The sequence below is a fragment of the Onychostoma macrolepis genome, chromosome 20 (genome assembly GCF_012432095.1).
Source record: "Onychostoma macrolepis isolate SWU-2019 chromosome 20, ASM1243209v1, whole genome shotgun sequence".
NCBI lineage: Eukaryota > Metazoa > Chordata > Actinopteri > Cypriniformes > Cyprinidae > Onychostoma > Onychostoma macrolepis.
In genome coordinates, this window is record NC_081174.1 from 27475115 (window position 1) to 27547203 (window position 72089).

Sequence of the window (72089 nt, forward strand, 5' to 3'; positions counted from 1 at the left end):
TGTCACAGTATGTAGCCAACATTAAAGGGTTCTTTGCATCTATATATTTTATATTTATATACATTTTTAATATATAATAAGCATTTGTATTTTTGAAAGAAATAGCTTTTTTATTTTGCCTTTGCTAATTTTATCATTTTGTCCTGTTATTTGAAGTTAAATTAATTTATAAAGTTATTATAATAAACATATTATTATTATTTTATTTATTTATTTTTTGTTCTAGTCCTCAAATGAACCATTTATTTGCAGCATTTATTTACCCCTATGGATATTTCTGGATCCATAACTCCTTTTTTTTTTTCTGAGATAACTATTTTCTTGCAAGAATGAAAAATTCTCTATATTGTATTGCTTTTGCTCCCAAGTGTCAACATTTCTATTCAATAAACCCTCCACACACGATTAAATTCAGCTCGAGTCTTTATCTCCAGATGCTCACGTACTGCACCAAAGTAAGTTTGCTGTGTTGACCTGAAACTGTGGCCTGTGTCTTGGATGAAATATAAAGTGATTTCAGTGGGTAAAGGGAGAGTACCTTCTCTGCTGAGCACTTCTACTGTCTACTTCAGTTCCTCTATTGTTGTCAACATTATCTAGTCTGTCTGAATGCTTCAACTCTCACACATATTCCTCTCAGGGGCTTTTATAATGAGAACAGGACTCAAGGCTGGAAAAGCGCAGCTGTTCGCAGTCTTTCTCTGCACCTGTCTGTCTCACTTTGTCATTGTGTGTCTGCTTACTGTATTTCTCAGATCAGTTGCTGTGGTACATACAACTACCTGCATGATCAGCTTAATTCAAATACTACTGTAAAAAGGTTTTTGTTATACTAGAAATATGTTCTTATAGTAAAACAAATGCTGTTTACATCTATATCTTTAGATGTACTTTGCCAAATATATCAGGGTTTAATTCAAGTTATGGGTCTGGCAGGGACCCTTTTTATGTTAAAAAGGATGCTATATTTGTGTGTTATGGGACAAGAGAGATGATGCAGTCCCAGATGAACACAAAGAGCAGGTTGCAGTAGCTTCTCATCAGTGAATGCATAAAAGAGCAGCGCTTTCACTGAACACCTGCAGCACTGCTTGTACTATAACAGACTGTACACGGGTCTTTTTTTGCACTATACACCCTTCAAAACACCTAAACTCCTCAAAACTGCTCAAAAACCTGTGGTGGTCACGATTTCCTTTACCTAATATCTCCCTATTTCTTTATTTGTTGGATATTCGTCTGATGTAGACCAGAGACCCACAATAAGAAAATGATCTGTGTGTCTAATATAAATAAAGCCTGAGGGTGCCATGTTCATATGAAATATATTATGGGATATTGTGAATGCATGAATAACTCTTACTTGTGGCAGTTAGTTGTTCTTAAATCTTAACCTCTTAAGACCCGAGAAAAAAGTTTTAGGAAAAAATTATTTTTTTCATGTCTTTACATTGTTTAGACTAGAGCATTAAAAAAAAAAAAAAGAAGATATTTAATTCATACGTTATGCTATGTCCTTGGTAGAGGACATCGGGAAAAAATCAAATAAAAAGACACGAATGAACATGCAAAGGCAAAAACAATTGATTTTTTTTTTTGAAACCCCATAACATTTTCCTGAGATGTTGATTTATGACACACAGTTTAAAAATTAGATTTAAATGATAATTACAAAATATTTTCATATTTCCAAAAGAGTGTCACTAAATTAATATCAGACATTTTTGAAGACCAAGGAGAGAGAGTGGTCATGGTGAAACATCCAATCATTTAGTATCTCTGAAAAGCTTGAATGTGCTCTGTACAGGACATACAGACTTAAAACCGTGGCATGTATAGTCTCAGAGAAATTAAAACAATTTTTTTTCTTTCTTTTTACCTTGAAATGCATGTTCGTTATGATAGCACACTGACTTCTAATAAGGCGAATGGCTTCTGATTTCATTCCCAAATGTCTGTTTTGGAAGAATGTAAGTTTTATTTTTATTTTTTATTATTATTATGCTTTAAACGACAAAAACAAAACAGTGTGACATTATAAAGCCAGAGGAACAACGGAGAGAAGAAAGAAAATATAAATCTTTGATAATAGAGACATCATAAGTTTTTCACATGACTACAATGCCAGATAATGTGAAAACATTAACATCCTTCTTAAACTTACTGCGAAAAATGTTTAACAGGATAGAATTTATGAATTATTTTGAAAGAAATTTCTTTTACCTTGTATGTAACAAAAAACTTGTGAGGCAATAACCAAACACGTTCCCACTTAAGATTAACAACAAATTTGGACCAATAAGCAATAGAGCAAGACTTAGTGGCAACTTTCTGTAGAAATAGAGAGCAAATAGATTAGTTATTCTTGGACTGTGAAAAACTAATTTTTTACCACATATTGTATCAGTTAAATTAATTATGGGCATAAAGAGTGGATTGCTTTACAGCAGCAACAAATGCACGTGTACAGCTGTACACTGTAATTACGACAGTGAATTCCACTCACTGGACTGCAGGGGGCGCCAAACTACATACAAAAAGTAACTAATTAATGATCATATACCATTTTAGCATAAGAAAGTGAGTGCATGTACAATACTCCGCATTTATATAAGAGAACAGGAGCTATTTCTGTGCCATAGCCTACTGTTTTATAGACTGTGACATATAATATCTGACATATATGCTGTGTGTCTGCTGACAAAGCGCTTTGGAATTTCATGAGGAAGCTGTCACACAATATATTCACAATACAACCACCCACCCTCAGACCACCAGCAATATTCAATATAAATTCAGCAACGTAGATGGTTTTATGATGCCGAGGATCCAAAAAGGAGAAGATCAAAGCGCAGAATCGTCTGCTGGCCACCGTCTTTTGTTTCTGCATGCAAATGACTTTGATTAAAGCCAAACAAACCTCACAATATTCTGGGGACCCATCTGAGATCAACTCGATTAGTAAATCAGCTAGTATGTTCTAGGTACACTTTGCACCCTGCTTCTTATTCTCCCTGTTTATCGTGCCTACATATGCGCAGCGATGACTCTAAAAGCTTCACTCTTTTTTTGACCGAATAAATTATGAACGGGGATTTCGGCTTTAGAGGCAAGATGTCTGTATAATTCATTGCATTCGAGCTTCACAAGCATGATGGATACGTTGTTTTCTTTTTCCAAGCGTGCCAGAGGTCCGATTTCCCCGGGGAGGGAGAGGGATGACAATAAATATGATAAACACCGGGATGCTACAGATATTACTTGCTTCGTGTTCCGGTTTATAACAAAACAATAGTGCATGTTGAAATCCATTAGTATATGGTGAGACAGGGCTATGCAATTATCACTTATTTATTCATGAGACTCATTATGCTGTCTTTAATTAAAAGACATTTATCAATGTCTCTCAGAGCCAGCCTGATAGCGGATAGTATAATAGCTCAGTCAGATATCTCATTTAAGTTTAGTAGCAACTCATAAGAAACAGTTTTGAGTTTTTGATTATTAAGAAAATGTTTAAACATTTGAAATTTAATGTATTAAAGATGTATATAATTTCAGAGTCATTATCTGTCAATTAAATGTTAAATCATACACAATAAAGCTAGAACTACACAAAGGATGTTACATTTGTAACACTCACACTTGATAGGTACAAATGTACTGTAATAAATGTAACAGTAAATGACTAAACTCTAAGGTGAATAATTATATTTTGTACAAACTAATGTTAGTCCTAAAGCGGCATTAAGAAAATGAAAGACAAACTTTAATAGTGACTATGTAAACAGACTAAGCAGAGATGATATAGAAAATATGTAGTTTAATAAATGCAGTTAAACTGATAATAAATCAGATATTTTTTATAAGGCTACTAAAGGTAAAAAAAAAAAAAAAAAGTAGTACGATACATGTTCATAATCATGTTATTGGCTAAAAATAAAACTTTTACTCTAAAACCAATAAGTAATTTGCTTAAATTAAACGCAAGTTTTTCCTTGAAATATCGTAGAAGACCGAAATGGTTATTTCTGAGTGTACAATTACACCTACTGTCCGTTACTTAATTGAATCGTCATATGAAATGTTAATGGCAACCTACTGATCCTTCTCACGCGTGGACCAGAAAACATCGCCACTAGTGCCCTTGGCTGGTTTTGACAGACTGAAATGTGGCCCAGTCCTTGTTCTGTTTGTGTGGAAGATAAATCAAAGACTCGTTTAACATTCTGCAGCTCTAAAAAACTCCGACTGCCCCGTGACGGTCCCGTTACCACAGCAACTACAGCATCCCAGGTGCAATCCTTCTGCTGAAACTCGGAGCACCTGTACCAAACATTAGTTTGCAGTTTCACAATTCCCTCATGACACACACCAACCATGAACGAAGTGGGCGTCTGAGAGTTGCACAACATTCTGTCAGATTGCAAAGGAGACCGTTTATTCAATTATGTAGCCTACGATAATATACAAGAAGCATTATTCAGATAGGATGAACAATTTAATTGAATGAATAATGTTGCAGGAAATTAATGACTTCTTTTTTTCTTTGTAACTAAATACACAAGATAATGTATGACTGGAAGGTCACATATGATTTATAAAACAAGTCACAAAATATATAGGGAAGACCAGGGTTAGTTTTCACACTTATGTAACTCAACACATAAAACTCCTGGGTTGAAAGGCGATAAGATGAATATGAATAAAAAAATAAATAAATGCACAGACATCACAGCCGACTCTTCAATGTCATACATAGGCTAGAGTGGGAGATTAGAACATTTCATTAAAGTGGGGGTGGTGGGGTCTCATTAAGGTTTCACATTGGTCGTGACGTAAGCAACCCACTAACTCACGAGCTCAGATCCTGCGTGTCCCACCTCGAGCTCAAAACAGACGCAGCGCGCGCTTCGAGCTGCAGCACGCGGAACGGAGCTCCTCTCTGCTGCTCGAGACCGCAAAGACAAGAGCCGTTCCGGATAACACCAAGAGCAGAAAACATCTGTGTGCATCATGAAGTTTGCGGCTTTAGTCTGCTTGGTTGTTTTCTTCGCTGCAGGTAAGTGGAATAATCTTAATGAACACAAAGAATCATTGAATAAATCATTTCAGCACCATGGTCAGCAACAAGGCAGTTTGCTGCGGAACAAATAGTAGATCACGATGGGAATTTTCTTAAAGCGGTTTTGCACGAGTAAAACGCATGGACAATTGGTGATATCGAGATGAATAAGCTTTTGCATTGCCATTTGCACAAATATAATTCAAGGCTTTTACTATCCCAGATGGAGAGTCCATGCCAGTTGAGCAGGACAGCCGAAGAGAGGACATGGTATGCTGTAGCTTCAATGTCTCTAAGAGAAAAAAACAATGCATTTATTGTTTTACTCCTTTTGGTTAAAGTACGTACTTTAATTTCAGCTTACCCAGTGTTTAGTTCACATCCTTTCAAAGGCACTGCATAAGACTGGTGATACTCCGCTGCATCCAGAATGCAAAAACATCCTTACACCAGGTATGGTACTTTGCACTGTTCACACTGTGTTGCTTCATTGTGTTATTGAGGAGAACATTTGATTTATTTGAAAATGCACTCAAAAGGAGAATTCTTATCCAGGAAATGATTGCACAACTCTGTTTGATCTTACATCTAAATCCATTAAATGTATCATTTGGGCATACAACTTGAGAACAGTCAGCCTACATCATCTTCACAGTTTCTAACCTCAGTACATCATGCTTGGTGGATGAGACAGTTATGGGTCAGTGGTCTCACTCTATGACTGTGGAATAATTGGATGTATTCATGCAATGCATAAGCAATGGAGTGAAAATGATTTACAAATCATTTGCTTGAGTGTTTTGTGCCCACTTTAATCTCTCCCTGAATTTACGATCAGGTCATTCCTCAGTTGTGAAAAAGGTGGAAGACACGCTAGAACCAGCTCAAGAGGAGCTTAAAAAGCCAAGAGGAGAGTCTAAAGTCAAGGAGGAGGAACTCATTGAGGATCTTCTCAAAGCTAACAAACGGGAGGAGCTGGATGACGAACGTAGCCAGGAAGAGTTCCCAAGTTTTGTTAAAAGAAGAATCAAAGACAGGCGTGAGGAACTGGATGATGAACGGAGCCAGGAAGAGTTCCCAAGTTTTATGAAAAGAAGAATGAAAGAAAAACGTGACGAACTGGACGATGAACGGAGCCAGGAAGAGTTCCCAAGTTTTATCAAAAGAAGAATGAAAGAAAAACGTGACGAACTGGACGATGAACGGAGCCAGGAAGAGTTCCCAAGTTTTATGAAAAGAAGAATGAAAGAAAAACGTGACGAACTGGATGATGAACGGAGCCAGGAAGAGTTCCCAAGTTTTATCAAAAGAAGAATGAAAGAAAAACGTGACGAACTGGATGATGAACGGAGCCAGGAAGAGTTCCCAAGTTTTATGAAAAGAAGGATGAAAGAAAAACGTGACGAACAGGATGATGAACGGAGCCAGGAAGAGTTCCCAAGTTTTATGAAAAGAAGGATGAAAGAAAAACGTGATGAACAGGATGATGAACGGAGCCAGGAAGAGTTCCCAAGTTTCTATAAAAGAGGCAACAAGTATAAAAGAGAAGATCCAGATGATGAGAGAAGCCAAGAGGAATTTCCCCAGAAAAGACATTTTTCCATCCTCTACAAGCGTGATAATCCCGATGAGGAGCGCAGCCAGGAAGAATTCCCTCTTTATGAATATAAAAGGAGTCATCATCTGACCAGCAGAGAAAAACGTGAAGAACTAGACTATGATAGAAGCCAAGAAGATTTCCCAAGCTACACCCACAAAAGAAACCATGGGGCTTTTGGAGAAGAAGAGGATGAGGAGAGTGAGGAAAGAGAGAAGCGGATCTGGAAGCCATCACATAGATACCACCACAAGAAAAAGCACCACAAACGCAGTGAGAATGAGGATTTTGAAGAACCAGACTATGACAGAAGTCAAGAAGACTTCCCAAGCTACACCCACAAAAGAAGTCATGGGGATGGTGGCCACTACAAACCAAACAAAGACCTGCTGAACGAGCAACTTAATGAGGACTTAAACTCTCGGGAAGAGAGGTCTGAAGAATCAGAAGAGGTAGATGAGGATATCGCAAAGCGATACTGGAAACCCACTCATAGATACCACCATAAGAAGCACCACAAACGGGACTCATCTGAAGAGGATTATGGGGAAAGACCCCTGGAAAAAAGGTATGAGGACTCAGAGGAGAGTGAAGAAATGGATAAAAGGATCTGGAAGCCCACACACAGATATCACCATAAGAAGCTTCATCACAAGCGTGGCGACTCCACAGAGCTCGTGGATGAAGATGAACCCATCTCAGAGAAGACTCACAGTCTCCACGACTCAACAGACAATGCCCTCAAGCACCATTCACCTGAAGAAGAAGAGATTGTCCATGAGCTTAATGTAAAGAGGCATCCCTTAACCAGCCAAGAGGAGGAAGATGAGCTCAAGAAAGGACACCAGAGTTCTGCAGAGGAGAAGCAGGACAGAGAGGCTGCGTTGAGGTACCTAACAAAAAAGAAGAATGAGTTAGAAGAACGTCTACTTAACAAAGGTGACGTCTATGAGAAGCGTTCCCCATGGATTTACAGAGGATACTACCATCCAGCCTGGTACAAGAGAGGCCATAAGGTAGATGAAAGTACTGACCAGCATCCCTACCATAAACTAGAGGACGTTGCCGAGACTCTCCGGTACAAAAGAGGCCTACTTACTCAGGAGGAGTCACCCGAGGAGGAAAAGGGTGTCCCCCAACAGAAGCTTCTCACACCAGAGGAGGTATAGTCTGATCTATCCAAGTGACAGTACATTTATTACCAGTACCGTCTCCTGAGAGTTACAAGAGATTACAAGTCTTCCTTAAGGTTAATTCTTAATGGATTATCACTTGTTAGATCTGAAACCATAAGACCTTTAACCGCTAGGCCAATGGTTCCCAACTCTGTTCTTGAAGGCCCCTTAACAATAGACTCTCAGAAAAAATTTGCAAAAATTGTATCTTAAGGGGTACAACAGCATTTCATTGGGGCAGTGCCCTTAAAGGGACATCTTCGTACCCCTAAAAGGTTCATAGTACTACCTTAAGGTATTGATATGTACCTTTTAGGGTAGATAAGGTATAAATATGTCCCTTTAAGGTTACTGCCCCAATGACAAGTTGTTGTACCTCTTAAGATAAAGTTTTTTGCACATTTTGTCTGACAGTACACAGATTTTTGGCGTCTCCCTATTCTGATTCAACTCAAAAACTTGTTTGTGGACATGGTAAGTCCTGGAATGTGTGTCAAATAAGAGATATACAAAATGTGCACTGTTGGAGAAACTTTGGTGTGGGGGTCAATGCACTAGGTCTTCAAACCTGCTCCTGGAGACCCACTGTCCTGGACAGCTTATTTGTAACCTGCTACAACACAACTACCTGTGAATTTCAAGCAATCCTCAGGTGTCTTTGATTAGGGCTGGATCTAAACTGTGCAGGACAGTGGGACTCCAGGAACAGGGTTGAAGACCTCTGCACAAGGTTTCACAACCCCAGTTTAACAAATGGCCCCACTGAGCCTACATGCTATATTACAAATGGGAATAAAAATGTATTCACTGATCCAAGTCGTTTAGGACAAGACAGGGATGCATTGCAAGCAAAGCACGACATCAACACAATCAAGACTTGCTTCACGGAGCTCTTGAAAACGAGGCCAGATTTTCCACTTGAAGTAGCTTATCTGTATCTCTGCTTGCTAGACTTCAACATGGATAAGTTGCATGACTAAGAAAGGATGTGGGTAGACTACAGTTCTTTACTACATGCCAATCTAGCTGCACCAAAAAGCGGCAATAACATTCCAGCATCAATGTCTCTCCAGTGACTATTTAAGCCAAATGTTGTGCTATTACAAGGATATCAGAGTTATCTATATGCCTGCAAACTACAAAGTAATAATGCATTTACTTAAGGGTGTAGGGGGATAAAGTCAGGATGCTAAGAGCATCATTCCTCAACATGACAGGGATATTGAATAACTAAAGGCACTTCCCTATAACTTTCCTACTGGAAATGTGGAAATAGGATATTTCATTGACTAGAGCAGTAAAATTTATTTCATTCACAAAGAAAGATTTCATTTTTTGGCAGACTGCAATGATTGCATACACACACAAAACAACTCCAGGGACTGATTAAAGCAAAAGTTAAGCATCACTTAAAAGAGTTATGAAACATAAGTACTGCATTTAATTCTTGTTCTTTTCTTTCAGTTGAAAGAACTTGAGAAACTGGCCTCTGTGGATCAACAGATGAAAGAGACAACTTAACCATTCCTAGAACCATCTAAGACATCATTTTCTTGTGCTGCCTGATTTGATTTTCCATCAGCTTTGAGTGTGCTTTGGCTGCTTTAGATGAATGCATTACTATATGTCGTACCTGATTATAACTGCATTAGAATTTTGTTATTGGTGTTTAATGTGAGAGTCTGAGAAAGAGAAATAAGCTTGATAATGCCATGTGAATCATTTCTCTCTTTATTACATCCTAAAATATTCTAAAAAAAACAAACAAACAAAAAAAACCCCAAAATGCCCATGTACTATTGACTGCAGATTTGAATGCATTTAAGAGCATGCTACTTTACAACTGTGAAAAATGCAGAATGTTTAAAAATCGCTGTTGTCCTTTATGGCTTTCCATAGAATCTCTGCATTGTTTACATTTAATAAATTGTGTAATTATAGGACCAAAGCTGATGAATGTGGTTATCATTTGTGTTTTGAAGCCTTTTGAAAATGATTAAAAACATAATTGTTTACTTGGGCAATGACGCATTTTGTGAGCAAAACCTGGTTATTCGCCAAGTGCAGAGGATGCCGAAAAAGCAGCGCATGTTTTCCGTCCTCCACATCTTGCTAAAAAAAATAAATAAATAAAGATGAGAACATTGATGTAACTCTTAAATGCAAATCTTGTCAAAAAAAAAAAAAAAAAAAAACAGTAGATAACAGACTTTGAATAATAAAGTCGTGCAACTAATACAGAGAATAAAGCACTGCCTGCATGTGAGTCCAACACTGATTTGGTTTCTTCTCACTTAAATAAAGTTAAACTAAACTAATTGCCTAGGCAGAGATGTCACATGATGAACTAATCTCATCCAGTTTCAGCCTCTTGGCAACAGGCTCCTCTGATTTGTGCTGACTCCTAGCTTTGGCAGCATCTGCAGCAACCGTGGTTCCGGACAGGAGATACCCTCCACCTCCACTCATGAGCAGCACTGGATGAGTCCGGTTGGGCAACACCTGAAACAATGATACAGAAATGAATAAGTCAAAGCTTTCTAGGGGTGGGTGGTATGACCAAAATCTTATTTCACAGCATGAGTCATCTTATATAACAATAATTATATCACAATGTATCTGTTTTTCCTGGAAATACAACAAAAAAGGTTTACACATAACTGTGCCAACGCAAATTTTAGCATAACAGAGCAAATTAAAATAATTATTTTTTATTGTTTGTATTTTGAACTTGATGTACACTACCATTTAAATGTTTTGATCGTTTTTTTTATTTTTATTTTTTTTAAGTTGTATGCTCACCAAGGCTGCAGTTATTTGAACAAAAATACAGTAATATTTTGAAATATTATTACAATTTAAAATAATTGTTTTCTATTTAATACATTTTAAAATGTAGTTTATTTGTGTGATACAAAGCTGTTGTGCTGCAATTTTGTGAAAGAGTCATACATTTTTTTCAGGATTAATATAAAGTTCAAAAGAGCAACATTTAATTTAAGAATTTTTTGTAATGGCATAAAAGACTACTGAGAGTACTTGAACAGTAGTGTAAATACAAAGAATAACAGCAAATCAATGTCTGACATTAGAGCCAAAACACCTTAAAAAAAAAACACAAAACTAAAATACATACAACTATCTGTGTACGGGATGTAGTAAAAAATTACCTGGTAATGCCTGAGCCAGGAATCTGTTAATCTGAGGCTGATTGCTCCTCCTTGTTCCCTGAGTTTTGTGTAGCACTCAATCAGCGGCTGTCCAAAAGAAATCAGACAGTAAATATTGCAAAAAGCAGTTATTAAAACACTTGATTTAAACTGAATATACAAATCTTTTTAAAGTAATGACACTCCATAATTTATGGAACTTTTTAGGCTTTCTGGGAACTTGACAACAAGTGGCATTTTGACATAATGCTAAATAACATGTTTGGATGAACTGCCTCTTTAACAACAACTGTAAAACCAATCCGTTTTACCTCTCTGTACTGGCAGTATACTACGAACGGTCGTGATGGTGCTACAAACTTCAGCAGACCCATTAACACAGCACAGGGGTGGAAGCGACTAGCAATCACCAGCCTGAAACAAATAATATTTCAATCAGCTTCCCCATATTAATTAAGTAAATCACTGGAAGACTGCATACAAAACAGCTTAAAAAAATCAATACAAAATAGACCCATCAATATAGCCATACATCACTTAAATGAACAGTCAGTCACATGAAATCGTATACAAAATGTGCAGTTAATCATGTTTGATAGAGAGATTTGAAATGTTTATGAGTTTTAAATGCATTTAGGGCTGGACAACAGAGCTAAAAACAATCTTTTTGCTATATAACAGTAAGGACATTTATTTTTTTCGACAACACAAAACATACCCATCTGCATTTCTGCCCTCTAATAGAGCAGCAGCTGAAGCTAACTTCTTCCTCTTTTCCTCCATCTTCACCTTTTTCTCTTGAGCCTGTAAGGTTAGAAAGACCAATCAAATATGAATTTGAAATTTTAGAAAAAATCTTAAAAGACACCTTTTCCACATTTCCCCACTAACAATGTTCAACACTGTATATATACAGGCATCAAACAAGAAGTCTGTTTTTGCTTGTTTGGTTTTCTTCACACATCTCCTTTCACACATTTGACCTCATGCTGCTCTTCTTTTAAACTTTTGTCTCCTTGGAAACCAAGTAGACTTTTGAAAACACTCAAAAGGGCAAAATGTTTGATCATTGTGAAAATGACACCAAAACTGAAGGACAGTCATAATTTGGTTACAGAATTAAAAAAAATGAAAAAGTTTGTGTTTGTTGCTGTAAAGTAAGCTGTTTGTTTAAATTATTTTTAAAAATATATATATTTATAATTATTTAAATTATATATTTTAAAATGGAAGGTTTTGGGCTATTTTTTTTTTAAATAGTCTGTGTTTTTTTATCTTTTCTTTAAATGGACACATGTTTTTTTTTTAAATAATATATAATTATATTTAAAGTTATTTTAGTTATATTCTTATTTTAAAAAGTAACATTTTGGTTTAGGACCAAAATAATTTGCGTTTATTTGTTTAAATGAACAATTTTCTTAAACTAAATTCATATTTAATAATGATAAGTTTAGGTCTTTGACCAAATATAATAAATTTTAAATAGTTTGTGGATATTTAGCTTTTTGATCAAATGATCATATAATAGAAAAATAATTAATATTTAGAACTATTTCTAAATAATTTTAAAAAGGTTTGGGCTTAGACAACAATAAAAGCAAAAGCAGCAAAGGTAAATGATGAAGGCATGGAAAAAGTTTTCAAAACGGTTAATATAATTTATAAAAAATAAATAATGATGATTCAACCCTTGGGACATAAAGTAGTTCCAGAAACACTCAACCATGATGGGAAAATATGCATGTAAAAACCTTACTCTCTGTTCTCGCAGTCTTTCTTTCTCCACTCTCCTCATTTCTCCTTGCGGGTCGACGCTGACCTCCATGTTCTGAGGTTCTGAGTTCTTCTCCTCAGACACACCTGAGGTTTCCTGAGAGGCCTCGGATCGTCCGTTCCCGCTGCCAGTGGCCTGAGAGTCTGCATCCTTCTCTGACAGATCCAGGGTTCCCGCCAACAGAGTGTTAACTTTACATAAAGGGAACTCATGCAGCGTCTCGTGGAAGTGTGACGGAAAGCCGAAGCTCTCCATGCCGGCTCTTGTTGGGCCTCCACCGGGATACATCTGAATCACTGAGCCATAACCTGACAAACAGAGACATCTGGATCATCAGTACAGTGTAATAGTGGTTGACTAATACAAGTTCTTCAAACATTTGATTGTCCCCACTGACTTACAATTTTTTTTTATACTATGGAAGTCCCCAACCGTTTGGTTACCCATATACTTCAAAATATCTTTTCATGTTAAACAGAAGAAAGAAACTCATACAGGTTTGGAGCAACTTGAGGGTGAGATGACAGAACTCTCATTTTTGCATGAACTATCCCTTTTAGTGAAGTGTGATTACCTCCCATTCTCTCCATCACTGAGCCCAACACAAGTCCAGCACAGGTCTCAAAAACAATGATTTTACTGCCAGCGTGGATGTTCCCCAGAGTCAAAATCTGAGCCAACGTGTCGTACCGCAGGTGACTAAAACAGAGCAAAATCATTTACAAGACAGTATATTTAGACTTTTAAACGCACTAGAACAGTGTTTCCCAAACTGGAAAATTATAAAAATGTAAAACAAATAATTCAAAAATAAAAACAATTAAAATAAAACACTTCTCTTTTTTTGAAGAAAGATTACATATGTACTTGCATGTGATTGGACCATTAACCAACATCAGAGTGGTGCAGAGTTGTTAATGCTAACTAAAACATAATTAAACTTAATTCAAATTTGTTTTAATTAATTGAAATAAAGCTGAAATAAATTAATAAATAAATGAATTTAAAAAATATATAAATAGAAATGTTGCCTTGGCAACTGACTGAAATAAAACAACTTCAAGTTGAAATACTAAAATGACTCAAATAGAACTAAAAATTAATTAAAGCTACAAATAAATAAAAACAAAAAGTAAAAGTGACAAAAGCACATGACAAACTTACTAAAACAAGCAAAAATGAAACAATGAAAACAAAATTTCTAAATACTGTAAATGATAATGTATATAAATAGTTTTAAAAAACCCACTGGAGATACCCACTGGTGACAATGCAAATATATTTAGAACTCCATAAAATATTAACCTAAAAGCTTCAAGTAAATTTTTAAGTCAAAGGGATTCAGATGACAAAAAGTTTGGAAATACCTTTAATACTATATCTATATCTATATCTATATATATATATATATCTATATATATATATATATATATATATATATATTGAGTGTCCTTAAAATAATACTTTGCTAAATAATAAATGATGTAATTATATCATGTAACTCATGGGTTCTAAAATGGCATGAGGATGAGTAAATGATTCAATATTCCTTTAAATTCACATACCATATTTTCCCTGGTTCTCTGCCGTGGTACATCATGGCAAGGAGACGAGTGGAGGGTTTCAGGATTTTGATGTCACTCTCATACCTGTACACATAAGAACTTGTTAACAGTGATATTTTCCATGTGATTGACAAAATATGAATTAAAAATGGTTTGAACTCACTTTTTCTTTTTCTTCTTGATGTATTTCTCTTGAGCAAATTCAGTTTTGTCCTTGAATGTTGTACTGTTGTCTATGAGCTGCTGGACAATCTCCTTAAACACACATGAATGGACATGTGAGCAAAATGTATTTGTAGTCACATACGTACACCTAAAAACCTTCATGAATAACAGCACAAATTGTTCAGCCTGCTGTTGCTTTTTTATACTTCATTGTGTCTTTCCATTCAATACAATAAACATTTCTTTTATAGGGACATCATTTTTCCCCCCAGTATTTCTTCCAATTTTCTTCTTTCTTTTATTTTCTTTTCTTTTAAAGGAGTGGTTGACTTTTTTTATAGGCTTGATTGTGTTTGTGGGGTGCAGTCAAACATGTGTTCATGCTTCGTTTTTAAAAAATACGCATTATTTTTCACATAATTTACCTTTATTCTACACCACTCGGTCCCTTTTCTGATAAACGCCCTGATTATTTCCTGGTTTAATGAAGCCCCTCCCTCAGAAATATGCGATGGGCTCAGATTGGTTAGCTGGTCCAGTGCGTTGTGATTGGCTAAACTGCCTCTAGTGCGCGTCTAAACGTCCCGCCCCTCACCTCAGCGGCATGTGCTCCGGTTGAATTGTAAACAATGGCTTCATCTATATTGCTTATCAATTTGAGCCCGATTGAGACTTCACTATTAGTGAAGAGGATCGCGCAGAACCTGTGCAAGCACGGCTTTAATGGTATGTTTTTTTGTTTGTTGTTGGTTCATACTTTTAGATACGCTGTTATTTGTAAGTGCTACTGCTTCTGTTAGCTTTTACTATACGGTTTTATCCTGATTAAAGCTTTAATACAGTACGGCAACCGCACGCGCATCCATGTATAACGCTTCTCATTGCTATGTGAAAATAAGTGTATAATTGGAACAGTTTGTTGGAGCTGATCTGACGATCTGAATGAGAGAGAGAGAGAGAGAGATGCAGATCAGGGCGACATGAGGAACAGGATTGAGAACCACTGCTTTAAACATTGATTTTGAAACTTATGAATCCATTAGAATCGTTAGAAGACAGAATCGCGATTCATATACGAATAGATTTTTTCGTGCACCCCTAGTTTTCTCTTCCTCTTCTCTAAAGCAGCACAACATGGCCTCGCCCCCTTTGCTGCGTTTTCCCAGGGGCGGGCTTTATCTGGGTTTGTGACGTAACGGACCCGGGAAGTTGCTTGTTGCAGTCCCTACGAGCCATTTTTGTAGGCATTAAACTGCCAGAATTTTAAAAGACAGATATCTCTGTTTGCATTGAAGTTTCAGCGCCGCAACTTTGCAGATATTGTTTATGCTCAAACAGCAACATTACACACTAACTAACGTTAAAAAGTGAAATATCAATCAACCACCCTTTAAGAGAAGCTCATAGTGAAAAGACACGGGACTTACAATATTTGACCAGTGATCAATTACATTGCAAAAATCCCATAGACTTGCATATTGAAGGAGTGACTTCAGTCAAATTTTGAGACCAGAAAATACTAAATCTGGTTTAGAAATGTTCTAGTTAACTTGCATCCCTAGAAATTTAACTCAAGTACATACCTGGCCTTTTAACCCTTGCTCTTTCAGTGTTTCAATATCATCTCTGGTCAGTTTCTGAGATCTGCCATCATCCACTATGTGTCTATTATCCTGGCCTGCTTCCTTAGAATCTGTGAGAGGAGAAAAGAGAAACATAATCTCATCTCGTCACAGAGAAAATAAATAAATCCACAGATAACAGCATAAATCCACAGCATCATTACCCAAAGAGTCTCCTGAGTGTTTTGCTGCCTTAAGTTTGAGTGAACCGCCGGCTTCGATTTCAAACATGCTCCCGTACAGCTGCCCGACCGCATTGTCCAAGAAGAACCACTGCTTCTCAAAGATCACTTTCCTGAGAGACCAAAAACATAAAATGTCAAAAAGCAAATGAGGCAAGTACAAGCACTTAACAGGAGTGAAATGTGAATGTGTGACCTTGGACCACAAAACCAGTCTTAAGTCGCTGGGGTATATTTGTAGCAATAGCCAAAAATACACTGTATGGGTCAAAATGATCAGTTTTTCTTTTATGCCAAAAATCATTATGATATTAAATAAAGATCATGTTCCATGAAGATATTTGGTCAATTTCTTACCATAAATATATCAAAACTTCATTTTTGATAATCATTTTGGTAATATGCATTGCCAAGAACCTCATTTGGACAACTTTAAAGGCGATTTTCTCAATATTTCGATTTTTTTGCACCCTCAGAATCCAGATTTTCAAATAGTTGTATCTCGGTCAAATATTATCCGATCCTAACAAACCATACATCAATGGAAAGCTTATTTATTCAGCTTTCAGATGATGTATAAATCTCAATTTCGAAAAATTTACACTTAAGACTGGTTTTGTGGTCCAGAGTCACATTTTAGACTTCACTCTATGAATTGCCACATTCGACATAAGATTATTATTGATTACTTACTCCTAACATTAATGATTATTTTTCAGACTGTTTGCCTTTAAAAATATACAGTGGGCTCCAAAATTCCAAGACTACTAGTTAAAATGCAATAAAACTTTTAGTCTAATACATTATTTCCTGTCAGAACAATTTCACCAAGTCTTAATATTTATCTTGTTCTCATTTTGCAGATACAGAAACAGTGCAGAATGCAATACATGTCTTGTTCGTTTTACATATGAATGTTTCTTAAATCAAACTCTTCAAAGCAATAAAACCTTTTATGCACATTATGCATTTTGAATCCCAGATTTTTAATGTGGTCTCAGATTTTAGATCCCCCTTTACACAAAACCCCAAGCCCTCAAAAATGAACTTAGAATATCACATTTAATTAAAGTTTTATTTGGTTAACTCACTTTTTATTTTCAATCTGCACTGATTTGAAGACATCTCCTCTCTTCAGCACTACATAGTCTCCGTAACTGATTCTGATCTCTGCATCACTGTCATTTACACACTCCGCCATTTACTGCGATCAGCGTGGATAAAGATCGACCGGAGGATGTTTGGAAACTAGTTTACACTTTAACTAACCCGACTCAAAAGTGGTAATGTCTATGACTATAAACAGAACAGTAATTTCACACAAACGCTGCTTCTTTCCGCACGTGTGTTCTGTCATTTCCTGTTCCGAAAGGCCAGTTAATCGAGCGCTGATCTCCAGAGCCACAGCCAGTCAGGACGATTAACAAATCACAGATCAAAACGTTTTTAGCCAGAATTTGACATTAGGTTTATACTAACAAAAACTACTACCATGGTTATCTGAACATGCACAATGACTATATCACGGCATTATCACGTGCTGTCATTTATGTACTACCACTGCATTTACAAGGGTAAAAAAATATCATGCTCTATTATGGTTATCGTTACATAAACATGAATATGTCCAACATAAAAGTGCATATATTGCACGCAGGCAATACCTATAATACAGTTGTATCCCATTAGCTAATATTATTCAAAACTAAAGGGCTGATTTATAATAGCCTAATAAAAAATCATATTCAACACGTGTTTGACTATAGTGACTAAACTAAAATCAAAACCATGAAAAAAAAATACTTTTCGTTACTTCTTATTTTCATTTAATTTACATTTAAGTACTACAATAAACTAAATAGACAATAAAACTATAGTTTTATAAAATACATTTATAAAAACTATACAGGCTAGACATATTTTAGAAAGTAATAAAAGTGACAAAAAGCAACAAAATGACGAAAACTAAGATTTAAAGTAAACATGAAATGTAAAAATAAAATTGCACTGCTATATAGTTTGTAGAAACAAATAAAACAGCTGTTAAGTATATTTCAAGTATCATAAATTGTCAGTGCTTGATTATGAATTTCAGTCAAATTGGACCTCAAGTGACTGGATTTATTTAGACTATTTTCAGATTCGACATAATGAAAACAAAACTGCATTAAACAAAATAACATTTAGTCATTAAAAGGAACAATTAAACTGCAAATACAAGTCAAAAAGCACCTAGACATGTTGGTGAAGCATTTCATGTAAACATATTTACATTCCAAAAACTGAACTGTTAAAAGCACTTTGTTAGTACACAACTTCAAAGAAACCTGCAATGGGAATCTAGCAACTCATTTAAATCCAAACCCCACCGTATCCCATATTTATTACACAAATTCATGTATGGAAATGTGTGCTGTAAATTATGTACAATGTTCAGAGGCAAACAGCTCAAAAAGACATCAAGAGTCCAGATCCAAAATATGAATTGAATTGTTTGATTTGTTTACTCTCTTGTGCACAAGGCTTGTATGTCTTAATACAAATATAAAATGACTTTGGCAAATTTAAAAAAACAAAAAAAACACTAGGAATTCGTTCTTGCTTTTCTAAAGGTGGATGCTGATTTGAGGTCAGTCTTGTCCTCCCGTGAGCTTGTGGAAGAGTTCTTCATCTAAAGTTTCATTTTGGTCTTTTGAGCGCGTCGAAAGGAAAATGTAGCCTCCGATATATTCGTGAACCACTTTGCAGTCGCAGCTCTGGCAGGAGAACGCAATCGACACGCTCTGGTCAAACTCGATGGTCACCTGTAGAAGCAATAACACACTCATAAATCATATTCACACCAGCCACGCAGGTTACAAGGTTGTTTGAAGCACTTTATTCACCTGTTTAATCTCCCAGTTGACATTCCATTGTTTAATGTTGGAGAACCTCCAGGTGGTCACCGGCGAACCCGTTGACATGTCGATGCGGATCAGCCTGTTGTAGGATATTCCCAGGAGCTCATCTTTCTTGCTTCCTCTGAATCTGTGGGACAAAGTGAACAAATTTGAGTCATATTTCATGGTTGAAGAGCTCAAATACCATATTCAGACTTTGAATGATGTTTCTGAGCAATACCAGGCACAAAAACAGTCTGTTGTTCAGCAAAATTGTCTGACAAAATGACATTTTTATGTCTAATTAATGAAAACTCAGATTCAACATGTTTGAATTATTCCGTAACTATATATTGTGTAAAAACATTTGTGAATTATCTGTATATTCCATTTCAGTTGATTATGAAATGACAAAAAAGCCAAAATTAGACTCATAAAGAAAGTGACTGCATTTATGTAGGCTATTTTCAGATTTTTCAGTCAACATACCCGAACTAAATGACATTAAATCTCTTTATTTTGATGATGTGTTTAATGCAAACAAATTTAACATTTGAAAAATGTAATAATATATATTCAGACTTGGAAAGATGTTTCTGAGTGATACAAGGTACAAATCAATCTGTTGTTCAACAAAACTGTGTAACAATATGGCAATTTTGTGTCTTAATTTATATATATATATATATATATATATATATATAAAAAATAATAGAAAAATTAAATTGTCAGTGCATGAGCATGAAATTGGCAAAAAGCCAGAATTTGACTCAATGAAAGTGACAGTATTTATGATTTTTCAGTCAATATACCCAATGAAAACAAAATGACATTAAATAGAAAAATAATTAAACTTTAAATGGAACAACAGCACCATTAACCCTTGTGCAGTGATTAAAATAATTAAACTAATTTGGTGTTCCCTTTAAAATCTTTTAATGTAAATCTTTTATTATGCTATATTATTACCATATTTGTTTTTGTTTTTATTACTTTTTGGAACTGACTGGTTGTAGGCCTCATTGATCACAGCTTACATACCTTTGAATAAAAATTACTTCACTCAAAAACTACATTATCCAAATTATCCATATTTTGTGGGGAAGGTGAAAAAGAAAATCCTCTCTGGGTGAAAACTACCAGAACACAACCAGTTTTCATTTTTCAGCAAATAAGCCAAATGCACCTAGACATTTTGATAATGTGTTTAATGTAAACTTATTTAACATTTGAAAAATTTAACTATAAAAAGTACTTTGTTAGTGCACAACTTAAAAAAAAATAAAAAATCATATTTCATGGTTGGTCTTAAAAACCTTACTCAGGCTTAAATAGCTGTTCTAGGCACAAAATCAATCTGTTGTTCAGTAAAATTACCTGACAATATAGTACTTGATGCCAAACTCAGGCAGGGACTGCCATGCTTGGATAAAACGCATTTTGGCCTCCATGAGGGAAAGCTGGGAAATATTGTGATGGGCCTCCAAGATTCGTGTGGTCAGCTGAAATGAGAGGAATAAATATGATTTTTTTTGCAGGAAAGCGATGCAAAACAGATCTCAGATATCCAGTGCTGTCATGGCATAATAAAAACGAGCAGCTCAAGCCATATCTTGCCTTTTCTGTGTGTGTCAAGATTGTATTTTCACCTGTTTGGTCTTGTACTTCTTTGCATATCGTGGAGAAACAAAGCACTCCGCATTCATCTCCATGGACTCTACGTCAGGCGCTGCCTGGCCAGGAGGAGGTGCTAGACTCTTCATCTGCAGGAAAGACTGGATGTTCTTCACCTCGGTGCGGTACGAGCTGTAGGCCATCGTCTTTCCTTTAGAGGCCAAAATACAGGCAGCTTTCCACTTGGCATACTGCGTTTCCTGTTTTCAGGAGACATTTATTTTAAGCAAAAGAAACAAATAAATGCATATGCCTCAATTAGAACGTTCATGAAGCTTCCGATTGCAATTGAATCTCAAAGTCTAAATCTTTAGATTAACATAAAAAATATTTTTAAAAATCCTAAAAAAAAAAAAAAAAAGAAGTGCCGTTTCTTTATTATATGTAACATTAGGCTTAGGAAAATAAATAAATAAATCAAACTCAGATTTATTTAGAGGTCCAATCTGAGCAAAAATATGCAATATGGTTCAGATGCTGATATTAATCTGGATTTTTATACCAGCATAACAGAAAATCAGTAACTCTATATCTCCCAATAATATGTTTTAATATTACATTTAAAAGCTAGTTTTATTATCAAAACTCTTCATTTTTAATTGTGGGGTGCAAAACATATAATGCAATGCAATAACAATGATGATTGACAGGTCATTGACAAATAAACGTGACAAATCATATTTGATACTCATATTTTACCAATATTTTCTAAAAAAAAAAAAACCGCTGTATGGATAATCAAGTAACCTAAGTTTCTTTATTCATCTTTAAATATTTATAACAATATAACAGTTTATCTTACATTTAAGATGAAAGATTTCACAGCACGAGTACCACAATCTGCATAAAAACAAATATAACACTCACATTGTCGCAGCGAATATAAATCTCGTTCATTCCATCAGCTGCTGGCAATAACAGCTTGAGGCCAAACTTCTTCTCAGTGACATTGACATCAGGAATGACCTCACATCCTGTACCAATTAATGATGTATTATCACTGATGCATTGGCTGTATTAAAATAAATATGAAATCAATCTTTTCACCTCGTAGATGGAGTTGCTCAATGGGTTCTTTATTCGCAGACTCTTTGTTTTTGTAGTAAGAAATGGTGGTGTCCCTAAAAACAAACCAGTACTCCTTATACGGCTTTAATGTCAATCGCTTGGGCCTGTAAAGCAAAGAAATGAACAGGCAATTAAACAATGCAGAAAATACAGAAAACATCCAAACCAAAGTAATAGTAACAATTTAATTGATGTTCAACAAATAAAAAAACGATATAATACAGATAAACACATGATAAAGCTTGGCTTATTAAATATTAGATCCCTTTCTTCAAAAGCACTTTTTGTAAATGATATGTTCACTGACCATAAACTAGATGTGCTTTGTCTGACAGAAACCTGGCTAAAACAAGATGATTACATTACTTTAAACGAGTCTACACCCCAAGATTACTGTTACAAACATGAACCGCGTCCAAAAGGTAAAGGGGGAGGTGTTGCTACAATTTATAGAAATATTTTCAGTATCTCTCAGAGGTTGGGTTTCAAGTATAATTCGTTCAAGTAATGGTGCTTCATATAACGTTATCCAAAGAAACAAGTGTTAATGATAAATCCTGTGATGTTTGTACTGGCTACTGTATACAGGCCACCAGGGCACCATACAGACTTTATTAAAGAATTTTCTGATCTTCTATCAGAGTTAGTGCTGACTGCAGATAAAGTCCTAATCGTTGGTGATTTTAATATCCATGTTGATAATGACAGAGATTCGTTGGGATCAGCATTTATAGACATTCTAAACTCAATTGGTGTTAAACAACACGTGTCAGGACCTACTCATTGTCGAAATCATACTCTAGATTTAATACTGTCACATGGAATTGATGTCAGTGGCGTTGAAATTTTGCAGCAGAGCGATGATATCTCAGATCATTATCTAGTCTCCTGTATATTCCATATAGCTAAAGCTGTAAAGCCAACTTCTTGTTACAAATATGGTAGAACCATTACCTCTACCACAAAAGACTGCTTTATAAATAATCTTCCTGACTTATCTCAGTTCCTCAGCATATCCAATAGCTCAGAACAACTTGATGATGTAACAGGAACTATGGACTCTCTCTTTTCTAGCACTTTAGATGCGGTTGCTCCTTTACGCTTAAGGAAGATTAAGGATAAGAGTCCAACACCGTGGTATAATGAGCACACTCGCCCTAAAGAGAGCAGCCGGAAAATGGAGCGCAGCTGGAGGAAAACTAAATTAGAGGTATTTCGTTTAGCTTGGCGGAAAGTACCCTATCCTACAGAAAAGCATTAAAACTGCTAGATCTGATTACTTTTCGTCTCTTCTAGAAGAAAACAAACATAACCCCCGATATTTATTCAATACAGTAACTAAATTAACGAAAAATCAAGCATCAACAGGTGTTGGCATTTCCCAAGAGCATAGCAGTAATGACTTTATGAATTACTTCACTTCCAAGATCGATACTATCAGAGATAAAATTGTATCCCTGCAGCCGTCAACTACAGTATCGCATCAGATAGCGCACAATAGACCCCTGAGGAACAATTCCACTCATTCTCTACTGTAGGAGAGGAAGAATTGTATAAACTTGTTAAATCATCTAAACCAACATCATGTATGTTAGACCCGATTCCATCTAAACTACTAAAAGAGCTACTTCCAGAAGTCATAGATCCTCTTTTGGCTATTATTAATTCATCATTGTCATTAGGATATGTCCCCAAAACCTTCAAATTGGCTGTTATTAAGCCTCTCATTAAAAACCACAACTTGACCCCAAAGATCTAGTTAATTACAGACCGATCTCAAATCTCCCTTTTCTGTCAAAGATACTAGAAAGGTAGTATCCTCACAATTATATTCCTTCCTAGAGAAAATGATATCTGTGAGGAATTCCAGTCAGGATTTAGATCGTATCATAGTACTGAGACTGCTCTCATTAGAGTTACAAATGACCTGCTTCTATCATCTGATTGTGGTTGTATCTCTTTATTAGTTCTACTGGATCTTAGCGCTGCGTTCGACACTATCGACCACGACATTCTTTTGAATAGACTACAAAACTTTGTTGGCATTAGTGGAAGTGCCTTAGCATGGTTCAAATCGTACTTATCTGACCGCCATCAGTTCGTAGCAGTGAATGAAGAGGTATCATATCGATCACAAGTGCAGTATGGAGTACCTCAAGGCTCAGTACTAGGGCCGTTACTTTTCACGCTCTATATGTTACCCTTGGGAGATATTATCAGGAGACATGGTGTTAGCTTTCACTGTTATGCTGATGATACTCAGCTCTATATTTCTTGGCGGCCGGTGAAACACACCAAATTGAGAAACTAACGGAATGCATAGTCGATATAAAAACTGGATGACGAGTAATTTTTACTGCTAAATTCTGAAAAACAGAGGTGTTAATTATCGGACCTAAAACCCCACATGTAACCTAGAACATTATCTAACACTTGACGGCTGCTCTGTCAATTCTTCTTCATCAGTCAGGAACCTAGGTGTGCTGTTCGATAGCAATCTGTCATTTGAAAGCCATGTTTCTAGCATCTGTAAAACTGCATTTTTCATCTCAAAAGCATATCTAAATTGCGACCAATGCTCTCAACGTCAAATGCAGAAATGTTAATTCATGCGTTTATGACCTCAAGGTTAGACTATTGTAATGCTTTATTGGGTGGTTGTTCTGCACGCTTGATCAACAAACTACAGTTGGTCCAAAATGCAGCAGCTAGAGTCCTTACTAGAACCAGGAAATATGACCATATTAGCCCGGTTCTGTCAACACTGCACTGGCTCCCTATCAAGCATCGGATAGATTTTAAAATCTTGTTAATTACTTATAAAGCCCTGAATGGTTTAGCTCCTCAGTACTTGAGCGAGCTCTTATCGCATTATAGTCCTCCACGTCCGCTGCGTTCTCAAAACTCTGGCCGTTTGATAATACCTAGAATATCAAAATCGACTGCGGGCGGCAGATCCTTTTCCTATTTAGCACCCAAACTCTGGAACAGTCTACCTAACACTGTTCGGGAGGCAGACACACTCTGTCAGTTTAAATCTAGATTAAAGACCCATCTCTTTAGCCTGGCTTACACATAACACATTAATACGCATCTATTATTCAAATCCGTTAAAGGATTGTTAGGCTGCATTAATTAGATCAACCGGAACCGGGAACACTCCCCATAACACACGATGTACTCGTTACATCGTAAGTTGAATGGCATCTGCGCTAATGTTTGTCTGTTTTTTCCTAGTCTGTTTCTCGGTCCGTGTCCGATCAGATGGTGGGTCGGCGCCGGAGGTGGCGTCTGCGGCCCTGATCGTCGGCGGAGACCAGGACGCCCGGATGACCCCAGAGATATATCCCCAGATATATCAACCAAAATAACAAAATAACTAAAATATAATAAAATACCTAACTACATAATACTACTATTGTTAGAAATTGCAACAAAATTAAAATAGAAATAGAAACTTTTGAACTGCGGGTTTCGTCTGGTCAGAGGAGAACTGGCCCCGACTGAGCCTGGTTTCTCCCAAGGTTTTTCTCCATTATGTCTCAGAGGAGTTTTGGTTCCTTGCCGCTGTCGCCTCTGGCTTGCTCAGTTGGGGACACTTAATTTCTAGCGATTATCGCCGATTTGATTGCACAGATACTATTTAAACTAAACTGAGCTAGACAATGACATCTCTGAATTCAATAATGAAATGCCTTTAACTGAAAATTGAGTGTTTAATCTTATCATTATACATTACTGACACTCTATCCTCCAATTTGATACTGTTAAGTGCTTTGACACAATCTGTATTGTAAAAGCGCTATATAAATAAAGGTGACTTGACTTGACTTGACTATAGTTTGTCTTACTGCAGACTAGACACAAATGTCCCTGAACACGACTGACAAAAAGACTGCAAAAAGTACTGTTTAGTACATGGAACCATAGTTTCTTTTTCAACAGATTATTCATTAATAATTTGCATCATTTTATAAGATTGTATTTTTCTTGACCAATTTTAATCATCTTAAACTCACCTAAACAATTTAAGTGTATCTTCCAGCTTTGGAATGTCAGTGATATCTTCCTGAAAAAGTTAAAGAAAAAGTTAATACTTATACACTACCATTCAAATGTTTGGGGTCAGCAAGATTTTTAAATATGTTTGAGAGAAGGCTGCATTTATTTGATCAAAAATACAGTACAAACAGTAATTTTGCTAAATATTATTACAATGTAAAATAACTGTTTTCTATTTAAACATGTCATTTATTTCTGTGATGCAAAGAATTTTCAGCATTATTACGCCAGTCGTCAGTATCACATGATCCTTCAGAAAGCATTCTAGACATTCTAATATTTGCTGTTTAATATTTTTAATGGAAATTTGATACTTTTTTGATTATTCAATGAATTAAAAAAATTTAAAACAGCATTTATTTGAAATAGAAATATTTTGTAATATTATAAATGTCTCCACTGACACTTTTGAGTATAATGCATTCTTTATGAATAAAATCTTCTTTTTTTTTTTCGAATAAATTAAAAAACATCTTACTGACCCCAAACCTTTTGATGTTAGTGTGTAAACTAGCTAAAATTTCAGCCAGATTGGTTCTTTTGTAATTAGCACAATTATCTCTCAAGCAGCTGATGTGTCCCAAAAACAGGCTGGATATTAATTTAATGCAAGTACCATTGCAAAGCCAACATCATTATGAAAAAAATATAATCATAATATCATAAAATCACTGATACCAGGATCTTATCAGCATTCCGTCCTTGCAGCGTTGATTCTAAGTTTGAGAGCGCAGCCTCGACTTCATCAATCTCTGGTTCATTGGAATTGATCAGTGGCTCCGTGGATAAGGTCAATTTACAGATGTGATACTAGAAAAGATTCAAGTATTTTACATCTGAAACGCCAATTTAGATGCATAACAATAAAACAGCACCCATAACTCACTTGGTTAGTCAAAATTACACATTTTACCTTTCAATTTTAATATATGGGTAAAAAATAAATTGACTTTAAGTGAAGAATTAACATGGCGTTCATTAAATAACTTACCAAGAAGATAAACTTTATCAAATGCTAACCTCACCTATTGTGGTTTTCAATGCAGTTACATTAACACTGCTTGAGGCAGGAGTTTGAATTAATGATTCAACCAGCAAATAATGTGGAAAACAGGTGGGGAAAAAATCCCTAAAATATCTGTGCAATGCATAATTCTATCATCTGAGAGGCAGTTTGTGAAATACTTGATCTTCTCTCTCATGCATGGTTTTTTTTCTGTTACAGATCTACAGACACACTCTCACATGAAGTCCTCACTAGGTTATTAGCACCATGTTCACCTATACATTATCTCCTTGTGTAATTGAATGCTATCTCGTGTTAGCTGTGGAATGTCACATCCTTTGTCCTCAAAGTAATTTATCTCATTTAGCTTCAGGTGAGAAAGAACGGCACTAAAGAATCGACCGTAATTCAACACCATCTATGCTATGTGCTGCAACACATTAAAGCATACCTGTCAGATGAGCTAATCAGGGTTACGGTTAACTAAAAATGAAACCATGAATGCGTCTCTAAATTAAAAAAAATATTAAAACTATATATTTTATTTCAGCAAACTTCCAAGGCAACATTTCTCATTTTCATCTAGTTAACTTGATGTACTACAGTAAGCAAAACTAAAACCGAGGGGGAAAAAGTATACAGAAAACAACCAAAAAAAATATTAACTAAGTAAAATCAAATTAGAAAATATTGTAAAAAGCAGTTCAAATGATTAATAAAATAACGCTGGAGCCAATGACTGTTTTCTAGAGCTCTGAATTAAACTAATGAACATAAAAGCATGGAATAAGATCAGTTTATGTTGTGAACTGGCATCCTGTACCTGCAGGGATGCAAACATGAGCATCTCTTCTTCAGTGCAGTCGATCTCCTCCAGCAGTATCACCCATTTGGCCTGTTCATACAACTGTGTGATTCTCACAGCATCGTACTATAAGAAGAAAAAAACAATTTCATTCTAATTTAGGCATATCAGGGCCATCTAACATTGTCGTCTACAAACATATAATGTGGTATGTAGGAATAGTTGATTTCTCACCTTTGGGTTGAGGTCAAAGAAGCAGTGGTACTTGAATCGCAGCAGGAGTCTGTCGTTTTCCTGAATTCCTTGCTCCATCAGCGAACGAGAGGAATCCAGCCACCTGCAGAGCAACATCTCAGTGAAAATACACAAACGCAGCGACCAAAACGCAACTGATGAATAAAAACAGAAATACACATAACCAATAAGCCATCAAATGCTATGATACAGTGATTTTACCATAATAAATGGATGTTCTGGGGAATGAGGTGAAATATAGCTTGTATAAAACAGCAGAAAAAGCAATACGCTAAAACACTTCTTTAATAGATTAAATGTTGTATATACTCTCAAAAAAGATACAAAGCTGTCAGTGGGGTGGTACCCTGAGGTACAAAATCTTTGTAACTTATTTATCCCTAAAAGGTACATTTTAGTACCTTAAAAGTACATATTAGTTACCATTTAAAAGGACACTGCCCCAGTGACTGTTTTGTACCTTTTTCTCTGAGTGTGCATTTAAAAATAGTAACATAGTCTGTTAGCTTAACTATGTCAACAAAGTAACAATCAGAGGTGTAACAATACAAATGGTGCAGCTGGTCACAGGTGTGTGGCTATTGTGACAACTTTAAATGCTTTCGAATGAATGTCCGATTAGATTTTAGAAACAAATCAGTGTTATAAACTTAAATACACTATAAAAAGTGAAAGTTGACTTAACTTAAAAAATTGAGGAAACCCGTTGCCTTAAAATTATTAAGTACATAATAATTTTTTTTTTTTTAAGTTAAGTGAACTTGACAGTTCAAATAACTTATTTTTTTAATTATCATTTACTTAAAAACTTTTCCTCAATTTTTTTAAGTTAAGTCAGCTTATCACTTTTTACAGTGGATGAATATAAGGCCTATTAAAACGATCATACACTACAATTCAAAAGTTGAAATAAATTTTCTATTTCAAATAAATGCTGTTTTTTTTTTTTTTTATCTTTCTATTCATCAAATAGAGCAGCAAATCAGCATTTTAGAATGATTTCTGAAGGATCATGTGACTGGAGTAATGATGCTGAAAAATCACAGGAATAAATTACATTTTAAAATATATTTGTATAAAAAACTGTTATTTTAAATTATAATAACATTTCACATTTTTACTGTTTTTACTGTATTTTTATGATCAAATAAATGCAGCTTTGGTGAGTTTAAGAGAAAAAAACTCTTGACGACCCCAAACTTTTGAATGCTAGTCTAAATTTGTCTGTCCTTTCTTACCCAGCATTAATTGCTGCTTTATCCTCCATGGTAAGAGGCTTGAAGAGTTTGGCCAGTTCCTCCGGTGGAAGGTTGGGTTGGCAGGCCGTCAGAGGATTCTCGCCGAACCACAGACTGGTGGAAGATGCAGGCGACCCGCTGTCCGGGTCATAAGTCGGAGTCATAGTTTTACTGTACAGACCCAGGGCTCCTGTACAAAGCATGAATGCAAACTTGTAAATTAGTGTTTAAGACTTACGTTTATCCAAACAAAGTTGCTTCAGTTACACAGAAACAACAACAGAAATGTTTAGTATATGAAGTGTTTAAGACATGTACAAAACATGTAATATTAAATCAAGTGTTAATATTAATATTGTTTCATTCATCATTTTTTTTATTAATTTCTAAAGGTAAAATAATGCATGGTAAATACTGTAAGAGTGTATATTTATATGAATATGTATGTATGTGCGTGTATAGATAGTTTATTGGTTAATGAAGTGATTCATTGCAGTTTTTCATTGTAAAAAAAAAAAAAAAACTCTTCAAAAAAAGCAATAAATACCTCCTGCCATGTCCATGTTTAATATCTCATCAAAGGCTGATTCTGGGCCCTTGTCTTTTTTCTTTTTCTTTTTTTGATCATCTGGTAGTTTCAGAAGAGAAAGTTCTTCTGATCGTCTGATGTCTGTGAACAAAGACGGAAAACATACACAGTTTAGTAGAGAATAGACTAATGTGCAGAAAGAAATCATGGAAAATTGCATTGCATTTTTTTACATTAAAACAAATGATTTGTAATTGTAAAAATCTACCAAAAAATATTCAGCAATCCATAAATATTAAGACAGACACACACACACACACACACATACACATATTATTAAGTATTAAATGAATATATGATTAATGTATAAAAGTTTGAATTTAAAAAAATTATAAATGCTTTTAATGACATAGGAGCAGTTGTATCTAAATTGCACAAAATGACAATTTACACATCTTATAAAATATTAATATTATTTTCTTGTTAGCATTTTGTTTCATATGCAACAAAAATATTATATTAATAAAAATGTATAATATAATAAATATTTTCGTTTGTACTTGTCCTTACTGAGTGCTTTGGATAGCTCAGCAACGGATTTGAAGACCACACAAGAGAAGCTAACAGGGAGCCGGATGGTCTTCATGTTGGGCAGCTGGATGCAGAGGGGTTTGTGTTGTGGAGTGTAGCGCAGGTCAGCGTCCGCCTGGACTCCATACTTATCCAGAGTCCAGTGAGTCTTCAGCAGCCAGCAGCTCCTCTTCTCCCACCAGATGGCATGATCGGACCAGTCCTGAGGAGCCTCTGACACACACAACCACATACTGTGAGAACTTGAGTATGAGACAGTAAACAAATATTGTATAGAGCTCCAAAAGTAAAAAAAAAAAAACTTAAATAAATAAAAATTCTAAAAAATTAAATACTAAAACTGAAAATATACACATAAAAGCTTTTCCAAATATTATTAAATAACACTCAAAAAAACTAAAAACACTGTTCACTGCACTTTGCCCAAGGCAGTGTAGGACTTTGCACCACCGCTTTATAGATGAAGTTTATTATTATATTAAGGAGGTGAACAGGAACGTATTTATGTGGAGTGGTTTAATGTGTCGTTGAACTACAACTGTGACGTAACACCTGAATAAATCGGTTCAAACCAGTCGTCCCTGAGTAATACAAACATGTCTGATGACATCACAATTCCATATAAACCTTGATGATTCCTCTTTTACTCACATTTCCTTCATCCTTCCGCCGTTGTCGTCATCTGACTCACTCCTGTAATTACCTACTAAAGAACTCCTGGACTGTCTTTACTGTAATGCACCTATTAAGTTGACTATAAACACACTGTGTTCAACCAAATTAATGAATGGCCACTGCCAATAAAAGACCTTCATGGCAAACCATAATATTTAGCAAATGGGTCATCTAATGAGTCTGTAGAGGAGAGCAGGATGTTTTGCTAGCGTCTCGCTTTGGCTGACACAGTCACACAGTGAACTTCAGACCCTGCGCCTGCAAACAACACCTCTAGTCAAAGAACAATAGCTCTGAGCACGAGGCTATACAAAGATACGCAAGGCAAACATGGGCTACCTGAGCATTTCAACCAGTGTTTACACTCTAGAACTGCACTGGGATTTTAGCTTTTACTCAGCAAACTAAAATATGTTCGAAGAATGTTATCTTAATGTTTTCATGACGTTGTGAAAATGTTATGTCTCTAAACATTCTGAATATTTCGTTTTTTTAAATGTTTTCTTGGTTATAAAATAAAGGGAACATCTCATATATCAGTTTGCAAACATTATCGGAACGACTTTTTGTTCCATGAACAATGTATAAACAATGCATTTGTGCTAAGATTTTAAGAACATTATTTAAGACCAGATAACTAACAAATGTGCTATTAACATTACTGAATAAAAGTTTGTTCGTAACTTTGAGAGAACCTTGCCAGAATCTTAGCCAAAGTTCTGAGAATGTTTCCTGTTATTTGGGTAGATTTTGTTGTTGTTGTTGTTTTATACATGGGTTTCCCATAAACTCTGACTGCTGTTTTGATTTTTTTTCAACCCGTTTGAACCTTACAAAACCTTACTTTGAAGAACTTTTGATGTGCTGCTTCCTAATAATGCTGTGCTTTTCATAATTGCACTAAGAACCACTTTTAATTAAAACTCCTGAATTTGTTTTTCAGTAGAAAACAAGAATTTGCAACAGAATTGCAATTAAAAATCGAATTAAATAGAAATTGAACGCTGTAAACACAGTATTAATAAACATCATTTTTAGTATGAATTGCCAATAAATGTTTTTATACACACAACTTATGAAGTATTTTCAGAAACATTAAATTATATGAATAATAAATGTTTGGGTCACACTTTTTATTTTAATGTCCAATTCTCGCTATTAACAAATCATTAACCATGACTTTTATGTTATACATAAACTTTTTATTACCATATTTATATTATAAAATTATCTGTAAGCTGGAAAATACATCACTTTGATACAATTTTCACTTAACATTAAATTTAATTTCACTTAAAAATTAGTAACACTTAATTGTTGAAGTAATTGTGAATTTTTTAAGTTGTTTGTAAAACGTACTCCAATGATCTTTGTTTTATTTAAAACTTTGAGTATGACAAAATTTAATGCATCAAAAAACAAAATGTTACTTGTTTTGATAGTACTGATAGTACTTGTTTTGATAGTTAAAAGAAATGCCTTCATCGGTTGAGAAAAAAGTATTGTACATATCAAGGTATAACAAAATAATACAAATAAATAATATGAACAAATGCATTTTTTTTTTGTCACAAAAATAAAACTGCTCTGACATCTGACTAACTTACAATTTAGCAAATTCCACTTCCTGTCATTCCCATTCACAATTCAACATCCCTTGTGTCAATTCAAATTCACACTCATGAAACGAAAGGGGGCTGATCTTTATATTCACAATCTATACTGGTTCTTCAACACAGAATTCTGTAAGTTACTCACTGATCTTCTCCACGAGTTTGAGCATGAGACCCCCGACGTGAAGATCCCCCTTGACCCGCAATTTAAACTTCATGCCCTCATCTCCCTCACGCTGGTCCACCTGGATGCTGAGCTCCCAGGAGTTGTGTCCGTACTCAGCAGCAGTGGCCATGTTCCTGCCTGAAATCAAATCACAGACAAACACAAACAGTTATTTTAGTTGCATAAAGTCGCTATGATAATACTGTATCCTAAGAACTAGTCTGACCAACTAGCGGTTATTCAAGGTGTAAAATAAATCTTCAGATACCTATGAAAAAAAATAAGTTATGTCCAGTCTTAAAGAAAAAAAAAAAAATCATATGATTTACTAGTCTAAGCATTTTATACAACGGGCCCAGGCTGCACTTGCATCATACACTCTTACTAAAAGTTCTTTACTGGCATCCATGGAACCTTTTCAATGCGCAAAAGATACTTCATAGTGGAAACCTGCGGCAAAAGTATAAAATTAGCCTAATTCCGCGGGAAACCGACGGACTTGGCAACACTGTGAGTGGGTACGAAATTCCTCAGAAACATATGCACATGTGCAGCTGCTATAGGGGACTCCAAAGTAACAAAAACAGTGTTCTGCTATTGTTTTCAAATCATAATTAGCACTTTGTTGAATGGCTTCTGTGATTTGGAAAATGAGTGGCTGCGGCTTTTTTTATTTTATTTTTTACCTCTGGTCACTGCACACACTTGATGACAGAAGTTGATTTTTTGTATAAACTATTCCTTTAAAGTCTCTCTAATGACAACATCTCCTTAAAGAAGAGGGAGTGACAGACAGAGAACTAAAGGTAGGCCTACAGGGTGGAGGAGGGATGTGATTACAGAACAAGGGAGACTTCAGCTTAAAATTCCTGACAAGCAGAGACAAGACCAGAGGCAGAAAGAGCAGAAACAACAGAGCGACTCACACAGACCCATCATCCTGCTGTCTGCTGGCTTGTACATCAATAAACAACAAAGCCCAGGTCTTACACACAAAAACACAGTCAAGTTCTGCAGTGTAAACTAAAGAGGGTCTAAAGGAGTCTTTTAATGTGACTCAAGATGGGAAAGTATGAGTGGTTTTTTAAAGATGCATTTGAGTCCACAATATTATTATTTAAAAATCAGGTCTGTCCGCGTTCACTAAGAAGTGCGGGGGAGGGCGAGGTGTTTGACTAGATTAGAGATAACATGCAAGCTCTGAACTAACAAGACAAACTATTTAAGCAGCCCAAGGCTAAACCTGGTACGTGAGTAGGTTAACATGACCGCAGGCTTGGAAAAAAATAATTTACACCTCCCTATGGTAACAGCCAGATTTGAATTCAGATATAAACAAGAAGGACATTTCTTAAGATAAATTCATCAGCTCATGATTGCATCATATGCAAAAAATAAATGAGGACTAAAACAGAGCATTTTACTTATATGCACCATACTTATGAGGGCCAAGAAAATAAGAAAGAGAGAAAGAGAGAGAGGGAAAAAAACCCGGAAAACACTGATTTGAACGATCTATTCTGTAACATCAAGAAGTTTTCAATCAAATAAAGCCATAGGCTATATAAATATACAGTAGGCTAGTCTTCAATATCTCTACTACAATATTACAACAATAACAAACCTTATTCAATTTTGCCAAGAGTATAGAATATAGGCCTACTGAAATGTATATAATCCGATGTTTTTCATGATATGAAACATTTCTTTAATATATATCTAATATCAAAACTTATTTTAATCAAGTTCGTCCATTAAAAATATGCGTAAGGGCAAACGAAACAGCAAACGGTTATAATAATACAATTTAAATACAACTATACGCTGAATTATTCCACTTACCTGAATGCGTTCCCGCAGATTTTCCCTTTGGAAAGTGAAACACATCTCCTGTCCAGGTGTGCGCGCTGGAGGAAACCCCGCCCAGAACCCTACTACGGCGAAGGCTGGCCTCATGAATAATTAATTAGGTAATGCAGCAGAGTTTACAAACTCTCCAATGACGAAGGCGTATGTTAATTACGTTCGTGTGACGTTCGCTATTCGATTTCAACGCTCAAGGCTTGTTTTATGAATATTAATACTGGGTCATTAAAATTAAGAACACAGTCTTCACCATAGTACCATCCGTAAATTCGCGCCCGGTGTGAACAGGAAGAGCACGTAACGGAAGTGACTAAACAAGCCCCAACGCACATACCTGAACATTAACTAAGTTGTAATTGTTGCTCAAGCTATAATGACCACATAATGACTAACTTGTGGGTCGTGTTGTGACTGTGAGATTTTTACACCAGTTCTAGCCAACTGTAAAGACTTAAACCGGATTATAGCAGTAAAGACTAGCCTACGGTTACGATATGGTTTAATAAACAAACTACAAAATTACAGTTTAGCACAAAGAAAGCCACATGTTATTTAAATAAAAAAAGCCTAAATCTATATTATGAAACATCGAGATGATAACAGCCAGTTTGGCCCAAATATTATTTCACAATAGTCTTAGTAAATATAACAGTGATGGTAAAGAAGATGTTTGATGGTGATGTTCAAGTTTATGATCAATAAAGTGAATTTAAATAAATAATTTTCAATTATTTGAACAAATTTATATTTAAATCTTTACAAACACATTTGCTTTTTTATTAGAATTTGTGATTGTGCGTTAACGTTCATCTGTCCAGCAGAGGTCAGACTTAGTACTGGAAATAATAAAACACTTTAAGATTACAAGAAAAAATTAATTGAACCACTAAACACAATTGCAGAATTGAAGTACCTTGGAGTAGCATTCACATAACACGGTAGGCCTATATGAATATGGTAGTTATGCAAGCCTACCGTAAAATATTACTCATTGAGAGAGAGAGAGAGAGAGGGATAGGCTACATGACACACTTTATGTCACGAAGTGGGAGGAAACTATTAGTTTATAAGAAACGGACAGGCTGTTAACAACATTTCCATATTGATACATACTTATAATTTGTTCCTAAGCAATTACAACTTCTCCATGACATTTTAATCAATACAAAAATGCGCTAAAATGTTTCTATGCTGCGTTTCTGCAGCGCAACTCTAGGTGGAGCCGTACAGCTGGTGTTCTGCAAGAGTTTAGACAGAATTTCAGCCGAAGACTCACATAGTTTCTGTCTCCCTATGGACATTATTTTATGGTTTGGTAAACCTAACACGGAATGTGGACTTGACCAAAATATCAAGTGTCAAGGCTCAGGATAAAGACCCTAAATATGCGCCGTTAAAGCGGACTCCCGTGGGAGAAGTGTCCTCTTACGTTTATGCTAATTCAAACCATGTCCGACGCTTATGATCTTTTGTTTTCTCTTTGAAAACGTTGAGACTTGTGTTCAGATTCCTACTGGAACACCAGCGGGAATTTTTCATCATAAAGAAGAGGACAGGTGACCCCTTCTCTGAACTTAAGCAATTATACAGAGTTTATTATAGTTTGATCGGGCAGTCAGCGGCATCTGCGTGTCAAATAGAGAGTCTATTGTGTGGATGATTAGATCCTTCCAGTGTTAAAACTCAGGTCGGGTCCGATTGCGATCTAAAACCTAAATCCCTCCACACGGAGGCCGGTGGGATCAAGCTACGCTCGCGGTGCGCTCTTTCTCTAAGTGGATCAGTCCATTAAGAAAAAAGAAAAGAAAACATTGTTGTTTACATCCTCCGTATGACCTCAGTTGACCTCTCCGCTCCAGCATTCCTGCCATAGTTTTGACATTTAAGCGCAAGTACACGAGGCGGACAGGGAAAACAAGGCTTAATCACACCCGAAGGGCGAGCGGGAGATAACAAAACAACTTCTTAACCTGAGAGTTCAGGGAGGTGAATGGATGCCACTCCATCTGCGCATCAGCCTTTTCATTTTCTCTTCTCGCCTTTTAAAGGCGCTCCCTCTTCCTGCGAGCCCGGCGGATGATTCTTTGAAAATGTTATTTTAATAATTACGAACGCCGGGAGGGCCCCTCGCCGAGCTCCTTTCGTATGAACTTGAGTTTTGATGCTCAAATGGGTTTTCACAGCGGGATGAAGAAGCACGAGCGCAGAGCCACAGGAAACCGAGAGAGGACAAGAAAAGCTCTGAACCTGTTTGAAGTCTTATTTAGTAGCTAATAGGGAATGTTCTCAGGGTTATTATAGTTAACTAAAACTAAAATTCTTAAAGTAAATTTTCAGTTGCTTTAAATTACATACACTCTTAAAAATAAAGGTGCCATAGAATAACCTTATTTTTGTCTAAATGGTTCCAAAAGGTAAGAAAGAGATGGTTCTTTAAAGAACCTTTGACTGAATGGTTCTTTGTGAAAACCAAAAATGGTTCTTGCATCGCTGTGAAGAACCTTTTGAAGCACCTTTATTTTAAAGAGTGTAGACGAAAAAGTTCTGAACCTGTTTGAAGTCTTATTTAGGGAACGTTCTCAGAACGTTCTGGAAGGATTATTATAGTTAACTAAAACTAAAATTCTTAAAGTAAATTTTTAGTTACTTTAAATTACATACACTCTTAAAAATAAAGGTGCTTCACGATGCCAAGAACCTTATTTTTGTCTAAATGGTTCCATAAAGAACCTTTAACATCTGAAGAACCTGTCTGTTTCACAAAAGGTTCTTTGTGGTGAAAGAAGGTTCTTCAGATTATAAAAAGGTAAGAAAGAGATGGTTCTTTAAAGAACCTTTGAGTGAATGGTTCTTTTTGAAAACCAAAAATGGTTCTTCTATGGCATCGCTGTGAAGAACCTTTTGAAGCACCTATTTTTAAGAGTGTAGATGAAAAAGCTCTGAACCTGTTTGAAGTCTTATTTAGGGAACGTTCTCAGAACATTGGCTAACGTTCTGGTATAGTTAGCCTACCTAAAACTTAAACTAAAACTAAAATTCTTAAATTAAATCGCGTTGCTTTAAATAAAATTTAAAGTAAATTTTTGAAGCACCTATTTTTAAGAGTGTAGATGAAAAAGCTCTGAACCTGTTTGAAATCTTATTTACACTGTTAGACATTTCTGTAATTTCCACAGTTATTTACTGTATATCACCCAGTGTAATACTGCAAATTCCCTTTACAGTAAATAACTGTAATACCATTTGCATCATGGGAATTTTCTGTGACGTCAGACCCCACATACAGAGACTTACTGTATTTTTTAAAATTGCTGTATACTACTGTAACGGTCTCTTTGGCGCCATTATACTGAGGTCGTTTTATTTTACTCAGTTCTTACATTTGGATTGACACAATTTGCCCTACACCGTGTCTACAACACCGCAGCAGCTTGGGACTGACTACACTGGACGTGTTACATCGCTTGTAATGATTGGAAAATCCGTTTGTACTTCGTGTCAGAAAAAGCGCGAGCGCTTGGAGTACATCTGTACATCAGAAATATACCGGCGCATCACATTACTGTCTGCATCCACTGTATATAGTATATATAATTGGTTCTATATTGTTTTTTATCAGGGCAACGCTCTTTCTCTCTCTTTTTAATTTAGTTTTACTTGATTTATTAAAATAACTAAAACTAAAACTAAGTAAAACTAAACAAAACAAACAAAAAACACACAAAAAAATCACAAACTAGCATTCTTCCAGTAAAGTTAATGTAATGTTTGTTGAAAGTTATGGTCTTTAATAATGTTCTCAAAACAAAAATGTTATATGTACATTATTCATGAAATGTTTTTTTTTTTCTCAAAAGATTTTAGTTGGACATTTGTCTAAAGTTTTTTAAAAGTTACTACTTGTTTCAGCCCATACGGAAATGTATATGACATATATGCCCCTATATCAGTAGTGATGTTGTCATATATGTTACATATAAGGCAATATATTATTATCACATCCATCTTCTGGATATATGTATATGTTTATAACATATATGAAATTCCCATAATACAATTTAGCTATATATAAACATATATTTAAAGTATGTATATGGTTAATTTTTAGTGTGCTATTGCATGTTATGACCATACATGTTAACAATATATATTAAAATGGTATATTGTATTATATGATATGACCATATATGTTACCAATAGGCCTATAGGCTATATCAAAATTTTATATGGAACTATATGTTTTGACCATTTGTTAACAATATATATTGAATTTATATATGCAAGTTTATTAGCCATATATGCCTAAAAGATACTGCTCATTGTAAATCATATAACAAAATTACTTTTTGCTTAACTTTATTCATTGTTTCAACTCAATTCATTATACTACATGCGCGAATCAGCGCGATTGTGCTTGAACCTCACAATACCGCTTCTGCGCATGCGCCAAAATTCAAACACAACCGCGCCAACGGCAGATTCTGAGCAATGGCTGCAGCTAAACAAACAGTCATCTGCCTAAAGATGTTTTTCTTAGCAAGTGGAAGGATAACAATGCTAATATTACATAGAAACTAAGTGTTATATGATTGTTTTGGACTGCAAGAGCCTCTGTCTCTATACAGATCCGTTTCAAATATTCCCTGTCAGTGTTTATGTTATGATTACAGCTGTGTAGAGATACTGTAAGCTCGTTGTTTTCACTGGATAAGCAATGCAACATTTGAAAATTAATTAAAACTCTCTGACAAAAGTAATGGAGCAAAATTATAATGTTTATCTCTGAGATGTAGTCTAGTCTAGACTATAACTATAAAGCTGCACAAAATGGAATTACTCAAATACAAGCACCTTGAATTCATACAGTACTGTACTTGGTTATATTGCACCAAGTACATTGACATGTCAGTGACATGCCTATGGTGGGTGCATAAGCACATACATGCGCATATTACATAAAGGTACAGTACACTAAAAGATGTGACTTTGGGGTTTTGAAAATATGGTTAACCCATGGTAGTCAATTTTGTTCATATCTTTGCTGATAATTGTGCTTTTCCTGTTTGTGTCCATTGAAAAGGTAATGAGTCCAGAAAGACAAGTCCAGAAATTCTCAGAAAATAGAAATGGAGGCTGAACCTGCAGATTGTGGATGGCAGTGATGTGAATGATGGAGCATCTACCCAGAAAAGGTTACATATTTTATTGAAACCAAAACTAGCATCTGCAATATACATGTAAACAAATCAACTGCCCTTTTTAATTTCTTTTCTCCAGGCCAAAACAATGCCCTCATTAGTTATTATGAATGTCAACTATTTATTTCATTGATGGTAAACAAGATAAGTAATCTTTTCCATGTAATTTTTGTGTAAACCACCCGCAACAGCGACACGTGACAATAAGCGACCCGGAATTCTATTTTAGAAATATTTTTTTTATTTTCTGCGACGTTGCGGCAGGAACAACATACAAATTTTGACAGCGATAATCTCAGGTAATGATTATGTGCTTTATTCAATGTTGCAAAAAGTGTCTAATGTGAGTTTGAATATTATTTTGCGTGAGGTTTATAGCCATAGTGAAAGCAACAATAGATATTTTACCTCAGATCTTGAAAATAAATTAAAGCAAACTGTGAACTCACTGCGAACCAACTTCCATAACAAAGATGGTATCAGTCACTCACTCACTCAAAACTGTTCAGTCCATTCACATCTGAATCATCTATTTTCTGTGTCTACTTTTCTTTACTTCACACGTGCCATGCTTTTGCTGTCAATTAGTATCTACACTGAACGCGACAAAGCATTGCAAATCATTTGAACTTTGTGTCAGTACGTCATAAATAGAACGAGTCATCAGTTTACTGTCAGGGATTTGTCGCGCTGCGCCGCATCCAGTGTAGACAGCATCACTGATTATAATAAGTTCTATTGTGTTTTGTTGCGTCGCGCTGCTTGCATGCGGTGTAGACACGATGTTAGTTAACGTCGCTTTTTGATGCTGCGTTTGAATTTTCATGCCACATTATTTGAGATTAGGCGGGACAAACATTTTTCTCTAGCGGGCCGCCTGTTGAAGAACCCTGCTGTAGAGGCATATTATTTGCATGGGCATGTAGGCTGTGCTTTGTTGTTGTTCTGCCTTGTCCTTAAGAAGGTGGCGCTCATATCAAGTGGTATCTGGGAATATTTTACAACTACAGCTTATAATTATTACATAATTAGTATTCTACAGTCTTTTAAATAATCTTTACCAACTATGTTTTAAAACTCAATATACACTACTCACAAAACGTTATTTATGGAAAATGTAAAAAGTTCATGCTACAGTGAAATTATATCATGAAAGTAGGGCAGTAGAAGCATGCAGTGGTAATTTCTTCATCTCAAACAAATGGTGGTGGCTATACTGCAACAAAAATGTCAATGTCTCAATAACTTGTCGTGTGTCCTTGAGCATCAATTACAGCTTGACAACGACGTCTCATGCTGTTCACAAGTCGACTTATTGTCTGCTGAGGCATGGCATCCAACTCTTCTTGAAGGGCTGCCCTCAGGTCACTGAGGCTCTGGGGTGCAGGGTTTCGACCCTCTGCACGACGACTCATCTGATCGCATAGGTTTTCTATGGGACTCAGGTCTGGAGAAAGTGCAGGCCACTCCATTTGAGGTACCCCAGCCTCCAGCAGCCGTTCCCTGATGATGCGATCTCGATGAGCTGGGGCATTGTTGTCCATGAAGATGAAATCAGGCCTGTGTTGCTCATGCAGAGGCACAGTACCATTCACAAGGTGTAGGGCAGTTCTGTATTGACTAGACACACAAATTTCTTCACTGGGGGCCTCTTGGGGATGGCAATAAACCAAAAACTTAACCAAACTGTGGGAATACAAAACTGCTGAACCACTACAATTGGTTGATGTTCTGTTTCTTATGCCTGTTCGGTGTTTTGATCAATTATATATGTAATTGTTTCTTATTTTTTTCTTTTTGAATTTTTTTTTCTATTTAAATTAAATAGATGTGTTGCTTTTTGTAGCTTACTGCACCATTTAACATTTTAGGCTTAAGGCATGAAATGTGCAATGCACTGCAACTTTGTAGATGCATACAACCTGTATTAAAAGATCATTTTAAAGATCAAAGTTCATATAGTAAAAGATCAAATATATGAAACCATATATTTAATAATTAAAAGATTGTCATATATAAGTGACTCATCACATATATGTAAATAATTTGCTATGCATATGTCTAATTTGTATATAACACATAATTAAAAAAGACATATATCTCACATATATTAATAATTATATACATTCCATATATGGCAATAAATGTATTATACATACATAAACATATTTTTGTGTGGGGTAGACTTATATGTCAATATATGAAATTGTCCCATTTTCTAATAAGATTTATATATGAATAGGACATATATAAAACATGCATTGCATATATTTTGTATATGCACATATATTACATTTCTGTATGGGAGAACATTCAGAGAACATTTAAAAGTAACATTCCCAAAAATATAAAATAGAATAAGCCCTTAATATTCGCATAATTTACATAACGTGTTACTTAAATCAAATACTTGGATCCCAATTATTATTTCACAGTTGTCTTAGTAAATGTAACAGCGATAAAGTTGTCTAAAGTTAATGACCATTTTGATGAACAAAATTAATTGGAATTTAAATTAATATTATTTTATTAATTTGTATAATTATATGAAGAATAAAAACACATTTGGTTTTCTTATTGTAAGTTGTGATGGTGAGTCAGTTCATCTGTCTAACGTTTTTTAAATGTTTCTACTTGTATCCGAATGTTCAGTGAACATTTAAAAGTAACATTGCCAAAATGTTTGCAAAATGATAAAATGGAATGTTTCGCATTTGCAAGAAAAAAACATTTGGAAAATATTCAGAAATAACGTTTTTATAACTTAACAAGAACATGAGCAAAATATCTTCCAACATATTTTTGTTAGCTGGGGGTTCTGACCAAAACATACTGCAACCAAACCTGACGAGTCTCTCCGAGCTAAAACACATTTACTGTGGTAAAGATAGCATTGTGCAAATGTAGTGCACCGAGGGCTGACGCTGAGAATTACGGTTCACAGACTCTAAGCAGTGCAGTACTTTCTAGTTAAAACTGATTTATGCCGTCCCGACGTTCCCACACTCATTATTTGTGTACAACTTCAGTTTTACAATGTGCCTCTGCTCTCGATTAGCGATGAACCCCCTCTGGATTTCTTATTTACAGCCACAGATTTAATTCAAGTCAAACATGTCAACATGGCTTAGGAAACAGTTGAGATCACTTGTGTGCACGGATCAGGCTTGGCTAAGTAAATATTGCTGGCCTGTAGTGAAAATAAAGCCCGGCTCAGGTTACGATAGAATTAAACGAGCAAATGTTTGCTGTAGTGACGTTGGCATGTGCGTACACCGTACAATTATTCCACAGACCTCACCGAGTGAGCTAACTGTCTCTATCTCGCACACACAAGCACAAATTATATAGTACAACCACGCGTATGATGATACATGCTCGGTTACTGGACTGAATTTCAGCTAGAGGAGCTTAATATTTAGATTGCGGAACCCTTAAAGCAATAGTTCAACCCAAATGGAAAACTTTCTTTCATCTGTGGAATATAAACAAAGATATTTTGCAGAAGCTGTTCTTTTTTTATACCTTAAAAGCAAGTGGGAATAGAGCCTGTCAAGCTCAAAAAAAAAAAATTAAAAAACAGCACTATTAAAGTAGTCAATACTATTTATATTTCTATACATTCACACGTGTGTGTGTGTGTGTGTCTATAACACTACCATTCAAATGTTTGGTGTTTTTTTTTTTTTTTTTTTGAAAGAAGTCTCACCTAGGCTGCATTTATTTGATCAAAAATACAGTCAAAACAGTAATATTGTAAAATATTATTACAATTTAAAATAACAGTTTTCTATTTGAATATACTTTAAAATGTAATTTATTCCTGTGATGCAAAGCTGAATTTTCAGCATCGTTACTCCAGTCTTCAGTGTCACGTGATCCTTCAGAGATCATTCTAATATGCTAATATGCTAATTCGCTGCTCATAAAACATTTCTTAATATTATTAATGTTGAAAGCAGTTGTGGTGCTTCATGTTTGTGTGGAAACTGTGGCAAATTTTTGTTGATAAACAGAAAGTTCAAAAGTACAGCATTTATTTATAAATGTGATAACATGATAAACACGATAGAAGATAAAAAGAAGAAAAAAGCGAGGTTTGAGCGACATAAAGTAAGGGTGAGAAGATGATGACAGAATTATTTCTAAACATAAACTACTTAAGCATGATTTATATGCTTTTGAAGGTGTTTTAAACAGGCGTGGTGTAGGTAGAAGTGATAAATTTATACTAAATACAACTTACAAAAACAACAACAACAACAACAAAACAAGCTATATAACAGAGTAAAAAACCTAGTAAATCCTAAAATTCTAAAAAGATGTACAGAATTTTTTTTTTTTTTTTTACCTGTTCCTTGAAATAAATTGATTTTCTAAATGAAATTACCAATGCCACATCTGAAAGAGAAAGAAATATTAGATGCACTTAAAAAATAAAAAATAAATAAACTAAAAGTTTGGTGGATACAACATACAGTGTGCAAACGCACTAACCAGTGGGTTATACTTGGATCTATTTTGAATAAAAAAAGTTACCTCCTGCATATCTGCATGCTAGTCTCTGAGTGCTTAAAGCAATAAAAGCTTGTATGTGTGACAGTCTAATTTAGGAAACGGCTACCCACGCTGGATCCAGTGCTATACGGGGCTGAAACGTTCAACAGTAAAACAATTCTTCACTGCCTCTCTGCAGACCTCTGCCATGTTTCTGAAACCTTACGAAATGAAAGCCAACAGGGGGTAGTGTGCAATCATTCTCCTCCATCTGGCCTGTCCACTTAAATTAGCCGGGCCTTGCATCCAACGGCATCTGTTTCCAATATGGTGCAAGGACGGAAGGGTGGGTGCTTGGCTTTGCAGCGGAAAATACAGCCTACTGTACTTTTAAATAGCCCACGGGAGAAGCGGGACGGATGTGGTCCGTATATCGCCTTATCCCCAGATTCCTTGTTGCTGGACTGCCACTTCTTCGGCTTTGAAAGATGTCAAATGTACAATTAGGGAGGAATTTGTGTAATGCTGTCTGTGCACGTGAGCGCAGCTCTGGTGGCACACGTTTCCCATGTCCCCTACGCACTTTGCTTTGAACGCTTGCAAATAAGACTTAAACATTACTGCTTGCATTGATTTAAAAGTGCTGCTGCTCCTTATAAATCAGACTTTTTTTTAAATTGAACTAAAAAGGGTTTTTTGGAGCAAACTGCATGCTTGTGCACCAAATTGTTGGCGCAGCAGTGAAAAAAATAACACTAGGCTAGTGACGTTATCTTGACATGGCTACAGATGTGAACGAACAAAGCCTTTATATAGCAGTCACACATCACTTTACGCCTTTGCTCGAACATAAATATTCCTGTTTTTACACATGTGCACATTCTTACGGTGCTAAATCATACATCCACAGCCTTTTTTTCCTTTTTAGCATGTTCTTAAAGTGAGGAAAGGCAGTGAAGACAGTCCATACTTCTGGACTGCTTAGACCAGCAGGTTCGAACTCTCATCCAGTGATGCTCAGACATTTCCTGTCCCACAGCAGTCTGGCTCAAACCGCAGCTTTAGCGGAGCTCTGTGGCAAACGTTTCTGACATTATACAGAGACAAACAGTACAAGAGCTACTTGCAAGATTCTTTCTGGGCACCAAACTTTTCTAATAAGAAATTTGAAATGTGGTTCAGTTTTAGAGTTCTGTCATCATTTACTCACCCTAATGCCTTTCCAAACTTGATAATGTTCTTCTGCGGAGCACAAAAGGAGATAATTTGGTCATGCAATCACAATGCAATCTCAAAGAAAGAGGATGCAATCTTTCAAGCTTCAGAAAGGACTTAAAGAAGTGATTCACCCAAAAATGAAAATTTGCTGAAAATGTAGTCACCCTCAGGCCATCCAAGACGTACATGAGTTTGTTTCTTCATCAGAACAGATTTGGATAAATTTAGCATTATATCACCATTGTATCCTCTGCAGTGAATGGGTGCAGTCAGAATGAGAGTCCCCAAAAGCATAAAAACATCACAGTAATCCACATGACTCCAGTCCATCAATTAACGTTTTGTGAAGTCAAAAGCTTTGTGTTTGTAAGAAAAAAAAAATCCATCATTAAGGCATTTTAACTTTAAACCATTGCTTCTGGCCAAAATATGAGTCCATAATCCATAATAACACTTCCTTTAGTGAAAAAGTCCATCTTCTTTTGTCACATCAAAATCCACCAACATATTTGTTCAGAACTGTTCTGGACCATTTTCGCTTGTAAACAGTGCATAATCTGTTCATATTTCTCTATTGATTCAAATAAGATGAGTTTTACTCTGAAGTAAGCAATATTATGGACAGAGGACTCACATTTTGACCAGAAGGTTTGAAGTTTAAAATGTCTTAATAATGGATTTCTTTCTTACAAACACGCAGCTTTTCACTTCACAAGATGTTAACTGATGGACTGGAGTCATGATTGTTGATTATTGTGATATATTTATAAGCTGATTGGATTCTCATTCTGACGGCACACATTCAGAGTTCTCCAAATCATATGCCGAAGAAACAAACTCATCTACAACTTGAATAGCCTGAAGGTTAATAAGTTGTCAGCAAATTTTCATTTTGGGGTGAACTATTCCTTTAAAAGCACTACAAAAAATGGTCCATTCAGCTTGGCTCAGCTTGGCTCAAACAGTAGAACATGGTGCCAGCAATGCCAAGGTCATGGGTTCATTATGCATGAACTGATAAAATATACACTTTGAAAGCAATATAAATTGCTTAGTACACACGCATTTGCCAAATGCATGGATGAAAATATGGCAAATATTCTCAAATTCTAAATTTAAAGTCCCTTTTCACTAATAATCTTTCTTTCCAGTGAGATTTTAACTTGAGAACCATGGATCATTAGTTCAGTGAAGTTCATGAATGAATTATTCAATCAACTGTGACCCTGGACGACAAAACCAGTCTTAAGTGTCAATTTTTCGAAATTGAGATTTATACATCATCTGAAAGCTAAATAAATAAGCTTCCTGTTGATGTATGGTTTGTTAGGATCGGACAATATTTGGCTGAGATACAACTATTTGAAAATCTGGAATCTGAGGGTGCAAAAAAATCAAAATATTGAGAAAAACGCCTTTAAAGTTGCCCAAATGAAGTTCTTAGCAATGCATATTACTAATCAAAAATTAAGTTTTGATACATTTATGGTAAGAAATGTACTAAATATCTTCATGGAACATGATCTTTACTTAGTATCCTAATGAGTTTTGGCATAAAAGAAAAATGGATAATTTTGACCCATACAATGTATTTTTGGCTATTGCTACAAATATACCCCAGCGACTTAAGACTGGTTTTGTGGTCCAGGGTCACAACTGATTCATTAAAAACATTGGACTCAAAAACTAGATTTGCACAGTCATAAAAACTACTTTTAGCACCGTTTTATGGTGCTTTTATATCCCCATTGAAGTCTGCAAGCTTCATTAATTTCATAAAAAACCAACTTTAACAGTAAAGTCCACTCAAGAAAGAAAGGGTTTGGAGCGACAAACACAAACAAACAAACCAAAAATGACAAAATGCTAATTTTTTGGTTAACTACTCATTATAGTAGCCTAGTCAATAAGCCACTGGATTTGTTTAAACATCTTGACAAATGAGTTAATGTTCAAATGGTTTGTAATTGTTTGTTGTAGTAGTTCACATATATCTCAGCAGCAAGTTAGCGCTAAACAAAAGATCGCTGTGAGAAATGATTTGTTGTTGTACATGTCTCAAGGGACAGAGTGCCACACTGAGTCGTGATCTCAGACGCAGGGCTGAAATGGCAAAGCGAGGTGTTGTGTCAAACCATCTGGAAGAGATCTGGCATTTTTCAAAATCCATTTTGTTTATCCAGAGGCAAAGACACACATACTCGAAGCGGCCATACAGTTTCCAATGCTGAATGAATGAATTCCATTTTTCCATTCACACTCAGGAAGGAGATGCACTGCAAAATCTGATAAGCCTGATGACAAATCAGAAGAATTGCTGACAAGCTCCTGACATTTTTTGGCAAGGCTTCCCAGAGCCCTCCATGCATGCTGAAAAGTAGATCACTTTGGAGGGCTCCTCTCAGCACAGAGATACTCAAGAAATGTGGTAAATATATTTGTACTTTTTTTTTTTTGGTAGAATGTCCAGTAGGACTGCAACAACAGCTATGAAAAAAATCATAATAATAAACAAATAAATGAATAAATATAAAAATAATACGACTCAAAAAAAAAAATCAATTTAATGTAATAAAAAAATAAAAAATAATGTAATAAAAAAATAAAAAATAATTTAATTTATTATTATTATTTAAATTTTTTAAATGCATAAAAATATTTTTGTCTGATTAATCAAAAATAAAAATTAAATTAAATGATTATAAGAATAGCTGTTGGATACATCCTGCGTCAAACCATTGTTGTTCACACTGCTTATATACTGTAGTTAAATTGTTAGAAAATGTTATAAATTTAGCTCACAAAATGTGCCGTCACTTGCTTGCCTTAACAAATGCCACTCATATCACTATGTTTATATTTGGGGTAAAATTATTAGTTGCAATTTTGAAGTTGCATAGCTTGCTTTCAATTTTTGCTTTAAGTTTTGACCTTTTTTTCTGAATATTTATTATGATGAACAGCAGCCAATAAGGACAATAACTAAAAACATTTATACAACAGGTTAATAATAAAAAATCAATGTCCTCCACAATGACTGGAAGGAAGACATTCAAGCAAACCAATGAACATGGACGTTTTTGGAATGAAAAGAGCCATAATTCTCCAGAAAGATGAAAAATTATTTAAAAAGCTAATATTGGAATGAAGAATCATACAAAGGGGGGCCTGACAGACAAAAAAAAAAGAAAAGAAAAAGTAAACTGTTAGCTGCAATGCTTGAGGCAAGAAGTGACAGGAAATAAGATTTATGGATTGTAATTTACTCTTCTGTGGTAAATTTGTTTCCAAGCTAGGAATAAAAGTAAATATTTGAATGTCTCGTGCACTTTATCGAGTGTCAGTTGAATTTCTGCCATGCCCTGAAAGTTTAGACGTTTCTAGTGCTTTTGGAGTTGTGGTTCCTTCCTGTTTCTATAGCCATGGTTACAGCCAACTAATCCACAGACATTTGTTACAGTTGCGAGCTTTGAACTGCAGGTTGCAGAGGGCAGATTTCTCACACATGGAGAAGGAATTCAGACCATTGAAAGATCCCTGTCCCACACTGTTTTGAGATTAAATACTCGGATATATATATTCAAGTGTTCTCCACATGCTTCGGGCCGCCCTATAGCAAGACTCCCCACATTTTTCAGTCGGATGGCATGCCAAACTCATCTGCGGTCATCTTCAAACGAGCCAAACGCCTCCGGCAACACCTCCTTTGTGTTTATGCGCCGCCTGAAACATGTTAAAAGGTTTCATTTCTCATTTAAGGCAAGCATCGTTAACGTAAGCTGTTTGTAAAATATTCACTCCACCTTATATTTGGAAGTCAAAGGTCAAGAGGATCCATCAGCGGCAACATGAGGATTATCCCGTTGACATTCCAATTTCGGAGTCTTTTCTCTCTGACTCATGGGAGAAAGGTCTTGCTCTCTGTGCTGGCAAGCCAGGCATCAAGGAGCAATTACTGTCGCATTAGGGATCATCATGACATGCTGCTCAAATACACAGAGAAGCTACTGTTTTCATCTGTTCCTTGAATGCACGTCCATCAGGTAGACACATTTAGCCTGCCTAAAGCCCGCCTGGAGAACTTTGAAGTGCGTTCGTGAGGAACAAAACTCTCAGGTGTCCTCTAGTTGAACCTATCACAAACGATTTAGCACCTCTTGGCGCGATTTCACTTCATTATTCACGTACCCTTCCACTGTCCTTTTAAGAAGAAATATGGCTATGGTATATTCCGTTGATGGGATGTTATCTTTGGCTGGTGGAGAGGAAATGATTTTGTTTCCCCCCCTTCGTTATATGCTGAAATATTCACTACAGAGCTTTGGCTAATGATTGCTTCTCAATTACGCAGTTTGTCATTTTGCAGTTACTGCCACTGGATTCACAAATAAGATGTAAGCAATGCAGGATTTATCTGCTTTGCACTTTAAATGTGTTGAAATATTTGCTACAAATCATTTGCTAATGATTTCTCTGCAATTACACTGAATTATTATGTTGCATTTCAGAGTTTCGTGGAGTTTGCCCTTTTGGCAGTCGGAAGTGCAGAAATAAGTAATGATCAACCTTTTCATTAAATTATGTGCTGAATTCCTGTGCTGAAAAGCATTTTCTAACAATGGCTTCTCAATAACTCCAAGTTGTGGCTTTATTATGCATTTCGTCAGAAACCTATGAAAATATTGCAGTTTCAAGTAAAACCATTTGCATCACAGTCTTTGTCAGAAACGTTTGTACACATTTGTAAAAGTTCCTGTACAAAATAATCACTACAAATCATTTGCTAATGATTTCTTCTCAATTACACAAAATCATTCATGTTACAAAGAGTTTGCAGTTTCTATAACTAGAAGTGCTGAAATGAGATATTTTCAGCTTTTTAATTAAAATATATGTTGAATGACTTTGGTAAAGCATTTGTCAAGAATTGTGTCTCGAATATCCTAAATTTTGGTATTGCACTATAGAGTTTGTCAGAAACATATATAGATGCAAAGAAGTTATCAGGTTTTCACTTGAAATGTGAAATATTCACTACAACACATTTGCTAATGATTGCTTCTCAATTATGCTGAATTATCAAGTTGCACCATGGAGTTTGGAGTTCCTGCCACTGGAAGTACAAGAAAATCATAATCAATCAAAATCAAATATTCATTATGAATCCTCAGATGAAAATTGCTTTCAACCATGCTAAATTATTGCATGATAAATTTTGTCAGAAGTGGTTGTAGACAATTGCAACTACTTATTTTCAGTACAAAGCATTTGCTAACGTTTGAGCTAAAATATCATGTCACATTATGGAGGTCATCAGAAACGCCTGCAGACGTATGCAGTTCCCGCCACTGGAATCGCAAATAAAACTTGAGCAACAATGGACTTATCAGCTTTTCCTTTTTTCTTCAAGTGAAAGAGCATCGGAATTCTTGACATTCCTGTCAGAGCCGGCTCTGGTAATGGATCTCAAGATGGCAGATCTGTATTGTAGCAGCTCATCTGAGATGTTCTGGGATAGCTCTCGGCTTACAGGAACCTCCCTGAAAATGGCTTCAGGTGCAGGGATTACCGCTCTTCTGTGTGCTGAACAAAACCCAGGCTGAGTTTCCCCTCTCAGCACCAAATCCCACAATGGGAGTTTACATCATAACCACAAGAAAGAAATGATGTCTCACCAAACAATGCATGTTTATCTGACCCTGGACCTCGCGGGATCGCCCACAAAGTGACTTCTTAGACTTCTATTAGTTGTGGATGCAACGAGAGAGGATTGAGCGATTAGATGATGGTCCTCGGGGTACAGAGCGTCAGATCGGTTTTTGTTGTGCCATTTATTGTCGCATTATTGAATGAAGAAAGTGAAACGAGCTTTCGCTGCATCACCAGCCTTCGAAGTTAATGTTTAAAGGTGACGCTCACTTTAAAGTTAGCGATTAAACACATCGATCCACGATTTCACAGACTCTTTATTCTTCTGCTGCTTTCGGCCTGGGTAATGTTACACAGAAACCAGAACCTGGCGAAATATTTGCGTAATGGCACTGGAATGGGCTTTTAACCTATACAGCTCTCGACGTTTAGTCAGTGGTCACTCGGACTGTGATTTTACCACAGCGGGCCTTGAAACCATTTCCGCAAACAGATGGCATCAAGGCTGTCTATGGTAACAATTAAGCCTTTAAAGATGCCTGGACACCCTGAAAAGACAAATTAAAGCCCATCCTTCCTATACACCAACCAGCCCACAATGTCTGGAGCTGGCGACCCCGTCCCAGAGCTTTCATCCCGATCGCTCATCTAGCAGAAATTGATTAAAGGCCCTCTAGATTACTTCCTTTTCACAAAGCTATTATTTTCCAATAACAGGAGTCCAGATTGAAGACTGTTTAACCGTTGTGTCCCTCCGCTCATTCTTATTTGTGTTTTTGTTAGGGGTAAATGAAGCGGCCTCGCTGTTTTTCTCGCTCGTCATCAGGCTCTAATACCGGAGCTGCTCGGGTAACATTAGACGCTTAAACGTCTCTGAGCACCAGACCTGTCACGGCTCTGAGTGAAACCAGTCACCCTCCAGACCTCGGCACAAAGGGCCTGGGTCACAAAAGGTTCTCTGAGAGAGTCTACTGTTGTATTTAAATGCTTTTGAAGTCACAAACAACAGAGTTCATCTGGATAATAGTGGTCCCTCATGACTTTGACCTCTCTGGGACGAGATTCCCCCATGACTGTAAGGCTTCTTTTCTTCCTACCGCTCCACTCATCACCTACGAGTCATGCTATCCCTTCCGGGGGTCATCGGCAGGGTTAGCGGGGTTAAAGGATCAATGCAATTTCTGCTGCCCTTAACAATGGAAGCAGACTTGCTGTTCAGGGATTAAAAATGTGGAAGTGAAACAGACTAACTGGACTATTAGCACTAGATTAGTCTGGCAACAAAGGGAAAAGTTGGATGCCTAAGAAAGGAAATAAAGAGGATTATGATGGTGAAGCAGGCATGTTAGGAATAGGAATACGTCATGCTTTCTGCTTAAAGGGATAGTTTACTCGAAAATGAAAATTCTGCCTTTATTTGTTCCGAAACTGTATTACTTTCTTTCTTCAGTGGAATACAAATGTCAGTTTTTGAAGGATATCCTGGCCACTTTTTTTAATACAGTAGAAGTGAATCAGGACCCGTGCACTAAAAAAAGAAAAAAAAGTGGTCGATATGACTTGTGCACTGTATTAATACAATAGTTTGTGAAATTAAGTCATTATTCTTTAAAAATGCATTTAAATTTTGAAGTACTTTATCGGCATGATTTTTTACATACAATATTGTCAAAGTATACAGTATATATATATATATATATATATATATATAATTAAAATAATTAAAATTAAATAAAATATTAAAATGAAATACTCAAAAAAATCTGTCGTGAATGGATTAAATCAGTGAATCATAAAATCATTCTTTTGAGTCAGACCTTCTGAATGAATTGTTCACAAAAACCATCTGAATGATGCATAAATCAGACTGATTCAGTTCTCAAGTTCAACTATTGTATGACTTCAGTAGAGTTGGAATACAGCACAAGTCTTACGGACTACTTTTAGGACACTTTTATGGTGCCTTTGGATTTTTTAAATTTCAAAAAGCCAGTATGCATTCATTATAATTGCACAAAAAATGCATTTGGCACAGAAAAAAAAGAAGCAAACATTCATTTTTGAGCGTACTAATCCTTAAGAATGAAGCTGAAAAGACAGATAAACAGCTGCTTGACATAAAAGATGAAGATAAAGAAGAGTGAGACACTTTGATTTTTGAGAGGAACACCAGAAGAACACTTGGCCTTTCAGAGTGTGCTTGGCAAACAGGATGTTCCACCGCTTTAAATACAGCAGTTATCCAAAACACCTGAAACACCTGCTTTTATCTGGGCTCGATATCGGAACAAGAACATATTTTCCATTCTTGTTCACTTGTGTATGGCAACTTCAACCCATTCAAGTCTCACTTCGGCAACATGAGACGTCTGAAAAAACGACTGCGCATGAAACATCAACCTCAAAAGAGGGGGAAGTCCGTTTGGGGAAAAAACAATATGCTTACAAATGGTTTGCCAAAAAAGCATTACAGTACATACGCACATGCAGGTGGTCCCAGACACGCAACACAAACAGACGTGTTTGATCGGACAGCATCTTCCCTGGTGGCTTTAGTGATTAATCTGATGGTGACTGACTTTTATCTGGAGGAACCTCACTGTTTGGAGACAAGTAAGAGCAGGTGCTGTTATGTCTCATGTCGTAGGCCTGTATTCTCCTCAGTTCAAGAGCATTGTGGAGGATCGTAGGGGTCAAAGAAGAGGTTTTGAAAAATAAAAAATCACACAATTTACCATACTTGTGCGTTTGAGCGTGCTAACCACTTCAATGCAATTTATTCCCACTCTTAAAAATAGAGGTTTCAGAAGGGGGTTTTGTAGCAATGCCATATAACCATTGTGGGTTCCTCAAAGAACCGTTTCTTCTTGGTGTGAAGAACATTTTAATCATCTAAAGAACCTTTTTTTCCACTGTAATGAATCTTTTGTGGCCTTGATTAGGCCTATATACCTCTGAGTGCACTGATCATTTTGTGGCACAATTAAAAATTATATATATTATGTTTTATCATGCGTGTTTGAAGATTGGCCAAACACTCAATTGTTAAATGAGCACCAGTTTTTCTAATGGCATGAAGGTATATTCTTTAATCCAATTAAAGCATATTTTCTTGAAAGTTTAACTTTAGTTTAAGATTAGAAGAATGCCACCATTGAAAACAAGCCAACCACTAAATGAGGTGACTGTGGCGGGAATATTGGGGAGTTTCCAGGGAGAGAAAAAGAGGAGAACACCTGCAATGCGATCTTTGGTTAAAAACTGTATAAAAGTGAGAGTTACAAGTGAGATGGTCAGATGTTCTTTACGCATCTCAGCTTTGTTGCTTCCACCAATAAAGTCTAATTTTGACATCTGGAACTCCTTAACGACTTGAGTGATTTTTGCAGAGGAGAGATGATCCACGGCAATGTCAAAGGTTCTTCATAGAACAATCAATGCCAATAAAGAAACTTTACTAAAGGTAACTGAAATTTAAATGTTTGTATTGAGCAATAATTCAAATGTGCTTTAAAGCAAAGTTCACTCACTTACCTTTAACTCCTAAACTTTGATCTAATGCCCTGTTTACACCTGCAATTAAGATGCATTTTGGTTAATCGAATCACAATTAGATGGAGACACATTCCCGTTTACACCTGGTGTTTTACTTGCTCTTTTTTGTCGATATTGCACCACTTTCCTGATTTCTTTGAGGTAAGGGTCTACGGGCAGGTTTATGCATGGGCTTTCTCTGATCTTTCGATCTAATCATTTTAAATAAGCTTGTGCATTTTTTTCCACCTTCAAACCAAACTTACAATTTTAGACAGCCAAGTTTAATGTTTAAGAATTAGGTCAGCAGGCAGAGAGGTGGTGGCTGTTCAAACACATTTGATCACATGAGTGTCTACACTACGAAAGCAATCCGGTTGAATGCGTTTTCAACTACCTCGAAAGTGGACAAGCCCAAAATGTTCCAGACCCCGTTTTCACCTGTATTTAGCATTGTGCATTTGTGATCAGATCGACAAAAACACATCTGAACACCAGGTGTAAACAGGGCTCACGAGTGGTGGCCAACACAGCATGCTTTCTGGAGCAGAAGATATGACTTGCGTCTTCTGAGCGGACCTTTCATCATCAATTCGAGCGTCAAAAGTACAAGCGCGTTTTAACGAGGAACCACAGCTTACTTTTTGACGGAGGGGAACAAAGCTGGCTTTTGTGAGGCTGTTCTGGGAGGCCAGTAGCTCTTGTCATGTACATGTGAAATTAATTATGAGGAAATACTAAAACACTTGGGTGGAAATTGCTTTTCACCAGATGTTCCGCATGTGAGGATCAATTTAGTATTCTTAGCAAAGCGAAATGACTCCATAAGTTCAATTCTGGCCCCTTTGATGAAAGCCAATCTGTCACTCAAGGCACGTAAAAAAGGAGCTGAACTTCTATGCTACTGTTTGTTCCACTTTATGGAGCCTGAGGTAATATGATTACTTAACCAGGTTAGGAAAATAGAATGTTTCGTTCTTAGGTAGAATCTGACATAATGACAAGGGGGCCCAGTCTTTCTCAATGATCCATACACAAACCAAGCGAAGAGGGCCTTCGTTCTCAGCGATGGGAACAAGGGCCAAATGAATCAAAGATGAATTACAGCCTTTATATGAGATAACTGCGATCCGAGAATTAATTACCCGGCTTATTTACTTTTAAATAGGACTTCTGTCTCCTCTCATTGAGTTTCTCTTCTGTCTTCAGAAAACACTGCATGGCTCACATCCACGTTAGCTGATCTACAAGCAGTCCTGCAATGCAGAATATTGAATTAAGGTTGGGAACACTGACTTTGAGCCAGACTTAGATTTTCATGAATGAAGTCCTGCTAGAGCTCGCACTGTAATGCTTCATGGAATTTCTGTTTGATTAATAGTGTTGGCACAATGAGGCGCAGATTACGCACTCCATCTTTGAAAATGATGCATTTACTGAATTCAACTGTTTCTCCTAGACAGGATTTTTGTTTAAATTAGAAAAAGAGCAGAATATTCTCACGTCTCATCTAGAGTTACAAAATTGGACTGAACAATTTTACAAACTCAAGATGAACTCAAACGTTTCTCAACAAATTCTTCCAATACCAAAGTATCTGAAACTTAACTGAGAACAAGTGTCAGTAAAGACTTTCATAATGTTCTATTCATCAAAGAATTAAAAAAAGTATCACATAAAACTATTAAGCAGCACAACTGTTTTCAACACTGATCATGAGCATTTATTTCATCATCATGTGACACTGAAGACTGGAGTAATGATGCTGAAAATTCAACTTTGCATAACAGGAATAAATTATATTTTAAACTATATTCAAATAGAAAACAGTTATTTTAAATTGCAATAATATTTCACAATATTACTGTTTTTACTGTATTTTTGATCAAATAAATGCAGCTTTGGTGAGCATTAGAGACGTCTTTAAAAAAAATAATAATAATTGTTTTTTTTGTTTTTTTAAATCTTACAGACCCCAAACATTTGATATAAAATAAATAAAATATTCCTCTAGTTATAGCATTTTAGGAATATTGTAGGTTATTTACAACTTAATGTCTATGGGCAGCATTCAAGACATTCTGACAATTGCCACAGACAAAAACAATAAAACAGCAGGCAAGAGGGCAGCCCTGTGAATAAACATTTCAAGTATGTGACTATCACAGTGTTTTTAAAGTATAACCATAACATGTGTTGGCTTGAGACCAGTGTAACAGAATCACTTCCCAACCTTGTCTGTCCAAAGTTTTAAACAATCTTTCAACCCATGTCATGATCAGCTAAAAACAATAAACCTGGTTACTTACACCTGATATCTGGTCAAGGATACAAGGAAGGGACATGATGTAGCAGTCCAAAAAGCACTGTCTATGTTTGGATACTAGCATACTACTCATTGTATGAAGTATACATCCAATCTATATACAATACCAATTGTTATAAATGTTATGTGCCGCTTTAAAAAATAGGGTGAGCATCAATATCTGAATCTCTAGATATCTAAATCTGTAAACACATTGCATAGTTTGCAGTAAGCAATATACTAGAACTTATTCAGAACAGTGTTTATTTACATAGGGAAAATACATAACTGGACATTTATCCAACTAAAAATCTAAAGTATTCTTGTCTCAATCTACAATTATTTGAACTTACAATTAATTAAACATATTTTTTTGTACTTATGTAGGCTATTCTTACTATACATGCAGAAGTAAGGGTATTACTGTAAATGCAGGACAAGTCCACTGAGGGACATTGAAAATTATTTTCTTATATTGTAATCGATTGCATACCACAAATGCTATCCACAGACATTAAGCTGTAAATAAAAGTCAACAAAGATGTTTATTGCTATATTTTCAGGACACATGCTGAAACATTTCCACAGAGATGAGCAGGAGTGTGTGGCTATATTCAGAATAGCATACTACTCATACTACTTTTGCAGTATACAGTATGCATACATAGTATGCATATTTTCTGTGTGCATCCAATACTTAGATGACCAACTACATTTGCCAAAATATGAAGTGTACACTAAAGCACACTATATTCCACAATGCAATGCACTCAAATGGACTTTTTAAGTCCAATGTAATGAATATTAGTATGTTGACTTGTCATTTGAGTAGATAAAGTATTATTTAAGTATTTAAATTACTATTTTGATGTAGTTTCTGACTGCACTGCATTTTTAGACTTTAAAATGTTATTAAAAATGCTAAATTATATTTATTTCACAGTGACATGGTCATGTGACAACAACGTAGTATGCAACTGAAATGTTGCTGCATGCCTACTGTTTCACTAACTATTTTTTAATAGCGTACATATTATTCTACTCAGAATTCAGTACAAAGCAAGTTACTTACTTGCCTCTTCCTGTTTCCTCTGTAAGGTGGTCTCTGAAAATCAGGTGGAAGGGGGTACCAGCAGATTCAGGGAGGTCTTCGAACCCGGATCAAAGAGGTGTGTTCTTGAGCATCTGGGGTTTGTTTACGACAATGTTAGTGGCACATCACGGTAATGGAGTGTGTGACGAGAGAGAGAGAGAGAAAGAGTGAGTGAGAGACTTAAGGAATGAGAAAAGGCGAATTACAGGCACACTGTTTACCCATGCGGATGAATAGACATCAGCCGCTATTTGATTCTCTGCTGTAATTTAAGGCAGTGTTTGATCCAGCTGATTATTCTCTACACTTTGTGAACCCAGAGCAGTTTTTCACAGAGATAAATAGAGCAAACAGGCAATTAAGTCACATGACCCGAGAGGGCTGGAAACTTGCTGCATACTGATTCTTGCTTACTTAATGTGAATTCTATCTTCATTTACTGTCTTTTTCTGTGAAAAGTGCTGGACTCTCTTTTCCATGAAAAATGTTTTTTCAAAACACACAAAAACTGATACTGGCCAAGGCTGCATTATTTGATCAAAAATACTGTATAAAACACACAATTTAAAAATTAATTTTCTATTTTAATATATTTTAAAATGCGATTGATTGAAGCTGAATTTTCAGCATCATTACTCCAGTCTTCAGTGTCACATGATCCCTCAGAAATCATTCTGATACACTGTAAAAAATCAAAAGTTGAGAAAACCTAAAAGTTTAAGGCAACCAGCTTCAGCAGATTTTTGAGTTTTCTCAACTTGCTGTTTTCAATTTATACAACAAAACGTTGAGAAAACTCAAAAATCTCCTTCAAAAACAAGTTGATAAAACTCAAAAATCTGCTGAAGCTGGTTGCCTTAAACTTTTAAGTTTTCTCAGCTTTTGATTTTTTACAGTGTATGTTGATTTTCTGCTCAAGAAACATTTCTTATTGTTATGAATGCTAAAACCAGTTGCGCTAATTAAAATTTCTGTGAAAAAAACAGCATTCATTTAAAATAGAAATATTTTTTAACATTAGAAATGTGTTTACTGTCACCTTTGATCCAATTAAAGTTCTAATTTTTTTTTTTTTTGGGTGAACTATTAATAGACTTCTTAATAGTATGCTGGATTTTGGTCTATTATTAAAAGCCAAAGTTTTCAAGACCTATAACTCAAGTCCCATTCTTTACTGCGAATGCAACTATTGAAAGTATAGACACTTTTTCATAAGGCAGATTATATGAAACTGTTAAATTCCTACAGCCGGTCGCTATGAAAACATCATGGTCCAGGGTTATGTCAATATCAGCTACGATGCAGAAAAGACAAGCGCAGGCATTTAGATAAGTGTTGATAAGTGCACAATCGCATCTAGCAAAATACACAGTTGAACATGAGGATCCCGTACCGTGCCACAAGAGGCGTGCTCAGTTAAATGTTTACACAGCTGCTCTCAAGATTATTATTATTGTGAAACCACACACTTTTAATGTTGCTGTGTGGATGCCAAGACGTGTCTGCTCTTTACCTCCCTTCTGAGCACTTCCAACTCCTCTCCATACTGCACAGAGCTCAAAGTGACAGATTCATTGGAGATTCGGTGAACGTTCAGCCATTATATCGCACATGTCTCCGGCCGTGTTTTAGAAAGATAAATAAAGAAGTTGTTGCTGATTTTACGAAAGAAAAACGTCTGCCGTCTGCACCTTACTGGGCCCTCTGTTTTTTAACCTTTCTACTAATACTTGGCATGCTATAACGGTACAGAGACACTAGCTTTAAAGGGATAGCTCATGTAGAAATTTAGTTTAAAAAACCCTGTTTGACCCCAAAGAAGTAGTTTGTCTAGTCTGTTTTCTTCCACAAAATAAAAGTGGATGATTACTAGAGACTGTCAAGCTCTACAATAGACAAAAAAGCATCATAAAAGTAGTTAATGACAAATAAGGTATAATTTTGAATATTAAACTGTTAATGGAATTGCTAAATAACTACCTTGTGGGTTAGTATGACAGTATATTTTGTAAAGCTACTGTAAAATGTACATTGTGTAAAGAGCTATATAAATAAAACTGACTTGACTCAATATGACTAACACACAGAAGCATGTTACTGCCACGAGATTTAAAAAAAAAAGGTAATTGTAACCTTATTTATATATAAAGTTGTGAGAAGTTATATCTAACAATTAAAATTTTCTCAATTGCAAGATATAAACTCAGAATTGCATTATTGCAGAATTGAATTATAAATGCAAAATAATGAGACAAACTCACACTCTGAGAAGAAAAGGCTGAATTGTAAGACAGAAATTCGCAATTGCAATAAAACGTCAAAATTGTGAGATTGCCGCAATTAACTTTTTTCATGGCGGAAGCAAAAAAAACAAAAAAAAAACAGAATTGTTAGAAACTTAGAATTCAGAAAAAGTCAGAATTATGAGATATAAACTCAGAAAAGCTAGATATTACCTCAGTATTGCGAAATATAAACTTGGAATTGTCTGAAAGTAAGTCAGAATTGCAAGAAAAGAAGTCCAAATTGTGAGATATAAACTCAGAATTGAGCAAAAAAGGTGTAAATTATGCAATAAAAATCCGCAATTACCGGATTTATGGTGGAAACAGTTTCCATACTTGTATGCTATTTGTGTATTATTTACTGCAAAACTTGCCTTGAAAAGTGCTTGAAAACTGTAGTCACCATTCACTTGGTTTGAAAGAGCAGCTTGGGCATCCTGAAGAAAGAAACAAACAAACAAACAAAAGGAGTGAGTAAATAATGACAAAAGTGTATTTTTGGATGAACTATCCCTTTAAGATCTCAGCTTAGAGTGCCACTCGCTTGATTTTTGTGTTTAAGCCCCTTAGCCTAAAAGCGTTGACATGTTTTTGTACCATCAGGGGTGAGCGGAAGGGCAGAAATAGATTTGGACAAAACGAAGCCTTCTAAACTCGGAAATACTTGACAATCATGCCTTTAACAAGTCCATCTGAGGTATGAGACCTACTTGTAAAGATTCGATGTAAATTGTGTATCTTTCCGTGAAATAACACAAGCCTCTCACATGAACTCTCCCCATTTTGTTTGACGTGTACCCAAATGCAGTGTTTAGGTTTGTCTATCTTTGGTATGTGCACTTAAGGTTGCCTCTCAAGTGTAAACCTGCAGGCCAGGAGACACAACCCACCATCAGATGCCTCCAAATATCCAAATATCCAAATATGCAGACGTGGTGTCAGTCAGTTGAGCTCAAGTGTCTGTTGAAGACTTTGTCAAAGTCGAGAGGAAAGATTAATGTCTTGTTTTCTCTACTTGTCAGATGATATATGTGGAATAGGTACGAAGTAGGCTGCCCATTTCGAGGTCACGTCTAACCGTAAGCAGAAAATTATATTTGTGGGGGAAAAACAGAATACTTGGCCCTTCCTGAGAAACTCCAAAAGGATGTTGTGGAACGGCGCAGGCCGCGCACCAGCCACGTCTGCTACTGCGCAGACTCAGTCTCGTTTGCTTTCAACTGCCGCTATGACATAGCCTAGCCGATCGGTAGCTGCGTTTTCCGTAATTGACATTTAATTTGCCACTGCATCCATTAATCTAAATGAGCCCCCTCTGGACGGGGGTTTTTAAAGGTTTCTGCTGCTATGTATAGCCGGAGCTTCTTATGTCTGCGGAGGAGTCTATAAACAGCTGCATGTGCTTAAGCGGAGAAATGTAAATCTTGACACGGGATGTTTATGCAGCCCAAGCTTCTAATCATGCGAACGTATAATTCAGTGACATGTGGTGTCTTTACGAGACCAGTTTGATTCAAAGGGCAGATCCCTGTATTTACCAGTCTCTCTCTGAACCCCGAGTGTGTTACATCTCTCATCTCAACTCTTCAGATCTACTCAAGTTTAGGCAGTAGTGGCAGTCGCTAAAGATCTTGGAATAGATCACCGATAAATCAATTCATTTATTAAGTATTAATTTATTCATATTCATTTATACGGTAAAAATATCATTATTTACTCTCTGCCATGTTGTTCCAACCCCACAGTTCTTTGCTTTCAATTACAGTTCCATATGACCATGCTGATAAACCTCCAAAAAGGGCAAAAAAAAAATTGTGCGCTATATTGCGAGTCTTCTGAATTCATATTATAGACTGAAACTGACGTTATTCACTGAAAATGCCATTTTGTCAGGTTTGACATCAACAATGTATGGAAGCCTGTTTCCGCCACTGAATAAAAAATAAAACAGAATTGCTTGATGTTGGCTAAACTCGCAGTTCCTATTTTTGCTCAGAATTTTGGGTTTAGCGGCTATATCTCGCAATTCAGACTTTATAACATGCAATTGCGAATTATATAGTCAGAATTGTGAGATATAAACTTGCAATTGTAAGAAAATAGTCATTTTATCCTTAGAATTTATCTTGCTATTGCAAGTTTATATCTCGAAATTCTTTATAACTTGCAATTGCTAGTTTGTTTTTCGCAATTCTGACTATAACTTGGAATTGCAAGTTTATATCACACAATTCTGAAAAAAAAAGTCACAATTACCTTGTTTTATTTTTTATTCAGTGGCGGAAACGGGTTTCTATAGTGATGTTTGGTTACGAAACACAGATGACCAAATTTATCAATGTCCAACCTGAATCATATAGGCACTATATTTGAAAGCAATGACACGAAGGAAGCTTTTAATTAAAAATGACTTAACTTATGGTCTACTGCTCACACAAAACTACCACATGACTTCAAAAGACTTGAGATGTATCACGTGAGTCATATGGACCACTTTTATTACTTTTATGGTGCTTTTTTGGCCTTGACAGATGTGGTCACTATGAAGTGACGCATGGAAATGGCTGCATAAAGATTTGTTAAAAAATTCTAGTTTTGTGCCTTTAAAGGGATAGATGAAAATAAATGAAAATAAATAACATTTAGGTTTAGGAATATATGAAGATAATGACAAAATGTCATTCCTATTCCTTTAAAAGTTTAAAAGAGAACAAAACTGCTTTTACTCCAACATTATGAAATTGCCTTCTCTATAAAACATTTAGAGATGATACATTTTCTTGGAAGCAAGTAAAACTGTCATGAAAGCCTATCAAACCTGCACTTGTTTAATAATTTGCTTGAACTTTACTACTGTCTGTCTTTTGTTCTTAGATAGACCGTTACTATCCATTTTAATATTTCTATAATTGCTGTCTTGTCCTAGAAGGATTTCCAGTGCTAAATATAGCACTATATAGTCCAATAAATCCATCAATATAACTATGAAAAGTACAGAGTGTATCTAAAACTCAGAGAACTTCAGCTTGAAAAGCAAAGTATATATATTTGTATCCTAGAACAATATTATGAAACAGTCATTGGTTTGTATGTGTGTGTGTCTGTATATATATATGTATTCCATCACAGGAATAAATGACATTCTAAAATATATTCAGTTAAATAGTTATTTTAAATTGTTGTAATATGTGACCCTGGAGCACAAAGCCAGTCATAAGTAGCACAGGTATATTTGTAGCAATAGCCAACAATACATTGTATGGGTCAAAATGATCCATTTTTATTTTATGCCAAAAATCATTAGGATATTAAGTAATGATCATGTTCCATGAAAATATTTTGTAAATTTCCTACTGTAAATATATCAAAACTTAAATTTTGATTAGTAGTATGCATTGCTAAGATCTTCATTTGGACAACTTTAAAGGCGATTTTCTCAATATTTTGATTTTTTTTGCACCCTCAGATTCCAGATTTTCAAATAGTTGTATCTCAGCCAAATATTGTCCTATCCTAACAAACCATACATCAATAGAAAGCTTATTTATGTATAAAATAAAATAAAACCCTTATGACTGGTTTTGTGGTCCAGGGTCACATATTTCACAGTAGTACAGTACAGTATTCACTATATTTTTGATATAGGCGATGCAAGCATTTATTTTCATTCACTATTTTCATGCATGTATGAATCATTCCCCAAAAGACTTTGACTTTAAGCTTGTAGGGATACAGGATGAAAACAACAATGGCACATTGTCGTGTTTGCTTGAAATGACCAGTGGGGTCCTAACCATCATTAAGACTCATGGTGTTGGTCCAGGTCAGATTTGAAGGGAACCAAAGACAAGCTCGTCTGATGACCAGTGGAATGTGTAGTGTAGCATTCTGCCAAACAACTGTTAGCACAATGTAAGGGGCTCAATCTGCAGAGTCATCTCCATGCCTTTTCCCAGACAGACCCATGGAATGTAGGTGATGACAGAAGCTCCACTCAGCTCCGATGGAGGACAGAGGAGAGACGCTCTGGCACTTTGATGCTCCTTAATGATGGCTGCTCTTCATCGGTTAGCCGGAGCGCTCAATAACATGCTGCTTGATTCATCCATGCAGACAGATGACTGACAAAACCCCATGTTCTACACTCACGGAGGTTTGGGATGGAGTCAAGAGGATTTGTGGGCGGAATTCTCAGATTTCGCTTTGTGCATATTGAAATAGCTGTGATGGTTAGGAAACCAAAATTCTTTGAATGTTGTTCTGAGTTCAGGGTTGCCAGGCTTAAATTGCCTGGGATTTATTTAAGGTCAGAATGAAAGTGACCAACAGGCAGTAAATAAAAAGTCTTAAGAGCTGAATGTTCCCCATGCATACACTGCACAAAACTATTTTTCAAAGATGCAAATAAAACAAAGATTACAGGAGTATGTTTTACAAGAAGATACTTTTTTGTCTTTCAACATCTAAATTACTTTTTTGATTCAACTTGCCATTTTTTGTAATTATTTGTGAAATTCACTAATACTTTCGGAGAGAATTTGCTTCAAAGTAAATCCTACACCAGTTATATTGCTAAATAAACCCATTGGAGAGTTGATGTGTGTATTTTTATGTTACAATACTTCTAGCTTAAACAGACAAATATCATGTTTATAGTCTGATTACCTCAAAAACTGCACTTTCAAAATATTGCTTTGTTTTACTCAGCCAGGCACTGGCTTAACCAATTGTATGAGTTTGGGGTGGGGCTATCAGTTTTCCGACCAATGGAAGACAAAGGGTGTTAAGGAAAGCTATTTAAAAAAAAAAAAAAAAAAAAATTCCAATTCCATTTGGTGATCCCTAGTGGCTTAAAAAGTAACAATCAATCAATTAAATACATCTGTTCAATTAAATATATCTAATTAAATATATTTATATCTGTTCACTGGTGGCCAAAACTTTGGAATAATTAAGATTATTAAGATAAGTGTCTCTTATGCTCACCAAGGCTGCATTTATTTAATCAAAAAATATATATATTTCCACAACTGTTTTTTCCAAAAATATGAAGCAGCACAGCTGTTTTTGACATTGATAATGACAATGCATGCTTCTTGTGAAGCAAATCAGCATATTAAAATGATTTCTGAAGGATCATGGACACTGAAGACTGCAGTAATGGTGCTGAAAATTCAGCTTTGCATGACAGGAGTAAATTACAGTTACAATTACATAGAAAACCATTATTTAAAATTATAATAATATTTCACAATATTATTATTTTGCTGTATTTTTAAACACATAAATACAGCCATAATCAGCATTGTTTCAGAAACAAATACAATAAAAAAATAATTCCAAACATTGCCTGCCAATCTCCCATCAGTCAAAAAATGTTCAGGTTTGCTTCAGCATCAATAAACTTCATATTTGACTTACGAGAGAAATGCAACAACTTCCAGCACGCAGCTCCAAACATAGAAATGATCTTTAAAGTTTGATGCAGGAAAAGTCAGAGGTCGCTTCTCTTCCCAGCCATGGATCAAAGATTCTGCAAAGCCCCTGAAAGCATAAGCACGATATTTCATACAGGTCAATTCTTCATTTGCCATTTAAATGAGTGACGTTATTCCCAGTAAAGCAAGCATCGGAGCGGAATTTTTACCCACAGGCTGCAGCCATTTGGGGAACCAAACAGATAACTTTGAGCACATAATGAGATGGAATTTAAAAGATAACATTTCATCCAATCAGAGAATAATTAGATCAACCATCAATTCATTAGATAATGACTTTAGGTTTTTTAATGGGGCATTGGGGCAAAATTGAAGCACACAAACACCTCACTCCACACCAGCAGACCTCGTGGACACAATCTCCTCGCCTGGGTTCAGCCCACACCGGTAGACAATGAGGCAAAGATAAACATTCTTTTCACTCTCCGCAGTCCTCTTGTTTTGAGTAATTAAGGCTACTTAACATGCATTGTGAAGTGTTATCCCTGAATCTAAAGCACCTTTGGCCAATGGAGAGCTTAGAGCACTATGTTCACGACCTACTGTTTAGGCAACAAGGTGAACGTTAGGGGAGCGGCAAATGGGAATAAAAGCACGTAAATGTTTTTTTATTGCAACTTTAACAGGCTACATATTCCTTATTAAACTAGCACTCCCGAAAGCTATCTGTAATCATTTAAGTGATCATCTGATTTGTGCACCCAGCTCACTTTTACTGGCCAGGACTGGTAGAGACCAGTATCACCTGAGGAATGGAATGCATCAGTGTATTTTAATTGCTAAGTGGATGATCCAGGGATTATCCCTCATAAGATGTTATTGTCTTGGAAGCACACAAAGATATCTTTTGATCTCAATGGGGTTTAATCTACTGCTGTCTCTCCCAGCTCAATGGCCCAGCTGCTTTTGTCAAAACAAACTTGCCATCAACACATAATTGAAATGAATACCTGTAATCAATGAGGGGTTTTCATATGCGGATTCTTTCTACATACGTGCTGTTGACTAATCAGACGTCCAAGGATTTGTCTAATAGTAATGGTTTCAGTCTGATGTTCCTCAGTCGTGACATCTGACATCCACGGCACGTTTATACCCAGCCTGTTTGCCTCTGTGGAGCACAGAACAATATTGTATAGCCCATAAACAGAGTATAAATAAAATCTAGATTAAATATATAAACATCGATTTTATTAAAAGGATTTTAAAGACTGTTTCTCTCTCTGTTTACTTGTTCTGAATCTGGATTCAGGAGAGGAGGTCACTTTTAAACCCCCTGGTCTGAGAGAGCAAAGGGCACTGGATTTGCAAACTCTTGCTAATGAGCATAATCCAGTCGTAAAACAAGATTTCAACCAGCCATTAACACATCTTGATCAATGATAACCAGGGATTTAACTTCTTAACGAATGGCCAAAGGTATCATCTCCTCAGTATGGGTTAATATCATGTCATGCTTCAAAAGGCATTAGCCTTATTATTATAATATAGTATGTTACCTGTGGATTCAAGAGAAAAAGTAGAACTTATTTATGCAAAACAAACACACTGTTGCGTAATAGACACCCCACCAGTCGATACACACAGAACATTGTTATTCAAATAGTAAAGAAACGCTTCACCAGAGCCTTGTCTGCTTGGGATCTAACTGTGATTCACACCTCGATGGTGTGAACTATTTGTGATGCTTTGTGAAGTTTTGTTTTGAATAGATGTATATATAATTTATATTGTATAAACTATTAAATAAAGTAGTAAAATATAATGTATATTTTTACACTATTTTACAGTACAATCACACATATTTTCTATTACCCAGGGGTTTATAACTGGGGGCCAAGGGACCATTAAGGGGTGCTATCTTGTATTTTTCTGTTGCCTTGGGTAATATTTTCTATAAAGCTGCTTTAAAATAAAATAAAATAAAATAAATAAATAAAATAGTGTGACAGAAATATATAGAGAAGTCATATAGAAATATATATTTTTTAAAAATAAAATTTAATTCAAAATGTTTAGATCTAACTGTTATTTAATAGTGAGTAAAAAATTTTTTTTTTTTGCACATTATTAATGGCTTTTTATACATGCAAATATACATGTGTTTTTATTACGTCAAGGGGGATCATCATATTTGGGAGTGTTTTGGCATCATAAAATTTGATAGCTCAAAATGTCTGTAAAAGATAAAGTAATGTATACTTTTATACTATTTTCTTATTACACAGGGGTATTAAATCTGGGGACCGGGGACTCCCAGGGGGCCATATGAGGGGTGCTATCTTGTATTTTTCTATCCTCAGGCAATAATTTCTGTAAAGCTGTTGTGTTGGGAAGTGAAGTAAGCCATAATTAAAGAATTGATTTTTATTTTCTTCAGGTTTATAGATCTAAAAAAATATTCATTGTCAATTTAAAACCAAATAAATATTTTACAGCCAATATATTGCAGTGACAAAATATAAAACATTTTCTAAATCACTTTCCTATTTTGCAATATGTGTACATTATAAATGGCTCTTTACAGCTGTGACAGTAGCCTATACTATTTATAGTTACGGGACCATCATATTTGGGAGCATTTGGCATCATAAAGTTGAAATGGAAAATCTCCATTTCAAAATGTAATAGCCTATTACGCGTTTACACGTTTTAACTGAGCAATATGTACATTCATTCCCCGTTGAAATTACTAACATGTTTACAGCGTAGAATGCATAAAATATGCGCAAGGACAAATTCGATCAATCAACACGCAACAGTGGGCATGTTCAAACGTTTGAATGGAGAGTACGCTGAGCGTTTCAATGGACCTGAATGATGACAGTCATTGTGACATCACCAGACAACAAAAAGACTCGCGCTCGCGGAGCGAAGCGCTCCAATCAATGGCACAGACGCGGCGCGTGCTGCACGCACAGATGAGTCTCCAAGCAGTCTCCAAAAACTTCTGCTGATCAGAATTTTTAAGGCGAAAAATGACAGACCCAGGACTTTGCGAACTCGAGTTGTCACTCTTGGAATTGCTGCTTTCTTTGACCTAAGCGTTTGCGCACTTCATTAGAGTTTAGTACAGTCTAGTTTGAAGTGTTGCTCAAGTATGAACAAGAGGAGGCGACCTGAGTTGCGGCGACTCTCTGTCGTGGGATAAAAAACATCGCTTGTGGATTAAAACACGAATTCATGAGGAATTTAAGAGACGACGGGAACGCAGACCGGCCACAGCGCTTCCTCCTTCGGTAACGCTACAACTTACTTCTTTAATACTAAGTTTTGCAAACAGCGCGAGTGTTTTTGAAAGCCAGCGTTGACATTTCTATACCTCAATGCACTGTGTATCACCTCATAGAGGTGCATACATGTAGTCTGTAAGGTCAGAAGGTATGCGCAAATGAAAAGAAAACACTTCTCTGCTTCCTTATCATCAGATCTCTTTGTCGTCTTTGTTGCTTGAGCTGTTTTTGCGTAAGATCTACCACCTGTAGCCTCACAACTCTGGCTCTCCCTCAGCGAAACGTCTTTTGCTAGACATTCAGTCCTTTTGAAGACTTTCCTTTCATGATCTAAAGGCAGACCCCCACCCAGACACTGCTCTCTTATCTCCCTTTAATTGCAGACTCCATGTCTGCTGTCTTCATGTCTCCCTTCTTTCGATTTCTTTTGATTCACTCTTTCCTGTTTCATCCCATTTGTCTGACATCCTCTTTGGAGTCTTGTGCTTTCACTGTAGATCAATCTCTTATTATAGCCTGCAGCAGGGATATTATTCATAATCTTTTTGCGTGCATGTGTGTTCATCGCCTCAAAGACATCTCCAAAAGATCTAGATATGTCTGTGGTTTGAGGCAGCCGCAGGTTGAATGTGGCTAGGGATCTTTTCCATGCATATAAGTGGCTGGAGCTGTGGGCTGCTATTCAAGTGTTTTAGGACTTAAAGGAGCAGGTATTCCATAAAAACCAAACAAACCTTTAACTTCTAAGAGTGATTGGAGGTTCGAACCTATCTAGGGGTGATCTATGACCCATTGTGCCATTGAGCAAGCACTTAACACCTGATTGCTCCAGGGGGGCTGTAGCTACAAGAAATGTACTGTGTGTATATATATATATATTTTTTAAATAATGTTCTTTAAAGGATAAAATAACTTATTTAAAACAGTAAATATAACATTTTACTGTTCAAGTTTCTTGAGATTTTACATCACTGGTTCTTCAAATCAGTGCATTGGTTTCTGGCTTCTTTAAAGCAGATGGTTTTCTAAAGAAACGAGAATAAAAAGTTATTTTATATTATATGACATAATGCTGTAAAACCTTTTTGTTGTTGTTGTTGGTTTTTTTTAAACCAATAAAATGATTCTAAGAAGAATAAAATGGTCAATTCGCATTTCCTCTTCGCAGGAACTGACTGATCATGGTCGCCGTGGTCCGCGCTCTCACGGTGCTGTTGCTCGGTCAGGTGTTGCTGGGAGGTGCCGCTGGACTCATTCCCGAGATTGACCGACGGAAATACAGTGATTCGGGGAGACACATGCCGGAGCGATCTGATATTAACTTCCTCAACGAGTTCGAGCTACGGCTGCTCAACATGTTTGGACTGAAGCGAAGACCCACACCGAGCAAATCGGCGGTGGTCCCTCAGTACATGCTGGACTTGTATTATATGCACTCTGAAAACGATGACCCGAACATCCGGCGCCCGAGGAGCACTATGGGAAAGCATGTGGAACGGGCAGCCAGCAGAGCGAACACAATACGAAGCTTTCATCACGAAGGTGAGACCTGATTTTGGTTGTGAATATGTTGTTCCAGGTTTATTTGAAATGAAAATTTGAAAATTCTAATTTTCAGTTTGAATGTTTGTTTATTCCCTGAACTTTCTAAAATTCCATGGAATGGTGTGACCCAACCGTTTGGAAACTATTGACATTCCACAAACAGCTCTCACTATTATTAAGGAAGAAAAAAAATGCATCCTAACGGTGACTTTACTGCAAATAATTGATAGTGTCTGAGTGCACTTAGAGTAGTTTTCTAGACAAGGTATGGAGTTCATGCACTAGTTATTTTCCAAGAATCCACAGATTACAGTAACAGGCCTTGTGAGGAAATCCAGGATGGTAGTTTTGCTGTTCTCCGTCAAGTTCTGTCATTGATGTTTTCGAGCCATCAATGGGGGGGCTTGTTTCTGCACCACCTTTTGTACAGATACTGTGTGCGTGTGTGTGTTTAGCTTTGCTCAACTCTTTATCACATGCCCGAGTAATTCTAGCCTAACTGCTTGAGCCAGTCGAGGGATTGTGGGTGGCCTTGTTGAATGGTCAGATTTGAGTTCTCTAGAAACAGAATATGTTTTTTTTTATATAATGAAATCAACCCGAGTGTGATCAGGTGGCATGTCAATTAAGTCTCTTTTAGGCGTGTTATCTGATTTAAACAGTCGTGAAACATGCCCTCTCTTGCTCTGGAAGAGTTGAGCCTGTGAAAGTCACTGGCCTTGTTCATGAAGTCTTCTTTGTGGAGTCTGTTTAGAGGTCAACATAAACTATAGCACACAATTTAGAAACATTTCACTTTAGTTTCATGGCAACACAGGAAAAATCACGCTAACTCGCTGTAGTGTGGTAAAGAGAGGGGGAGGGATCCATACGAGAGTCATTACAGGCTGTAAAATGGCACAGATTCGGATGGATGACATCCAGTGGTCGAGCTGACACACTGCAAATTTGTGTGCTCATGTTGAAACAAACAATTTAAGAATTTGTATTAAATGTCTTCCTTGTTTATTCCAAATGAGGCTTTTCTCGTGCACTCTGTAGTAATTGAGCACCTCCTACGCCTCAGGCTTCTCTCATTGTTTTAATTTGGTGAACTCTGTGGTTGAGGACCTGCCTGGATTTTTATTACATCCCTCAAAAGGTTTTCGAAGTAATATTATGTAATCGTTTTTAAAGTTCCATCCAATTAGGCGCTGCTGAAATAACTTTGATTTGACGTTGAGATTCTCAGCCGAGATACGCAGTCAGTTTTCAAGGTAGTCGTCATAAATGTACGACTTGTACGATTT

The 72089-nt window shown here is 36.0% G+C and overlaps 4 protein-coding genes and 1 long non-coding RNA gene across 6 annotated transcripts in view; 3 read left to right on the forward strand and 2 right to left on the reverse strand.

Annotated features, from left to right (window-relative positions):
* The first annotated feature begins 4578 nt into the window (after window positions 1-4578).
* Window positions 4579-9437, forward strand: chgb (chromogranin B). The gene is made up of 5 exons (XM_058756952.1): window positions 4579-5062; window positions 5289-5335; window positions 5425-5518; window positions 5904-7825; window positions 9302-9437. Exons 1-5 carry the CDS (start codon window positions 5017-5019, stop codon window positions 9356-9358), a joined length of 2166 nt encoding a protein of 721 aa, XP_058612935.1. The 5' UTR covers window positions 4579-5016; the 3' UTR covers window positions 9359-9437.
* A 110-nt stretch (window positions 9438-9547) lies between these two features.
* Window positions 9548-17723, reverse strand: trmt6 (tRNA methyltransferase 6 non-catalytic subunit). Its single transcript, XM_058756953.1, has 11 exons — window positions 17410-17723; window positions 16301-16431; window positions 16098-16207; window positions 14513-14604; window positions 14350-14433; window positions 13359-13483; window positions 12767-13092; window positions 11726-11811; window positions 11319-11421; window positions 11008-11094; window positions 9548-10339 (listed from the first exon to the last, which is right to left on the reverse strand). Exons 1-11 carry the CDS (start codon window positions 17517-17519, stop codon window positions 10160-10162), a joined length of 1434 nt encoding a protein of 477 aa, XP_058612936.1. The 5' UTR covers window positions 17520-17723; the 3' UTR covers window positions 9548-10159.
* A 702-nt stretch (window positions 17724-18425) lies between these two features.
* On the reverse strand, window positions 18426-36968 carry fermt1 (FERM domain containing kindlin 1). Of its 2 annotated transcripts, none has more exons than XM_058756982.1 (15): window positions 36716-36968; window positions 32859-33017; window positions 30405-30638; window positions 29853-29975; window positions 29306-29495; window positions 28047-28149; window positions 27831-27938; window positions 26680-26811; window positions 25959-26008; window positions 21919-22043; window positions 21739-21845; window positions 20847-21071; window positions 20575-20699; window positions 19204-19345; window positions 18426-19122 (listed from the first exon to the last, which is right to left on the reverse strand). In XM_058756982.1, the coding sequence occupies exons 2-15, from the start codon at window positions 33007-33009 to the stop codon at window positions 18949-18951; spliced, it is 1989 nt and encodes a 662-aa protein (XP_058612965.1). In that variant the 5' UTR covers window positions 33010-33017; window positions 36716-36968; the 3' UTR covers window positions 18426-18948. The 2 variants fall into 2 exon arrangements, with proteins under 2 accessions (XP_058612965.1, XP_058612964.1); XM_058756981.1 differs by lacking the exon at window positions 36716-36968 and adding an exon at window positions 34722-34816.
* On the forward strand, window positions 36050-58322 carry LOC131527717 (uncharacterized). The gene is made up of 3 exons (XR_009267729.1): window positions 36050-36301; window positions 39826-39937; window positions 58245-58322. It is a non-coding gene; the product is annotated as an uncharacterized LOC131527717 (long non-coding RNA).
* A 10507-nt stretch (window positions 58323-68829) lies between these two features.
* Window positions 68830-72089, forward strand: part of bmp2b (bone morphogenetic protein 2b) — a 4933-nt gene continuing 1673 nt past the window's right edge. Inside the window, exons 1-2 of the mRNA XM_058757075.1 lie at window positions 68830-69261; window positions 70424-70797. Of these exons, the coding sequence (XP_058613058.1) occupies window positions 70437-70797 (361 nt within the window). The 5' untranslated portion in view covers window positions 68830-69261; window positions 70424-70436. The remainder of the gene's footprint in view (window positions 69262-70423; window positions 70798-72089) is intronic.

What these genes read in the sequence shown, in the direction of transcription:
- chgb (XM_058756952.1), top strand. Translation starts at nt 5,017, where the DNA reads ATGAAGTTTGCGGCTTTAGTCTGCTTGGTTGTTTTCTTCGCTGCAG. An exon ending in GGTTGTTTTCTTCGCTGCAG is followed by an intron (nt 5,063 to 5,288) that starts GTAAGTGGAATA and finishes TTACTATCCCAG; the next exon opens with ATGGAGAGTCCATGCCAGTT. An exon ending in AGCTTCTCACACCAGAGGAG is followed by an intron (nt 7,826 to 9,301) that starts GTATAGTCTGAT and finishes CTTTTCTTTCAG; the next exon opens with TTGAAAGAACTTGAGAAACT.
- trmt6 (XM_058756953.1), bottom strand. Translation starts at nt 17,519, where the DNA reads ATGGCGGAGTGTGTAAATGACAGTGATGCAGAGATCAGAATCAGTTAC. An exon ending in ACACTCAGGAGACTCTTTGG is followed by an intron (nt 16,208 to 16,300) that starts GTAATGATGCTG and finishes CTCCTCTCACAG; the next exon opens with ATTCTAAGGAAGCAGGCCAG. An exon ending in AAAGACTGCGAGAACAGAGA is followed by an intron (nt 11,812 to 12,766) that starts GTAAGGTTTTTA and finishes CTAACCTTACAG; the next exon opens with GCTCAAGAGAAAAAGGTGAA.
- fermt1 (XM_058756982.1), bottom strand. Translation starts at nt 33,009, where the DNA reads ATGGCCACTGCTGCTGAGTACGGACACAACTCCTGGGAGCTCAGCATC. An exon ending in AAAGCAGCAATTAATGCTGG is followed by an intron (nt 28,150 to 29,305) that starts GTAAGAAAGGAC and finishes GTTGCTCTGCAG; the next exon opens with GTGGCTGGATTCCTCTCGTT. An exon ending in TCAACTGGGAGATTAAACAG is followed by an intron (nt 19,123 to 19,203) that starts GTGAATAAAGTG and finishes TTGCTTCTACAG; the next exon opens with GTGACCATCGAGTTTGACCA.